Source organism: Thalia democratica, chromosome 4 (assembly GCF_965202585.1).
Source record: "Thalia democratica chromosome 4, ktThaDemo2.hap1.1, whole genome shotgun sequence".
Taxonomy (NCBI): Eukaryota; Metazoa; Chordata; class Thaliacea; order Salpida; family Salpidae; genus Thalia; species Thalia democratica.
The window spans coordinates 21,382,921-21,455,009 of record NC_139168.1 but is presented as its reverse complement, the minus strand read 5'-3'; the positions used below and the strand labels follow the sequence as shown (position 1 = coordinate 21,455,009).

Here is a 72,089-nt window from a genome sequence, read left to right as displayed (position 1 = left end):
TTCACACTAAATTCTAACTATTTGAATTTTTTTTTTTAGCTAACTAGTAACAGAATAATTTTTAAATTTAATCCATAAACAATTAAGTCACAATGGAAAATGATTTTAATTAAATTTAAAACATTGTACAAAAACCATGGTTTGTTATATTAAATGAAGTCTTAGAAGATAAGATTTACTTTATTTCAACTATGAATAAAGTACTATTTTACATTCAAATATTTTTATGTCCCAGAATGATTTTTTTTCTACTTAACATAGCTTCACACTAGGTAAATCAAAACTGATAACATTATTTTTTAAAGCACTTTAAAACTGAAATCAACAATGGCATCTGGTCCCAAAAAAGATTTGGCTGTTCAGCTCAATAGAGAAATTTTAAAGAAGCGTGTAAACCAAACCGAGCGTTTGACGTGGCAATACGCTGAAAACTGCTTCGAAGCCGGGAAGTTCTATATGTACAGGAGCAAAGCGGAGCAGAAGAGGTATGATGAAAGCAAAAAGTCTTCAGAATTGGAATGGGACAACGTTTCATCGCAGATCAAAAATGAAGTTTTCGGAATGAAGTGTGAGCGTGATGCTTCCGGAAAGCAAACTGTCCAGGAACCTATAAAAAGTATGTTTTCTCAAGTGTTTCATTTGAGTAGTTGAGTGAAATTGTGTTGTAGTTTAGTTCAATAATATGGAAGCTATGGTTTAATTTACTTTTTTTATCTGTTTCAAGATTTGGGTTTGTATGCATTATCATTTAGGCAACAATAAAGAGTGTTAAGTTGAATATTTACAGGTTTTAAGTATAGTTGAAGTTTTTTTAGTTATAGCAATTTTTGAACGTTTAAATGATTTGTTTTATTTTTTTTACATTGACAACTATTTCAATCCGACCATCATTAACTAATCAACAAATATTATTTTAGTTACTAAATTATAGTAATTAGTAAACTATATTTAATGTGTTACATAAAAGTATTAATCACATGTATAAACTATGAGAAACATGCGAACATAGTAAAAACTAGAAAAACTCAAACTAAACTGAATCTCAGGAAACGAACGGAGACTAACGCCAAGTAAATTTCCCTACTTTTATGAACTAGATGTTAAAAACTATGTAATGTGGTATGAAAATAAAGAGGAAACGGAAGAAGAACAAAAAAAATGGATTAGTGAACAACTTCAAAACTGCGATTTAATCATTTTTAAAAACGCTAAAGATGTGAAGTATGTTTTGGAAATTCCCCTTTTACAGATTCTAGCAAGGGAATTTAAAGAAAAAAGAGATCCTAAAATTTTGTTTCTTAAAAAAGAAAATCAAAGGTTTAGTACTATGTTTAATTAAACAAGTTGTTGTAAAAAGTGCTTTTTTCGGAAATCTTCCAAATATATAAGTGTTTTAGCGTTTTGTTTTCATATAAAGCTTTATCTTAGTTTTGAAATTTATGTATAATATGTATATAATGTTTTATAAATTCGCTGCTTTATACAATAAAAAAGCTGCTATTTAACTGAACTTTGTCTTTTCTTTATTGATCACGATAACTAAATTGTATTAACCTTATATTTCTGCAAACTACGGCCTGCAAATAAATAGTTTTAGATAATTAAAAAGAGTCCTCAAGAAATTTTTTCTTAACGCAACTTAGTTGCTGTCGATTTCAGCCAAATGCTTTTCGATCAATATTTATTAAATAACTGTAAACTTTTCATTAAGAATATAGCCCAAATAGTGTTAAATTCCTAATAAAATAATCGTGTAAGATTCCGAGGAGTAAACGGTTTATCTCTGCTTTCTAGTTTTTGAAATGTATAGCAGTATTGTATAGATATTAAAAAAAATAATATCGTTAATATTCAATGGATATGTGAGAGTAACTACAACTTAAAGTATTTCTTTTATTTCAAGAAAACATGTCAGCAAAAGTTTTGATAATAAACTGATACATTTTACGGTAACAAAAAATTTAATTTAAAATTATATTTAGCATGGTATATCACTTATTAACAAAACAGTTTAGTAATTAATTAACAACCTAATAGCACTCTTAAAACTTGTGAAATAAGTTTACATCGATTTGTATTAATATCTAGGTCCTAGATATCCTTGAATTTTACTATAACCTGTTTATTTCTATACAATATATATTATAATGATTAATGACTCTATAGTTGTTAGCTCTTAGAAGTTAAAAACCCAAAAAAAATTAAATAAAACTTATTGTAAAGATAAAAGTTCTATTAAAAAGGAAACACATTTAACAGTCGCTTAAAAAGTACATGACATTAAATTTTAGATTGAAACATGTTATGTTGTATATTTACAGAATAACATAAAATTTTTCTTTTTTGCTGCCTTTGAACCTTAATTGCAACAAGCATTGCCAGCAAAAACAACTCTTACAAATTTCGCCCGCCTACTAAATTGTCTACCGAATCCAAGTTTCAATTTTAAGTCCTATTGGAAAAAATATTCAATTTCGTTAAAAATGTTTTTTTATTTACACCATGTACACATCTAATATCTTAATGATTTCAAGACATATTTATAATACCTTGGTCGTATTACAAACAAAGTGTTTAGTACAATTTTTTTTTGTTAAAAAGATCAATTATTTTATTTATTTATGCCATGCCTTATTAAAATTTTATTTAAGTTAAAGTCCTTAGAAACAAAATGTTTTGATACTTGCTTTTATGCATTTTTCATGTTAACTTTAGTAAACTAAAGTGAAAAGCAAAAAGTAAACAGCAACTATAAGTACACACTTAACTAAATGTTCAGCGATAAAGTTTATATAAAATTAAATGAGTAAAACATAGTTTTGCTTAAAACAACTGAGAAAAAGTATGGTAAATTTGTATTAATGTATATAAACAATTTTTAGGAGAATTTGTTTAGATAAGTTTGCAAATTTTCTACTTTATATGATAAAAATATATACCAGATAGAAAACGCTTAGTTCTATGTAAACGTTAAATTGTTTTTCCAATTACTTCAAAAATATTGTTGCATAAAGTTTTATTTTTTCTTAATCGTTAATTGAAATAAATTTAAGTAAACCTTCACGTAATAGGATATTTATGCCAATCATAATTTCATGATGGAGTTTTTTTGAGTGAAACAAATTTTTACTTGCACGCAGGGGCGTCGCGTGGGGTGGTAGCACACTGGAGCTGCAGTCCCACCTATTCAAAAAAAAAAAAGAAAAAAAAAAATTTCCTTTATTTCAGTGTCCCTGCTTTTTTTCATTGAACTTAACGATAAGTTTGTTAGTTTTTCAAATTTTACATTCAATTTTCAAATATTCGTTAAATGGCTGGCGCTGCAAGCTAAAACTGTGTGTGCTGCATTTTAAACATATATAAATATCCTATACAAAAAGTTGTTGAAAAGCTTATTTTTAGAGCTGCATTCAATGCAGCGCTATGTGAATTAAACTGAATATAAAGAATATAGTGAATATTAATATGTTGTTAATTAGTTTTTGAACATTATACATTGAAAAAACTACTAAATGTAAACAACTTGAATACAGTGAAATTAAAGTTTAGTTTTTGAGGTGAAAGTTGCAAGATCAAAACCCAGTGGTCAATACATATCAGTGGCGTCGCGTGGTATTTTTTTTAGGTGGTGCAGAATTTAAAAAAATATCAATTATTTTAATAAAAATATGTTTTTACTGTCAAGTTTGAAAACAACTGAACTTTTGCTACACCTGAAGATAAGCTTTGCTTTTAAGGGCATAGGGAGGATGAAACAATTTGATCTTATTTTATGTAGTTTTTACTAAGCTACAAGATGCTTTTTACAGATTTTAAAAATTCAGTATATGTTTTAAGATATAGCCGGTCAAAGTCAAAGGCAACAAAAGGTTCATAATGGGAGGCACAAACTAAAACAGTGTTTAAAAAAATGTTTTACCCCCCCCCCCCCCTTTATGCCCTTAACATCTACTTTAGAAATATTTTATTGAAATTACTTTATACAGTTTTAATTTAACTACAAGTCATCTTTTATCAATATAAAAAATTCTTAAAATTTTTGAGATATGGTAATTCACAGTCAGAGGTACAAATGAATCCTTATTTTTATAATATAAACTCAAACAACAAATAAATCAAATCACTAAAATCATATCTTTTTTTTATAAGTTGGCCTCAAAATCTTTAGATGTTTCTTTTATAAAACAAAAAAAATGCTAAATTAGATATTGAAAACACCAAGAAAAAAAAAGTTATAACAAAAGTTTGTTTTTTGTATATATAAAAATATATATTGATACTTAAAAATTGAAAACTTCTCTTCAACAAAAGTATAAAGTTTAAAAAAAATTAGGATGAAAAAGTTTAATTAAAAAATGTTTTAAAAATGATGGAGAATATAGGTTTTCAGTAAAATTGTATTTTTTGCTGTTTTGGTTTGCTCCTTGTATAATAAACCATTGTACTCTCTGGCTTTGACTGGTTGTAACTAAAAGTTTAATTGGAAATTTCAAGTTTATTAAAGAGTAACTATTAGCTTTCTGAAAAAGTTAAAATAAGAACAACATGTAAAAAAGTACCTATACACCCTCCCCCCTTACTCCTCACTAATTTGCACATTTTTTTTTACAAACATTAACATTTTTATTAATTTTTTTTCTAATTTTAATGTTTTTTGTTAGAGGTTTAAAATTCAATAGTTTTTTAAGGGTATCTTTTCTTTATTTAATATTTATTTGTTTTTCATTTTGATGACAATATTTTTCTCAGGAGCTCAACTTTTTTAAGTTTAGTTGTGAGGCTGTTGAACTTTTCAAGAATTTTAAAGATAATTTATAAATATGTAACCGTTATAGAAGTAAAAGTTTGGTTAGTTAGTTTTCATGTGGCCATAGGGGTAAAACACTTATTTTTTAATTTTAAATAACCTTGTTATTTTCAGAGTAAAAATTAAAACTGCTTTAGTCAGCCTGAATATTTTTCTAATTTGGTCTGTTTTAATTTATCTTGGGTCATCTTGAGTTTTTAACATTTCTGAGTTATCCTGATTATGAGGCAAGGCAACCATGTTTCAACAATTTTATCTAAAATTTTTGCTTTGTTTATGAAAAAATTGAACCAAAAGTTATATAAAGTAGAGGTAGACTAAATTTTCCTAAAATGTTAAACTACTCTAAGTAATTAAAGTTTCTAAATTAAGGTTATTTACTTTATTTAAATATGTTATTGTTTCAATAATACTATTTTTTATTTGTTATAAATCTAAAATATTTTTCTGTAAGAGTGAACTAGAAGTTTATAATAAACTTCTTAATTCTTTTTTTCAGAACTTGAATTTTATTATTTATTTTATTAACTTTATGATAACAATAATCAGTTATAGTTAAGTTTATGTATGCAGATTAAAATAAAAAATCAAATTTTTAAGACTTTGGTGATTTAGGGTTTTTATCTTTTTTTAAAAATATGCAATTTATGACAAATCTTTTAATAGAAGTGATCTGTTAAATTTAAAAGATCATGTGGGTACATAAACTCAAGTTTAATCCTTTGCAGTTGCTTGCTTTGTTTTTTATTTTATGTTTACAATAGCTTGTAGATGATACTTAAGCAAGTCCTGTTTTAGGGAATTTTCAACTTAGCTTACTTACCGCAAGATATTGATTTTGCGGTAATTCTTGAAGAAATTTTGCTTTTTTGAGTTCATTTGCGGCAGTCAGCTAAGAGTTTGCGGCAGTGAAGTGGGCAAAATGGTCGTTTTCAAATTGAAGTTTTAAAAGAGATTTCGTTCAAAAAAATAACGAAAACGTTATAGATACTTATCTTTTTTCTTAAAAAATTTCAAGGTGGTGCAGTTGCGGCAGTGCAACACCCCACGCGACGCCCCTGATACATATACAAAAAAAAACTGTATAAGCCAAAAGTTCTAACAAGTTTTTTAAGGATATTATTAAAAAAATTCAAAACTCAATAAATTTGTGTGTGTTTTATTGATAATTCTTTAAAAAATGGTCATTAATTTTTTTTTTATATATCATAATTTTTTATTCCAGATTACCTTAAAGCAAAAAAAAACATAGACTACCTATCTTATTTTCATAAAATAATGAATTTCTTTTAAATATAACTAACTTTGTTTTTTGATAATTTTTAGTATTGAAATAAGCAATATGTAGCTAACAAGTTACATGCAAGTTTTAAATGTAACTGCCTTATATTGATAATAAAATTTGTGTAAAAAATAAAAATTTTCAAGATGAGATCTACAACCTAAAGTTTTCTAAACTTTTGTAAAAGTATTTAGATCAAGATTATGATGAAAGATATTAAAAAAAAAATTTAAACTAAAAAATACTCAAAAATTAAAAACTCTATTCTTAAAAATTTTTAAAAAATCTTAATTATTTTGCTAAAAAACTTTGTTAACAATTGCTGAAAATAAAGGAAAAGGTAAGATATAGTGAAATAGTTTTTTTTCTGTAAATTTCCTTACATAAAGAACCTGTTGTTGCCCTAGTTTTGTTTTAAGCATTTATTTGATTCTGATTAAAATAACAAAAAATTTTTTTAAAGTACTCTGATACCACTCCATGATTTTTGTATGGTTTGACATGAAATTTAAATTGATTCTAAAGCATTTATAAAATAAGTTAATACAGCTTGAGCTTACTTTGTAGACTTTTAAGTAAACTATAAATTGTTTTGAATTGCTCATTGAATTGAATTTTGACATGAAGTTATTTAAAGTTGGAGAGCACTAAAATTTTATAAAGAGAGGGAAGTACAAACTGACTTAACAAAAGACAAACTAATTTTTTATCTCCAATTTGATTTTTAAAATGAGTGTGTAATACTATTTTAAAAATAAAGTCAGTTTTTTTTACTGCTGTAATATTTATAACTTTTTTAAGACCTTTGTGTTGCATTGTAAAAGTTTTAAAAGAAAATTCCTTCTCTGTGATTTTTTTTTCAATTATAATGTTATTTTTTACTATTGAAAAATAAGTAAGTGACTCAAGAAAAACAAAGTAACTGTTTAAAGTAATTTGTTTTTAATTGCTTTAATAGTTACTTTACTTTTTGAGTTAACTTTATAATCTACAAAAAAGTTATTAATTAAATTTTTTGATTCTTAATTTTAATTTTTTAAACATGTTTTCTATTTTTTGTTTATAAAAGCATTGATCCTTAAATAGTTAAATACGTAGTTTTAAAATCTTTTTTAAATTTGTATTGTAAGAAGTTATATAAACAAGAAAAATAAATAGTTATTTAATCTGTAAAAATAAAAATTATTTTGCTCTTATAATTAAGTTATGTTAATACATACAAACTGTTTATCAATGTATGATATATTGTAAATTTATGTACTGTATTATGATAAAATTTTTTATCAACATAGTAATCTATTTCCTTCATAAAGTACTTTTAAATAAATTTCTCGTATAATTGAAATTAAGTATAAAAGTATAAAATATATATTTTTAAGTATATCATGTTTTTTTTATATTCATATTACGAAGTATTTAAGCTAATATCTTAAAGACTTTAAGCTTAAAAATTTCCCTATTTCTCTCTAACTCCTTGAGTTTTATTTTAGTCTTTCAAATAAGGTAATTTTTTTAAGTTGACAACTCAATCTGCAGCACCCCCTAACAAAAATACCACGTGACGCCACTGCTTGCACGTAAATAAGAATCGGATGCGTGTTTTAGTAATAGTTTTATTTTATGCGTGATAGTAAACTTTAAAATCGAGTCAAATACCTTTTATGAATTTATGGCTCTTTTGTTTTAATATTCAAACCGCTTTTTGTCTTTGCTACACTTTTAAGTGTATGGTTTGTATTTTTTGTCTAAAAACTTGATTTATATAAATAATGACCAATATGTTTGGGGATTGAAGTAAAAACTTGGTTTTTAAATATTATTTTTTGAAAACAAAATTTAAACCCTTAAATTATTGCGTAAAAATGTTTTTCCTGGTAGTGAAATACTTATTTTAATATTTTAAACAGTTTTAACTTTTATTAACTTTTATTATCTGTTAATTTAAAAAATAATTTTTAATGGACACCTGTGAATAACTACAACAAAAAGTTTTTTTCTTTTAATTTAACAAAAAACTTTTCACAGCAAAAAATTTAAAAATGAATTATTTAAAAACGGATACAAACTACGTTAACAAAATTTATCATAAAACTTTTCTTCGCATCACCTTTTATAATTGACGTATTACTTATACACAAATTAATTTAGTCGTTCACCTAATAGCAGTCTTAAAAGTTGTCTAACCAGTTTAAATCGATTAAATTAATATTTAACATATCCTTTAATTTTATTATGAGCTTTTTTATTTTTTTATTTATGAATTTTAAAATGTGAATAAATGAAAACTGATTGTTTAAATGTTAGTGTTTAAAAAATAAAAGTTAAACCGCTCAAATTGATGCATAAAATATTTTCCCTGTTAGTGGAATAGTTTTTTTATTATTTCAAACAGTTTCGCCCGTTCAATTTTTGTTTGCCAAGCCATTGGAAGTGGTGTGGTGCAGAACAAAAATTCAAAATGCTTTCACCTCAAAGTGTAATATTTATTTAGACAGTTTTCAAGCTGAGTTTTTCGTTGTATTTTTTTACTTTTACTAATTTTCTAATAAAGTTGATACCCTTGAAATAGTTTTTTACTTTTTTAATGTAGATATGGTCATAATATTTTTATACTGTAGAAAAACATCAGAACTTACTCTCCTCTCTGCAATGATAAATGTTTTTGGAAAATTAAGCGAGTGAGTTTGAGCTCATCTTGTGTTATTCAACCTTCCCTATTTGAAATTTACCAAGAAAAAGTTTATATTTTGATTAGAAAATAAAAGTAAACCTTTCTATAAACAAAAAAAAAAGGCAGAACTTTTATTTTTAAATAACCAAAATAAAATAAAAACTAATCCTAACCCTTTATTGAAAAATGCTTCTGTCTTAAAACCCCTTTATACAAAAACTTTTCAACAAAATTTTAAGTTATTTAACCATTTTTAACAAAAAAATAAATATAGACAAGAGTGCTGTTCATTGAACAAAAAAGAAATAAATGATTACAAAAAAGTGATCGAAAATACTTTGGTTCCTGGACCTAGGTGCACAAAAAGATCTCTCAGTTAATGATAGGAACTTTATACCTAATTCATTTGTGTATAGAAAATATAATGATTATGAGTTTAAAAAACTTTAAAACATATTTACAATTAATTTAATTTTTTTTGTATTTGAGAACTTTGGTCTGAAACACTACCCTTTGCAACAATAACTTTTTTAGTAGTGTCAAGCTAAAATTATATAGATAGTGGTTTTGTTTTTGATGTCTTTTTAACCATAGTTTAAGTCAAAATAAAACAAGCTATATAAATACATAGATAGAAATATATTTATAGATTCAATTGGAAACTTAGTATTAATTAAAGGCAATCTTTGTATTAAATCTTTGTATAAAATATTTGTTAAGTATTTGTTTATTTTCAATTTAGTATAGTATTATTAAATGAAACTTAGATTTAAGATTTGTTTTTAAAAATTTTAAACTAAAAGTTATCTGACTTAAGCTAGTTTTTGTGATAGAAGTTATGTTAAAAGTATTAAAGTTGTATAAAGTTTTTTAATTTTTTTTAAGTAAGTAAGTATAAACATGAGTATAAGGTTAACTATTTAATTTCATCTTTATATTGGTGTGACATCATGTTAAGTAATTATCGATTTTTCTTGATACTACTTGAAAATAATCTCTTTTATTCTGTTTTGTATAAAATTAAAAAAAAGAAAATATATTTAAAAAGTAGTTTACTTTTTTAAGCAAACAGTACATTTTCTGGGTAAACATTTAAACTGAAATCTTGCAAAAAATAGTAATAAAACCTGGGACTTAATACTTTTTGAAAGTCTCAAGTAGAAAAACACGAAATTTAGAGCAAAAGAATCATTACAAAACCTAGAATTTTTTCAATTTTACATGCATGGTATTGATTTATATATTTGTAGGGAAATCACAAATTATTTTTAGTTCTTTTAAAACACTTTTTAAGTTGCACTGCAATGTTTTAAATAAATTTGAATAATTAGACTTTAATTTAAATTTAATTTATTATTCAATAAAAACAAAAAATCTTGTACTTTAAAAACCTGGTAAAAAATTGCAAAATATAGATGAAATTTCTTAAGAAGTAAGTGGAGTCTTAAATTTATTTCCAATAAAATAGGCAAGGTAACTTGTTCTCTAAAAATCTTGATATTTTAAAGCTTTTCAAGTTGTTGGATTTATAAAGATTCTATTGTCCACCATTGTATTTTAAATTACAACACAATGCCAGTTTTACCTTAAATAAGATCAATAAAATTTATTCTGGTATAGTTTAGAATTATGGTAAATTAGAAAGAGTTTGAATTTTATTTGGCTATTTCTTATTTAAATTCTTAAATTTATACACTTATGTTATTTTCTTGCCATGCATCTGTATTCAAAAACAAGCTATTGATAAAAACAAAGTTTTGTTTCCTAATTTTGTACTAAGATTGATTTGACACCAAAATATAAAATTTTCTGAATCAATGTCTTTACATTAGCATGTAATATTGCCCTCAAGTTGGTTTACTCATGCATAATTTATCTCTTTAAATGACTAAAAGCAGATAATTTATTTAAATTATAAAACATTAATATTTTTATCCAAATATGCATATCATTATATAAAATAAGATTTTTTTTGTACTTCACCTTTAAAATTAGAAAAAAAAAATTATAGCTTATAAGTTATATTTGTTGAATACAAGATAGATTTAAGCTGTTTAAGGACATAGGGATAGGGGGGAGTAAATCACCTTTTTAACAATTTAGTCTTATTTTATTGAGTTTTAATAAAGGTATAAGTTGCTTTTTACATATTTTAAAAACTCCAAATCATTTTTGAGATACAGCTGGTCAAAGTTAGAGACTACTATAAGTTCCTTATGAGAGAGGCAAACTCAAATGGAAAATAACTAGAAATCAGCAAAAGTATATCTTCTCCTACTTATTTTTTGAGATAACTACCTCAAATTTTAAGGATATTCCTTGCAATATTTAGAAAATTCTGTTGGAACAAAATTTAAAAAAGTTTTAAAATAAAAAAATTATAACAAAAAAACCACAAAAAAAACTTTTTTTATAAAAAAAAAATTTCTCAAAGGTTTTTTTAAATATTGCAAGGAACTTTTCCCAAAAGTTTGAAATATTTTGCTCAAAAATGTAGGAGAAGTTAGATTTTAAGTGAATTAGTCTCTTTTGCTGTTTTAGCTTTCTCCCATAAGGAACCTATTGTTCCCTCCGGTTTTGACCTTCTATATCTCAAAAAGTATTTTGAATTTTTAAAGTCAGTAAAAAGCATCTTCTAGCTTAGGTAAAACTCTATAAAGTAAGATAAAATTATTAAAAAAGTGTCGACCCCTCTACACCCTTAGTAGTTAGTATACTTTTTAAATAAATGTATGAAATACTTAAAATGAAAAATTTTTTAAAACAAATAACTTAAAATAAACTTTTTTAGTAGTTTACTTTTGTATCATTTCTAATGTATGGTATGGCAAAACAAAAACTGTTTTTTCAGATTTATAATATTATGTAAGATGGCAAAAGATAAAAGAAAATTGGTTGTAAATGTGGCAGTTGTCGGACTATCTGGAAATGACCAGGTTTTTATAAATTTTAATTGTAAAAAAATGTAGTGTATAATCAATATGAATATTTTAAAGTATAATCAACAATATTTTTGTTTTATAATGTATTACCTTATAATGTAGTTCTTAAGAAATTTTTTATAAAGATATCAAAATCATGCTTTTAAAAATTAATTTATATACAATAGATTTCTATTACAAAAGTGTTTTTATAACAACTTTCTCAAACACAGGAGAAAGGTACAAGTGGTGTGGGAAAGTCGTGCTTGTGCAACCGTTTTGTCAGAGAAGAAGCGGACAGCTACTTTCCTGACCACACCTCCGTGTTGTCACAGTCAGATTTCAGTGGCAGGATTGTCAACAACGACCACTTTCTGTACTGGGGAGATGTTGACAAGAAGGTAAGATAGTTGTTAAAACTAAAATATTTGGTATATGTATTTTATTATTCGAAATTCCTTGAGTTAGAATGAAGTTGATGAAATAGATAAATATATTGTGAAGTAACATCTTTAAGTCAATAGTTGAGTAGCACTATACTATAAGTTGAGTTCTTTTGTCTATCTATAAAAGGGGTTTATTTATATTTATTTGGTTGTATGTTATAGCCACTACTGACACTGAGGTGATTTAGATAAAAAGGTAAGTTCTTAAAAATAAGAACATGTATTAGTGTATAGGGGTTGTAAATTAAAAATTATTTTCATATAATTGGGTTCAAACTATAGAAATGTTAACTCTGCAACGTTTACTTATTACTTTTACACTTTTAATTCCCCCTTTTTATATTGATAAATTAATTTTAAATAACAACAAATTATCATTTAGTCAAGAACTTTTATTGTGATCTACAAAGTCAATTTATACTAACTATTATTAACAACAATTATTGTAATAAAATATATGAAAACTTCAATAATATTTTTGTTTCAAATTTCAGTTTGTGAATTATACTAAAATTAAATTAATTCAGCTGTTATTTATTTGCTTTTTTTAAAGTTTAAAAAAAATTAAAGGTGAAAATTTTAACAACCACTTACTACACTGGAAGTAAAGTGTTTATTTTTTAATGGATAGTATTGAATTCAAAATAATTTTGTGTTTAGTTGAATACTTTTTTAAAATTTAAAACAATTGTTGATTACTGTAGGGATAAGTTTTTGTGCTTATTTTATAACATTACTTTTGTTTTAAGTTATCTATTAACTAAAAACTGTATTTTTTAGCTTTTATATGTGCAACATAGCTTTTATCATAATCTTTAAGCAAGTACAACAAATTTATGAGTATCTGATTTATTTAATAATTGATCTCAAACTATTTTAGTGCTTATTTTTTTTTTCAAACTTTATAAACAGTTTTTTATTCCTGCAGGCTTATTTTTTAAGCATATTTTATAATACTAATTATAAGATAATCCATAACTTGCTTATTCAAGTTTTCTTGTTTTAATTTATTTAACAAAAAATTGATATACAACAAATTTTTTTTCTTATAAACTTGAATTAGTTTTTAGATATGTAAAATCTGAATTTACTGTAATGATCTATTTGAATGTTAATGTTTTTATAGTTAACGGATGAAACAGAAAATTTGAAGTTCCATGTGATTGAACAAACTGAATTTATTGATGACCAGAGTTACAGGTCTCACAGAAGCTCCTCAAATCAGACCTACTTCAAAAGATGCTACCAAACTAAAGTGAGAACTTTAATTGTTTTAATCGTAATCTGTCCTTTTGGTTATTAATTTAGTTATAAAGTTAATGTAATCAGACCTATTTTAAAAGGTGCTACCAAACTAAAGTGAGAATTTGAATTGTGTTATTTCCTTTTGAATATTAATTTAGTTTTAAAGTCGATGTAATCAGACCTATTTCATAAGGTGCTACCAAACTAAAGTGATAATTTAAATTGCTATTTCCTTTTGAATATAAACTTTGTTTAAAAGTTGATACAATCAGACCTACTTAAAAATATTTTTAAAAATAACATCATTTCACAGGTCTCATCAGCAGAGAAACTCATGTACATTTGCACTGATCAACTCGGATTAGAAACTGATTTTGAGATGAAAGTTATGCCTGAAGGTAATTATTATTATTGATTTTCATTATTATATTAGGGTTGGCACATACAAATGTTTTAATATTACACAGCTATTGAATATTATGTATTGCATATACAAATATTGTTAATTGTTATCAGTATAAATGCTATATTATTTTTATAAACAGGTATGAACTCTATACTATTATATTTTGGATTTACAAATACTATCATATTATATACACCATTATATATTATGTATAACATATATAATAGTATCATATTATAATATATAAATGTTACTATACACAGGTATAAGCTCAACATTATTTTATTACAGCGTATACGATATTATCATACTGTTGAAACAAATGCCATATTATATGAAAACATAAAACCCATATTACTATATACAGGTAAACTCCACATTGATGGCTTTATAGTTTGCTTTGATGTATCTATCACTAACGCAAGACAAATTGAAGACCAGGTAAGAATGCTTTTATTTGTTTATTTATATTTTTCATACTTGATTTATTTAATTTAATTGTAGATTTATTAAAAGTTATTTTTATAGTTGATTTTTTATTATTTAAAATTTATTTCATAAACAGAGTTTAACTTAATGAGATCATCAGTATAGAATAATAAATAATGTTCAAGTAGAATGATTAGCAATAAGCTGTATTAAAAGTCTAATTATAGGTTTATCCAAAGTACAAAAAAAAGAACAGATTATTAACAGATAGTTTAACAAATCATATTTTATGAATATTGACTGGACTAAAACTTTAAAATTTTCAAAGTCTCTAATTTACTTTATAGCGATTTAAAAGATTTGTATAAAACTGTTTCTTGTTTTAACTTTTATATTAGTAACATAAAACCATCTTTGACAATAAACTTTAACATATAACCTTTTTAGAAAACCATTGTTATTTGAAATATAGTAGTATTGTTTAAAAAGTTATGTGTGGCATTTGGAATTTTTAACCCAGATTAATAAGCTTCATCTTAGAAATTCTTAAATTTATGAATGTATTCATTACTACTTTAATATTTTAAAGGACAATTGTGTTAGTTTATGCATTAATTACTACAATTCAGTATTGTTTTTTATACAATGGAATAATTGTTATAGTTATGTGTCAATGGGAACTACTAATTAGCTAAAATATTTGTTTCTAACTTTGTGACTTAATTTTGAAATTGTTGTTTGATATTTAGTTTTAGTGTCCTTTTTTATAATACAAGTTTGTTACTCATGTGTTATAAAAAATAACTAACTTTTTACTAGAAAATTTTATTACTTCTTAATTTTCTACTACTTAGTTTTTTAATAAACTAATTTTTCTACTAATTTTATAATTTATAACTAATTTTATTTTCTAGTATAACTTAATCTGTTATGATTTTTTTACAAATTTGCGAAAAATACAAAATTGCTAAATATGGTGTGGCTCAAGTAGTATTTCATGATTTAGCACAAAATTGTTGTTGTGACAGTTACTCAACCATGTATAAATGTGTGTAGTAAACAACATATAATTTATTAAATAAGCTGAAATATACAGTGTATTACAAAATAAACACTGTTTTTTATTGGTGATTTAAACAATAAAGTATATATTTTGTTTATTACAAATTTAATGTTTTTAGCTTTTTATTAAAACTAATACTTATTTTAACTTTTATAAACTTCAAGTGAGTGAAAGAAACAACTTTCTATGATAAGTTTAGTTTTACATAGTATTGTATAATTCAGGTATTAATGAACATTATTACGTTTATTGTGAGTAATTAGCAATATACAAAAGTTAAACAAAATAGTTAATAACATTTGAGATTACTAAAAACCAAGAAGTACACTTGATATTAAACTTCACTTTAAACAATTTTATTTCATTATTGTTTTAATACCCACTGAACCATGGGTTTATAGCAAACACAACTGATTTTCTTGATATATTTTTATTTACTGTTTGTGTGTAAAATGCCAATTATACATGCAATCAAGTTGTTTGTATATTTTCACACTTGGTCGCCCGCAAGAACTTATAAGAATTTCGAGTGCCCATATACGAGTTTGAAGTTAATTGCAAGCACTTTTGCTGTTTTCACAAAGAGTATTGATGTGTTTGTTTGTTGTTTTTAGCCTTATATATAAATACATGCCTTTATTTACATTTGTGTGAAGTACTTTAAAAAAGTATACATCAAGATACAGAAAGTTAAAAAATGTTGGTTTTTTTAATTTTTTATCAAATATCTTATGAGAATATTAGTAGCAAAAAATGCTTCTATATATAAATCTGAACCAAATTAGAAGCACTTTTGGTGTTTTCACAATGTATTTTTTGATGTATTGGCTTGTTGTTTGTTGTTTACCTGCCACACATATATAATTGATTTTTTATGTCAAAAATATGTTTTTTAAAAAAACATTTATTGTTAATATTAGACGATTTTTTTTTATTTATTTGTTTAGTTGCTAAATGACTATAAACAAAAGTTTAAAACTCAAGTTAGTCTTGTTTACTAATTTTAATATGTCCTTTATTACCTAGATTCTGGTGATATCTTTAGATATTTTTAAAATTTTAGCATCATTTTAATATGTAGAAGACTTGATTGTAATTTTTTTAGTTTTGAAAAGTTTTTATTTATTTTTTTGTGTTTTGTATTTTTTGTAGAATCAATTATTTATACTATACCATCATCAAAAAACAAACTAGCTTAAAAACGTTTTAAATCTTAACTTCGTTGAAGTTCATTTTTAGAAACAAATTTGAATAAACTATCAACATGTCGTGCTATCAAAAACAATTTTCTAATAACGTTTTAGAGTTAACTTAAATGTAAATGTGTATATTTCTGATTTTATTCTTGAAAACTTGAATAATAAAAACAACTAAATTTATTAACTTCTTTGTCTATCAGTGTATTTGGATTATGTTTAGAATAAGTTTACAACCTAATTATAAGAAGCTCGTTTTAAAGTTATTTTAATAACTGAAATTATTATTGACTTTAATACTTAAAATATTGAAAATTTTAAATTTAGTTTTATTTTAGATATTTGATAAAGTATGCACATTAGTAATTTAGCAATCTATCAAATAACTCACATAATATATATATAGATTAAAGCAATTAAAATTTTCAGATAAACTTTCTAACAACATGCCTGTCAAACCTGGTGAAAACAAAGAAGCCAATCATAATGGCGCTGACGAAATGCGACGAATCTAATCAGAAGACCGTGGAACAAGCTCTTAAACTGGCTGCTAGCAGTGGTTAGTTTATTTTAGAAAACAGTATATTAATAATATTCAATAATATATATAATAACTGTAGAACAAGTTCTTAAATTGGTCGCCAGTTCTGGTTTGTTTATATTAGAAAACAGTATATTAATAATATTCAATATTATATATATAATTACTGTAGAACAAGTTCTTAAATTAGCTGCTAGTTCTGGTTATTTAGTAATAAAAAAAAGAATGTTTTTTTAACAGTTGTAACTATAAAAAATATATATTATAGTTATTAGATAAGATTTTTTTAAGTTGATTTATCTCTATAGATGTATTATGTTTATATTTGATATGAGTAATTTGTATAAAAATGTTGATTTTTTACTTTTAGTGAAACTGTAAGCTATTGTTATAACTATTACTCTTTTTTTTATATAAATATTGTTTTATTTATTTTAAACTTATCTATTTAACTTAAATTGTTTTAATTTATATTCCAAGTAGATCTATACAATTTAGAAAAAAAGTGTCTAATTGCTTATTTTAACTAGTTTTTAAGTAGTTGAATTAATTACTTATATACTATGTTCAATTAAGTGATCACACGGGTTATTAAATAGTTTTACTTATTTTCAACAGTATTATGAAAATAAGTTAAATATAAAGATGAAAGTTAGTCATAAGCTTTTAAATATGACATATATCTTTCAGCTAATACGCAGTTAGAATACTAATCTTGCTTCAAAACCAAAAAAATGTTCACTTTGTACACACTAAGTATGAATTAAATTGATTTCAAAATTAATGTTTTACACGATTCAAAAGAAATTAAGAAGTCTCAATTCACTATTACGTATAAAATATTTAATGTCAAAGTTTAAATGAAAAAGGTAAAACTTTATCATTAGTTTTAGTTCTATTAAGCATGTTAAAAAATTTATTGAACTATTTTTAATGATGACCATAATAGTAACTATCATTAGTTTAAATGTTTGAAATTGTTATAGCAAATAAAAACTAATAAATTGTGTAACATAACTAACAATGTTTATTTTTATTCTAGATGCTTTGTTAATTAGTTAATATTTAGAACTTGGTATTTAGAACAGTATGTTTTAAATATACTCACTATTCTCTTTAAACCTTTATTTACCCTTACAACCACCATACTTAACTTTCAAAACGACCTTTATTAACTCCTTAAAAATGAACTTTGTTAACCCCACTTTTAATGTTCAGGAAGCAAGAAACACGGGGGGATACCCTGCATTGAAACTTCGGCATCAGAGAACATCAACGTGACTCAGTGCTTCTTCTATCTCGCCCAGATGATCGACAAAACAAGGCAAAAGTCTAAAGTTAGTTTTTTGATTTTCATAAAAAATATAAATATAAAGTTTGTTTATTTTATTTTAAAATTATAGTTTAAAGATTTGTCAAGTTGTAAACAACTCAGTATAAACAAGGTTTAAAGCCTGTTTTTTATTAAGTTTAAGTACATGAGTATAAACAAGGTTTTATAGATTATACATCTAGCAAAGCTAAATAGGTTTGCAATGTAATGTTTTCACACAATATCTACTTCCTTATTTTATCAGATAAGAAAATAAAAATGTTAATTTAAACATGATTTACTTGCTAATAATGTAATATTATTAAGATAATAACGATAAAATATAACCTAAAAGGTACAAACTCTAAACATTACATATTTTTATGGGATTTATCTAACAGGATAACTTAATTTAATTTATACAAATTTTTGTTCACAAATCTAAAATTGCTCTAAAATAGTTGGAAATATTTAAAAAAAGTTAAATAAAAACATTAGTATATTGCTACTAAATCTATAAAACTTACTTACATGGATATTTTTTGTCTTAATTTAATCCATTATTCAGACCTTCACTAATATACTAGCCGATTATTATTTAACTGGCATATTTCTTATTTAAGCATATTTACATTCACCTGCTAAGTTCATTTATGTACGTAATAATGTAGTCCATACAATTTTGTGAACTTACACCTTGTACATATTCTAATTTATTCTCACCATTTATACAAGTAGCTCAATTGCATAACACATAATGTGGGTTATATGATAATTCGAATTTCCCAAATTCAAATTTCTATGAAATTTCTTAAGGGGTCATATATGAAACATGTTTTGAAATTTAAAGAAGCAAAAAATGTGTTTTATAATTTTAACAACAATAATAGATGATAAAGATTACAGTTGTAATAAAACGTTAAAACATCAAATAGTAGATTGTGTTTTATAAACACATAACACTAACTAACTCATAATCTTCAGAAAATGAAATATAAAGAATTAAATTTCTTGCACCCAATGTCTTGTGTTGTCAAATTTTTAAAAATTTTGAAAAAAGGACAACTTAACTTTTTTATAAAAATATTTTCTTTTTAAAACATAAAAAAAAAGAAAGAAGAATTAATTCACAATAACTCAGATTTGTAAGAAGTTGAAATTTAATAACTTCAATTGTTATTATTAAAGTGTTCTAAACCCAGTGTTTTCTTGTTGTCAAATATTTGAAAATAATATTAAAACAAAATTATAAAAAAAATTTGATAATATCAATTTCCTCACACAGATAATGCAAGTAGATAATGTGTGGAATGATAGTTAGGTTACTTGTATTTTAAATAATAACAATAATGATGATAATAACAGTGATAATAATAGTAGGAAACATTGTTTTGTTGATAATATACTGTAAAAATAAAAAAATATATAAATCTCCTTAAAGCTAATTTTTTAAAGTCGAGAACTTTGCTTTGTTTGATTTAAAACAAATTGCAATAATAATATTAGTGATAATAATAATAATAATAATAATAATAATAATGATAAATAATTCGATATCCTACAGATAATGCAGTTCACGTCGGCTGCTGACGAACGAAAGAAAATACTGACTGAAGCGAAGAACGAGTTGCAAGATTTGATGGGTAAGCATGTGGGGAGCTACAAGGAAAGTTGGAGAACTTCAAGGAAGAATATTGAGAATAAAGAAGCTTACATCAGATTCGTGTATTTGGAAGGTTGGTGATGTTTATAAAAATAAAATTGAAAAGTAGAAAGAATATGGAGAATAAAGAGGCTTATATAACAGTCGTTTATTTTTAAAGTTGGTAATACTTGGTATTATTAGTAGTAGAAACAATATTAAGATTAAAGAAGCATATATCAGATTTGTGTATTTGGAAGGTAATTATTATAAGTTAACTTAAACTATTCAAACAATATTGAGATTAAAGAAGCTTATATAAGATTCGCCTGTTTAAAAGGTAAATGTTTTAAGTGTGCAATACAGTAAATCAAATCATTAGGTAGAAAAAAAACGATTTCTGATTTAAAGTTCATTTATTTGTGTAAATAAAGTAATTTTGGAAACCTGTTGTTTTCAAAAAATTAATACATAATTATTATTTGTCAAAATACTTTACTAATTGACATTAATTTTTTGTTGTTTAATTACAATTTTTGTTAACATTACTGTTTTTTTAACATAAGTTATTTAAGCATCAAATTAGTAACTCAACGACAGTGTTGCAGACAGTTAACTAATTGACTGGTAATTTGTTGTTGTTTTAACTTACAATTAAATCTGTCAAATATAGTAGTTTAGTTCAATTCAACACACCTTTTTAATTGAATTATCTTATTATCTGAATTAGTGATAATAGAGCTTAATTATATATCAGAGTTATTATGTTAAACTCATATTTAAGTCTTATTATCTAATTAGAGTTAAATTAAAGAAGTTATTTTTTTGTTTAAACTTTTATATTGTTTATTATTTTATTAATAACTTTAATAGAAGTAGTTTAATTAATACTATTTTATGAATAAGTAGATCTTGGTGTATGTTTTTTTTTTTCAAAAGTTTCAATACTTAAAGTATTTGATCCCTAAAGCAGTATATTAAATCTATTAAGGGTTAAAAGTAAAATTTGAGTATTGAAAAAGTTTAAAATAAACAGTAATTAATTATACCTTGGGTATTTTTATACTATATATTACAATACACGTATATGAAAACAGATGTTATCCAAACTATTGATCTCAAATTACCCGAACACATATTTAAATTACTTATAAGTATCATTTAATGAAGCTTAATTATAGTTAGCTTATATAAGTTTATTAAGCAATTACGAACGTCTATTGCGTTGTCACATTTAATTAGGTTCATATATACAGAGTCTAACAGTTTTATGTAGCTCTATTATTGATTTTTTGTTTACATCTAGTAAGAAAATCGATAAAGTGTTCTAAAGTCTTTTACATACATATAAATGTCAATTAAAACTTTAAAAAGCCGAAAATAAAGCCAAAGCTGTTCAAATTAGCACTAAAAGCATTAAATGACTTATTTATATTTTGCTAATTACTTAACAGATCTTATTTATTTTATAACTTCACTTTCTCAAATCAATACTTAGCTCATAGTTCATTTTTAAGTTTGATTATAGCTCAAATTGCCAGAATAAAAATAAATAATAATCCATGTTTAAAAGTCGTTTAACTCCTAGTACAACTTTTGTTTTTCTTCATTTATGTTACAATAATAATAGTTCTATCTAGTTATCATTTTGATTTGTTGTCCTGACCAAACATTAAACATCAAAATTATTTAGTTATCATTAGTGAATTTTGCTATATTTCTAATTTATATTATTAATTGTTAGTAATATTCAAAACAATTTTTTATTCAAATCAAAACAAAACAAAACAGTGGAACATGTTTTTTAATATAGTTAAACTAAGAATAACTTACAATAAAATATGTTTGAGCATTATAAATATTCATGTACAGTAACCTCTCGCTTATTTACGCACATTGTGTCCACAGAAAAAGTGCGTAAAGATACGAGAGGTACCAATTATACTTACTATAATGGCTGTTTTTTGATATTGCTTCTAGTTAAAGGCAGACTGGGGACTTTACCACTTTTAACAATTCGTTTACTTTATTTATAGAAATGAAAACAAAAGATAAAACTATATATCTATCAAAAAAAAGATTTAAATTTATATAAAATAACAATACTTGTAGAAAAATTTTAATAATTTTAATAACAAGTATATTTTATCTTAATCTTTATTCATATGTGACTTATTTGATACTTAACATTTATATTCTAATGTACTAAGCAAATTCAATTTATAAATGAGCATTTGTTTACAATCAAGAAATGGTGTGATGTCTGTATTAAAATCTGTTTATATAGTCTTTTACAAAAATATGCATTTGGTGCTGTAATGGATTTCTTCTTTTTAACAAAAATATATTAGATATAAGAAAAAAATTTAGTAAAAATTGTTCATGTTACTACAATTTTTTTTAATTTGACTTTTGCCCACATAAGGATAAACTTAAATTTAACCTCTTATTGTTAACAAAGTTTCTGATATACTAAGGTAAAACTAAATGTTAACAAAGTCTAAAGATATAGAGAGGTGAGTTAGCATCAAAAAAACATATTTTAAACTAAAAATATACCATAAACCTAGTTTGAGCAATACTAAAAGAAATTAAACTTTTTATTTTTTGAATTTTAAGAGTTCTAAAATGCGTAACTAAACGAGAGTGCGTAACGTCACGAGTGCGTAAAGAAACGAGAGGTTATTGTATATAATAATACAAATAGTTTATCTAACTGCTTTTTTTAATGTGCTGTAATAAGTATGATAAAACTATAGTCATATTTTATTATGACTTAATTATTTTCGTATCAGTTATTCTTTATTGTTATAGTATTCTCTATAATCAGAATATACAGTTCAATAAATAAAATATTTCTAGTCATAACTCTATCTTGGCTGTAATACAGATATGATAGTATTAAAAACACATGAAATAAAAAAATGTTGGTAGTTTAGTACTTTCTAATTTACTCAGTAAATGTGGCTTAGTTTTTTTCTTTAAAAAAATTAACAAAAAATAGTACTTTGATAATCTGTATTCGTTGTATTAAACTATAATAGAGTTTGTTTTAATTTTGTTTAAAATTAAACTTAAATGAGGTTTTTCGAAGAGTCGATTTATTTTGTAGCTATTTATATTATGATTATATTTTCTCAATCGCCAAACTAAATATAAATAACAATCAATTACACTTGAAATTTATTTTTATTTTTGAAACAGCACATGAAGATTGAATGTCTAATAAATCTTGGTATCACCAACCTCAAGCATAAATCAATGTTTTTCAATAGCTTATTTACTTAATAGTACTTGTTTAAATACTTTTATAAACTATTTAAGTGTTAGAGTTTGTTTTATCAGATTTTTTTAGTTAATAATCCTACTTTGCAGGACATTTGAAATCTGTACAACAAAAAAAATTAAAACTCCGGGTAAGAACGCAATTAAAACTCAAAATAGTACCAGTTTATAGACTGCAGCTAGATACATTTTTAATTATATTTAATTATAATAATTGCTGTAACTAGACTTTTATAGTTGGACGTGTATAAATTGTTATTTGGCCAAAAGCAACTAGAAAACATTAAGTGCATTCAAATATATACGGTTCCAACAGGCAAGAAAAAATATTCGTTTATATATAGATTAAAATGTAAAACTTTTTAATAGGCAAGAACGCTGCATCTAACATTTTCCGTAAGCACGATACTAATAAAAATTACATTGTCCTACTCCAGTCTTGACTGCTACAAGTTTTAATTATAAAGTTCTAATTACAGTTGTATTTGTAAGTGTGAAAGTTTATTATGTATACATATTATTTCCAACAGGCAAGAACGCGGCTTCGAACATCTTCAGAAAGCACGTGAACCAACTAAATTTAGAATTACTTTGAAAAAATAAATTTTTATTTAAATCCAAATCCAACTTAACAATACTTTTGTATAGTGTTAATCAGCAGAAAACAACAAAAATAGTTTATTAAAACACATATATATATATCAATTAGACATATACATCATCTCACAGGCAAGAACGCGGCATCGAACATCTTCAGAAAGCACGTGAACCAGCTGCGAGAGATGCACCGGCTCCACATGCAGTCCAAGTATTTACAATATTTAAACTTGGCGTTGCAGTCCTGCCTGCCAGACGTTGAAGATCTGAGGGACGGGTGGACTGAAACGCTGCATGTTGTTAGGAGATCCGAGATGTTTGATAAGTTAGTTGGGTTTTTATGTTATAAACATTTTATGCATGTTGTTTGTGGTTAGTTGTTTTAATGAAACTTTTCATGTACTCAGATGTTTCATAAGTTAGTTCAAATTATCTTTGTTGTATAAAATTTAATTTTATTTTATTAACTGACTGAAACGCTACATGTTGTTAGGAGGAGTGAAATTTTTGATAAGTTAGTTGGGTTTTATAAAAAGATGCATCTTGTTTTGGTGTGCATATAAAAAAGATAAAATAACTTTAACAATGCTTACCTTATGTTTATGATACTATACTACATACGCACTTTATAATGTTTTTACTTGACTGATACCATGTTTTTCTAGAAATTTGTTGGTTGTGCACAAGATTGTATTATGTTGCATATAACTTGTACATAACCAGAAAACAAAATAATTTAATTTTGCTTTGGATAGAAATCACACAAATGTTAGATAAGATTGAGTTTTATCCCTACACCTGCAACAAAATCTTGCACTACACGTGAACATTGTATCAATTTTTATCACATAAACATGTTTTATCTGTTGGACACGTTCAAAATCCACCCAGATAAATTCGAGAACCGCTTACCGAACGAGGGTTAGGGTTAGGGGTAACAGTGGTAGTGAAAAAAAAAAATATATATATATAATAATTTAGTAAATAAAGAAAATGAAAAAAAAAATCAGGTTGATTTTGAACGCTGGTGGGTTTTGATAGTATACCTATTTGTTAAACTGCTTAAAACATGAATGTTTAAACAGATGGTTCATTATTTAATGGCTTTATTTTTACTGAGAAGACTTTACATTAATTTACTAAAAAACAAGCTGTGTTTGATATTGAAGTGGTTGCTTTTACTCAAATGCGTTTGTTATGAACTATGCATACATAGTTTCATATGCATGTTCATTATGTAATGAAAGAGTAATTAAAACGCACCATTAGTTGGTGTAAATTACATGAGTTTCATTCAAATAATACTAGATCAGAATACAAATATACAATTTACAGATGGTTCATAATACTGAAGAAACCGGCCACCTTGGAGTGGTACGAGCACTCGCACATGCACCTGATTGAAGACAGGAGGATTCCCTTCCTGCTGCTCAACACGAGCGAGGCCGAGAGGTGCTACCTGCAGCACAAGAAGCAGCTGGAGGGGAGGAAGCAGAAGGAGGAGCTGAAGAGGAAGTTCAAGGACTTGCTCGTCAACTGCAATCAGGTTTGTGCGATTTGTTACATGTATTCTTTTTTTTAGTATATTATAAATATCTGTTTATCTAATTTTTAGCTAAGCTAAACTTGTCATAGAAGTACAATATATAACGAATAAATAAAAGTACGGAGAAACGAAAAAAAGATCAATAACTCAGTAGTTAGTATTTAAATGTGTACTTGTTTTTAGTCTGTTTTACTTTGCATCAAACTTACGAACACTGGGTTTTTATATCAAGGAAAAAAACATTTTTTATATTTTTAAAACTTTAATTTTAGTTTTAAGTTATAAAAATATATATGTATATGTTAAAGTTTAAAAAATGTGGGATTTTACTGTTATTTACATTGAATATCTGTTATTTTCGAACATTCGTTGTTAATTGAACTATTTAAGACTGGCTTTGAAGTTTAAAAAAAACATTTGAATTTTGGTAGAACTAAACTTTCAAGTTAACAAAAACTTAACGTTTGCCTACTTGTAAAGATATTTGTACAAAAAATAAACACTAAACAACAAATATTTAGTTAATGATTAACCGTGTTGTGTGTTAAAAACTTACATTTTAATAATGAAACACATTAGCTTACATATATACCTTTTTTGAAATTACACCGTTAAATCATTTATAGTTTTAGTTCTTTGTTATCTTAAGATTTTACAAATTATTATTATTTTTTAATATGTTGTTTTTAAACTTAGCTCCTTTGATTTATAAACATCACAAAGTATTACTTCTTAAGAGTTGCACAACAACTAAAACAACTTGACCATAAATAATAAAACTTAAATTAGCACTTAAAATAAAAGCTCTTCTATAGACTTCTTTAGTCATTTTTGGTTGCATAAAAAGTAAGAGTAACTGTTTGGAGTTTTAACATGGTTACACCAAATTAAACAAACAAAAACTTCTTTAAATACCCCAATTACATAATACAATACAAAAATAACAAAATATTGCACAGTTTTGTTCAATGATTACAAAATAATTTTCTCTTTCAGTGAGTGTATTCACTTACAAGTAACTGTGGTGTTGAATAAACAAAAATGAAACAATGTCTGTTGTGAACTTCCTCCTTAAAAATCTTTAAATATCCTTTTAAAATCTTTTGTGGGTGTTTTATAATGTCTGACAAGTTTACAAAAAAATACTTATAAAATTTCTGTTTTATTTTAAAACTGTAAAGTTCTAAAATATTCAAACAAACGAGTATAATTATAGTTAATACTGTAAAAAGTAATTTTGAAATTGGGCATTATTACAAACATGTTTACTTAAAGAAAAGAAATAGTCTATTTAGCCATATTAAAAAAAAATATTGCAACATGATTCATACTTTAAACCTAATTAAATTGAGAATTAACTTTTGTTTTCGGTAAAAAATTTTTACCTATTGTTAAATATTTGCTTGATAGGTAATATATTTTTGTAATTTAAAAAAAAACTTCAAAACGTCTAATTTTGAATACATATTGTTGAAACAGAATAAAACACAGTTAGACGTTGAAAAATAATACTAACGAACTAAAAACATATGATATACATCATCGAAAGTCATTAAATAACAAATATTCCAATTAAATTTGGTAACAACCAATAATCCAGTAATATCTGACTAGTGTGTAAATAAGCCAATAAATGTTGTTAATAATAGATATTGAATTTTTTTGTATCTATTAATAAACACGTCTCTATTCAACGAAAACATCATTTATTAATTCAAGTTTCAATGGTATGTAGTTTTATGCAACATAAAAATGTAATGCGTAATTTACTTATCTGATTTAAATATATTCTACAATCAGTAACTTAATAAAAAAGTTTTAATATTTTCACTAGAAAACATCCACGGAAAAAGTTAAAAACTGTTTTTATCTCACTTCAGTTAGCTTCTAACCTTTGTAAATTGTGAAAAGTGTTCATATGGCATAGGTGGTGAAAAAGCTCATATTTTCATGTAAATTTTATAATATATCTTCAAAATAGACAATTTTGTATACAGAAAATAAGTAAAGATAATGATAACCTTTGTGTGTTGGTGAACTTTATAATTTAATAAAAGGTGTCAACTAAACAGTTCAGAATATTTATGTACCACCATATAGTTAAAAAATAGACATTGTAATTTAATAATTTGGCCTTTTACCTTTCAGTTTTTAGTAGAAAATAGTTTAGAAATATTTTATATTTCGTATTGAATTTTTAATTGTTTAGTTTTTATTTTTATTTATATAATGCCAGGTACAGTTTAGCTTCCTTCTAAAATATAAATTAACTTAAATAAACTTAAAAGAATAATCCACTAACCGTTATATAAACTTTTATAAAAGCTAACTAATCTAAGTCTAATGCCAATAAGTCTTTTTTATATTTTATAAACAAACAACAATGTTTATATAGCCAATACTAATAGAATTATACTTAGCATCTAACCTCGGTAATTCAATAATATTATTATCCAATTGCGGCCATTAATATTCGGATTATAAACTTTTCAACTTTGTAAGTGGCTTGCTATTAATGGCTGTCAATAAATATAAGATTATATGCCCAATAAATATTGAATTGTGTATTGTCCGTAGTATATATAGGAATTAGTGAGTTTTATTGTCGTTCAAAAGTGTCTGGAAGTTTTGAGAATTACTTCTGTTGTCTAGTACAACTGTTTTAAACTTCACATAACACTTTTGTTGTATTTTAGATAAATTGAAAAGTTTCTGTTAATTTGGTTCAAGGTGAGTTGATATGAATAAATATTGTTTATTTAGTGCATTGAACGTTATTTAGAATTTATTCAGTTTTTAATAAAACAACATCTAACAGTTTGAATAGTTGGAAAGTAGTATCATAGATTTATTTGTTGATAACAACGCAGTTAAGTTTTTTCAAAACTTTTACCAAACTTTTATTAATCTCAATAGTCAATCATACAACATTTTTTCAATAAACTGTTACCATCTACTATCTAGAATTATTCTTATTTTCTAGCTTACTACGTTTTGTATGTTCAAATAATTAAATATCAAAGTTAATTTCAACTCGAACAAGTACTAGTTTTTATTTTGCTATATGTAATTTACATAACTATAACTGTATGCTTTAAATTTTTATTCTAACCAGACTAACTTTCTAGTTGTTTTGGAGAGACAGTATAAATTTTTCTCAAAATTTTGCTGAAAATAACACAACATTGGAGTAAGTTTAAAGGAAATGTTGTGAAAAATAATCATATTTATTTGTTTTTGAAATTGTTCATTTTGTTTATTTTTGTTATGTCTAAATCAAAACTTGTGTTTGAAAATTGACTTAATGTTTTGTTTTCACAGGAAGTTATTGATGAAAAGTTTTTATCATTTGTTATATAGTTGAAGTTTCAATCAATTCAAATCGGTTTAATGTTGTAAATAATCAGTTGTAAATATTATTATTTTTTTGATTTCGTTTCATTTAAATATAAATGCTTATTTTTTACTTGTTTGATCTTATGAAGTTTTTGTAAATCTTGTAAAAGAAATCAGTTATTTTATGTTGGTGATTTATTATGTTTGTTATGTTTTAGTTAAATCAATTTATGTCTAATTATAATTTTTGTACATTTTTTATTCCCATGTAACAAAGTACCGTTTCAGTTTTCCACAGGGATTTATGAATAAGTGGAACTTACTTTTATTTTTAGAAAATATGTAAAGTGTATGTTTTAGCGGTTTTGAAAATTCCTACTTTCAATTCGTGTGTGTAAATTCATTCACATAAGTTGAAATTTATGAAAGTTTGACATTGTTTTAACTTCAAATTAGTTAAACACAAAGTTATAAAAACTATTTTTGGATTTTTTATTTTTAATGTTAAAAAGGCATTCTGTTTTTTTTCGGAAATAAGTTTATGTTTTTTTAACAAGTTCTGAAACTTTTTCATTTAAACTACTTTATAGTTTTTGTTTTTGAAAAATAAGTAAACATTTTAAAAAAGTATAGTATAGCAAAGTAAAACAATTTATACACAAAAAAAATTGTTTTTCTACTTCAAAACTGACAAAAAGTTGTAGTTTATTAATAGTCTACTTTTTGACTATATAAGTCAAACACAAATGTAAGTAGGTTATTGATTGTTTTATTGAAAATCTTCCTCGAAAGTATTGTTATAACATATGTTAAAGTTGACAAGAATTAAAAAACACGTGTTGAAAGATTAGACCTGAAAGCTATAAAATAATAATTTTAAAAGAATTGTAAGCAACTTTTAAAAACTTTAACTTTTAAAAGTTTTGTTTGGTTTGTATGAGTAGCTTAAGCTTATTTACAAATAATTAATTAAAGAATGAATTTTATGTGTCAAATAAAGTTATTGCAATTTGAATGGACATTTAAATAACTTAATTTTTTAAGGTTTTGTTTGTTTATTATGAGTAGTTTAAGCTTTTTTACAAATAATTAATTAAAAATTAAGTTTTATGTTTGAAATAAAGTTATAGGAATGTTATTTTTTACTGTATGTTAACTTATTTTTCAGGTTATAAAGCCAAAAAACTATAAATCAATGTTTTGTCATCACACCTTTGGTTACAAAACAACTTTTAACACAGGGGTCGCTAAATTTTCATGTGAATTGTTTATCAAAACAGATGTGATAAAGTGATAACAATTTGTTATGTGTTTGAAATAAAAAGATAAGCAGTTAAAGTTAATTGAAATAACCACAATTGCAATAAAAACAAGTTTTTCTGACCAAATAAATTTTTATAGGTAAACTGTTATTTTTTATTTAATTGCACTCATCTATAGTAGCTTAAGACTTCTCTAATTTTAAGAGATTGAACTTAACTAGAAGAATATATATATTGGTTAAAACAGCTAATGTTTTACTCATTGATTTTATGATTTCTTTAAAGAAGTACTTATTAAAAAGTTAAGTTGTTTGAATTTATACTTTTTAACTTTAATTAAAGCAATTGTCAGAAGTAAGAATTATACTGAGACAATAATTAAAAAAAAAACCAGGAAATTAAGTTTCAAACTTATCATGACACAAAAATAACATTTTATAATAAATAAGATTAAATTACTTAATTGAAAATCAAAAACAATATTTTACTAAACCAGTTTTAATATTTTTAATTTAAAGGAAGTTCATTTCCCAATAAAAGTATTTTTTATTAAGTCACATGCACTATTTAGAAAAATTTATTCACAAATATCAGAACCTTTACATTGAAAACGCGTTTGCAGCCCTTTGAAGGATATTTTTAGAACTTGTTATTTTGCCTCACATATTTAAATCTTTTACTTTGAAGTTTTCGTGAGTTGAGTTAGTTTCAATTGATTTTTAAATCAAACTATTTGGTACAAAAAATCTCATATTAATTTAATAAATTGTTTGTTTAATTTCGTTAAAATATTGTTTTGACCATTTAATTAAAATTGGCTCTTTTCGAATAAGTATTATACGCTTACAACTTTTTTGAAATAAAATTTAATTGTGTTGTTTCTATGCTATAAATATTATAAAATATATCAATAAGGCTCCATGCCAGGCTCTTAGTTTAACTTTATTACACTTTTTAATTTGTCAAAAAAAAACTTTAATTAACTTTCTATTAGATTTATGTTTTTAAGTCTGTGAAAACAAAATTAAAATATTTTTTTTTTCAAGTTTTTAAGTGGACTAGTATTAGTTTGAGTTAAAGTATTTCAAGTTTAATTTTAGGTTTAACTACTTTTGTAGTTGTAAAGATAAATTTAATAAAGTTTAAACAGTCTAAGAGTGCCACAGTTTTTGATTTAAAACATACTTAAAAAATTTGTAAAAAACATATGTATATCAAGAAGATATTTTATCTGTTGTTGAAAGTTTAATACTTAACCTGTAAGAAACCGCATTTTAAGCTTGGTAAATACTATTAGGCTAATTGACTATGAAAGTAGAAAATATTTGTATTAAAAAATAATCCTTTCCTGGCAAAATACATCATGTTGGATTAAGTTGTAGCAATTTTTTGTTGTCTTGTAAAACAGACGATCTACTTCCAAGTAAGAAGTTTTAGATAAAGTATCTAAGAAAAAGTAGTTCATAATAAATCACAACATAACAAAATAATTTTCTATGAATTTTTTATTTAAGAGTTATTAGTAGTATTTTAATTCCTGGTATTTTTTTGTTATTTAGCTTATTTTTCTTTAGTTTTATTAAATTTTTGGAAGTTAGAGTTTTCCTATTATACTAAGTATGTAAATTTAGCATTTTTGAAATCTTAGTTTTTATGCAAAGCTGAAATACTAAAAAGAATAAGCAATAACAGCCAGATTTTGATCTATTAAACTGTTTATTATGAAAACAATTGTTTCTTCCAGGTATACAAGTTCTTATAAAATTACAATTGGTTGTGTATACTATTTCGTTACATTGTTGTAACAATGAGTTTTTTGTTATACATTTGCCTTTGATATTTCTGTTCTTTGTGTTTTGAAAATTTTAATATACGTGTAAGGAAAGTGTTTAGTATTTTATATTTTATTGATATTAAGTTTTTATTGTTATAATATAAGATTTGTGTTATTAAGTTTAATTTTAAACTGATGTTACAAATAATTTTTTAGTTTGCTGTAAACTCATGATTTACTGTTTTGTTATTCTAATTTTTAATATTTATTTGAAAATAGTTGTTTGAACTTTAATTAAAACAGTATTTATTTTGTATCAATTGGGAAAGTTCTAAATATTTGTTAAAACTACAAAGTATCATTTATAACAAAAGGTACAATTACAATGTCAATTATTCAATTAAAACAACTATTTTTTTAAAACAACTTTTTATGAGTGGTTTTGTAATATGATTTGTTATTACAAAGAAATGGATGGTATAATTGTTTAAAACTTATAATTTGACATGTTCAAAATCTGAAATAATTGGTTTTTCTAATTTTAAGAGTAGCTTTGTAACTTTTAAAGTTATTCCATCCCATTTACAACAATGTATTTACTTTTTTTAGATATAAGTGTTATATTTAAAAGTTTTGTTTTTCAACATTATGAATTAAATTTCAATTTAATGTTTTACTTAATTTTTTTCTATTAACTTGAGTGGTTCATATAAATACGCCGTGACGTATATAATCACATAAGTGTTTTGTTTGAGTGTGTGAATTTTAATAAAATTATGTTGTACTAAATTCAACTTTAGTATCAGAAATTAAAACTTGTGTTTGAAATTATATAAAAAAGCAATATCAAAGATAAACAAGACATACAATATTTTAAATATTATTATTTTAAAGCATTTACTAAAATGTAAACTAAGTAGAAACCATGATGAACCAGATTTTAATATTTTAGCTTATTTATTTCTAATTTAATAACATTTAAAAAAAGTTTATGAGCTTTTATTGGGTTTGTAACCAACAACAAGTATAAAAATTAAATTACACAATATTTACTAATAATAAAACCGAAAGTAGTTTTTATAAATTTTAATTAAATTGTTTTATTCCTTATAACATTTAAAAGTTCACAAAATTTAAAACAACATAATCTTTAACTTATTTTACGACTTACAAATCATAATAAAATTGAAAGTAGTATCAAACTCGTTTATGTGCACTCGAGCGTGCCATGACGTTACAATGGCGTTAACAACCCTCAACTAAAGTGTGACGTGCGCCTTTCTCAATTGTTTGTTACGTGTGTTTGCTGATTGAAGAGGATCATTTTGAAACTGTCTATTGTAGTTCGGTTGTTTTAAAATGTTGAAATCTTTTTAGTTGTGTAAGCAAAATGCACTCAATTATTAGTTTGTTATCATTAAATTTGAATTCTCAATAACTATAAATTTGTAAAAAAAGCTAAAACTACCTCATATTTTATCAAGTTAACAAAATTAATTATTTTAGTTAAGTTTCTTTGAGAAGATAATATATTCATTAATACTTCCTATATTTAAGGTTTATTTGTTTTACATAAAATTACCATGGAAACTTTAAAACTTGGCTTAGTTAATGTCATTTGCAAAATGTTGATTGTGTTTTTAAACCTAAATCAAATCCAAATTTGTGCTAATTTTAAATATTTAAATACGTAGATATAATTTTTAATATGGTTTCATAAGATGTAAAAGTGTACTAAAAACTAACATATATTCCGGGTTCATTTAAAGTTTTTTCCCTGCAAAAATAATATTATATGCTAGTAAGTAAGCAAGCAATGAAATTTCCCACAAATTTAAGCAAAGAAATTTAAATATAAAGTTTTAACACTTCACAAAACAAAAGTCATGTCAATTAGAATGAGTTCAGAATTCGTAAAAGGTTTGCTGCTTATAAAAATGTAAGTGAATAAACTACAAAATCTCCCCACGAATTTTATCAGCAAAATTACGTAAAATTTTAACACTTCGCACCCTCGGTGTGATGTTTGCAATGTAATTATATATTCAAGTGCTGCTTGTACGAGCACAATGATGTCTGTCGTGTTATATTTGTTTGATTGATGATATTTTATATACATTGGTTTTGTGTTGTTTACCTTTTTTGTATAGAAAAAGATTGTTAAGGTTTTAATCAAGCATTTTTTGTAAAAAAAATTCATTTACTAATACTTTCGATTATCTTCAGTTTTTTTTTTTGAAAAAAAGCTTTATAACCCTATCTAACAATTTTTTAAATTGAAACTTGGATTTTTTTTATTCGACTTACAATTTCTATAAAGTTAGGCAAGTAATTTTGTTGATGTAATTATAAAAAAACATGGGGTTTTGTTGTAAAATAAGTAATTAAAGTATTTTGTGATGTAACAAAATGTACTAACATAAAAATAAATGTTTACAAACAAAATTTAAAGCTGTTCGTCGACTATAAAATAAATACTGTATTATATTATAAACAAGTAGTTTACAGATGTTAATGAAATTTACGAGAATAAAATTAATTTTACTTATTTTTTTGAGGAATGTAACCCATAATATTTACAAACAATTTTAAGAACTATCTACTCATTTATTTTAAAAATGTAATGGTACTACATTAAACAAGTCTTGTATATTTTGTTTATATAAACATAAAAATGGTATTTTAGTTTATAAAAAGAACATTTTTTATCATAATGTTTAGATTGCTTGTTTCAAAGAAAGTTTTGTAAAGTAAATTTATTATTTTTTATTAGTAATTAAGTTTTAAAGATACACATGTACAAATATGTAATATTGAAGTATGTCGTAAGTTGTAATAAACTATAAAAATCATAATTTAATAAAACTAACTGTTCAAAAAAGATAATTGTAGTATTTAAAAATAAGAAATAGATTTACAAAAATATTAAAAAGTTTATAATAAAGTATTTGTAAACAACTTAAAACAACAAATTTAGATTTAAAAAAAGTAAAATTATATTACAAAACTATAAATTGGTAGACGTTTGTTTTATTTACATTAGAATTTCCTTTGCTTGTAAAATTCACTGCCAGCTAAGTAAACAAATTGCATCTTAAAATAAAGTTGTAAAAAATTTCAACATAGTTCAATAATTGTTGTGAGATAGTTGTGAAATTATTTGTTTTTGTAAAAAACTCATATTTAAACTTAAAACTAAATGTATACTTGTGTATTTCTCTATGAAGCTTATTTATTTTTTTAAGTCCCACTAATAATAATCAATCTAATATTATAGGAAAAATAGTCTTATAGTTCTATTATTTGTTATACAGATCTTTTAAACTATTTATTCTAGCTTGTATATAAAATGAAAAAGTATATTTTCTTATACAAAATTCAGTTTAAAATAGAAAGTTTATTAAATGAACTTTCACATAGTACATTATAGTGTTTACAATGAAATGTCACTATGATTAAGGTGCGTCATTTTTAACATAAACATTTATTTATTATTTGTTTTATGTTTGAAATCGAATTCGTTACAACTGAAATTAATTTGTGATATGAAAACGATAATTTATTTTATTTGTGGTTTGGAATAAAAATTTGTTGTTTATTGAGAGCTTGAAAACCTGCGGTTTTGTTTTTCGATTAGTTTCATAAAATTCTAAATTTGTACAAAAATATTATTCCTAACCTTCAAATAAAACAGGTTCAGTATTTGATTATACATGTTTTATTTTTTTGTATAATTATTAGTATCTAATTTACTTTGTTATACGCACTCGAAATTCTATCAGACAAATGTTGATAATTTTTTAGAATTTCTACTACAACATTCCTAGTATTTATTTAATTTAGCTTTTTATCAACTAAAAACAAAGCAATTGAACTCTAAGCAAAAAATGTAGTATATAATAAATTAATTAAAAAAAGCAAAATACTTGTAATTGCTCATTATACTTGAGCTCAGCAATCAATAGATTAGTTTGTTTAAAAAATGAATACCGCTTTTGATATATGGTAATATTTAATGTAAACTACAAGAACACTGTTTATACAAATTGAGTACTTATGCGATTATGATAATAAAACGAATAATTCATTCTTGTAAGTGGCTCTTGAAACAGATTTGTATTTCTAATCAGATTACTGTAAGCAGTGTCTGCTAATTTGCACTTTTTTTGCAAAATTATCGTCTTTGTTTTTTTACAAGATTCTGCTAACTTTTCATCATATTCTTTGCAAGCAGTTGACATTTTAGAGCTTGCTTAATAAGTTCTTAAATTAAGTTTTTACTCGACTTTTATTTTTTAGATTTTTTCTTTGTTCCATGTCAAGTTCTTAGACCAATAAGTAAAGTTTTAAGTTAATAAAAACGAAAATATCTGTTTTAAAAATGTTTAAAATAAAGTAAATAATTTTTAAAGTTGAAAAGTAAGCGTATTCTTGATGAAATTATCATGATCAAATTTTACAGTGTATAATTTTAAAAAGTTTAGTTCATTGTACCCTATTTTGTTTAAAATTGTTTAACATTTTATATCTTTATGTTATACAACCACATGACTGAATTTAACAATTGATTTTATGTTATAATTTATTACAGACAATAAAATTAAAGAGTCTTTATTGCGTCTTATAAAGCAATAAATTTTATTACGCCCAATAAAACTTTTATTTTCAACAGGCCATGTGCACATGTGTGCTTTAAAACTTAAATTAAAAATATAATTGTCAAGCTGTTTGATATTTAAAAAGTTAAATAAATTATATCAGAAAACAGCTCATAACTGTTAAACATTTTTTTACCTTTAAAACATCATACAGTGTTCCAGCCAACTCACGTTTCGTTATTAAAAAAATTAAGTTTTAATAAAAAATAGTTTCAAAATAGTTTAGTTAGAAAATCAAGAGTATTAAATTCGGTTTTTAAATAATTCGGTCGTCTATTGTTTCTTTTAATTGTATAATACTTTGTTAAAGTACGAATGTTTAATAATTGTAACTGTACAGTACACTATTGATAATCGTAATTTTTTTATTGTATTGATTCAAATTAAGATTTTTTTTAAGTAATAGATGATTAATTATGTTGATTTTTTATTTATGTTTATTTTATAGCAATAACTAAATTATTATTAATAAAATATTTTAAATTTTTAAACAATCTTTTAAATAGACGTTTAATTATTTATTAACAGGTGGTTTATTTCTATACTAATGATAAATTAATATAAATTTGGTTTTTTTTTATAGTATAAGTTTATTTATCAACAGACCATTGATAATAAACTTATAGTAATTTTTATAACATAAAGTAGTTATTATTTTTAATTTATTTAAGATTTTTTTTACAGTAAACATTTATTAACAGGTTGTACCAGGAGGTGAATGGAGTGAAATGAAGAAGTTGTTTGCGAAAAAAGAAGACGCTTTTATTGTTGATTATTTGTTAGAAGATGAAATATTATCAATATATAATGAATACCAGGTTACTTTACAGTTTTGATTAATTATAAATAAATAAGTTAAGTTAATTATTTGCAAAAAAAGAAGATGCTTTTATAGTTTATTATTTAAAAGAAGATGAAATATTATCAATATATAACGAATGTCAGGTTTTATATAAAGTAATTCATAAAAGTACATAAAATAAATTTGAGTATATACAAAAACATATTACATTATTACTGATAATGTTTTTGGTTTAAAAATGTTGGAATATTACAAGGATCCGTTTAAAAGTGTTAAGTAAAAATAAAGAAAACATTGTGACTAATGTTTCCTTTAATAAAAATTAAAAAGCAAATTTTCAAATACCTTTACTGTCAATAAAAATTGAAGTTTTTATTTTAATAATCTACAAAACATAACAAGAAACTGACAATTTTTCAAATATCTTAGAGGTCAATGAGAATTGAGTATTTTATTATTAATAGTATTACGAAATATAAACAAGAATCTGACAAATTTCATAATCCACTAATTGGATTAACCTTTGACATTTTGTTACAAAATGTTATAAATTTTGACTTATTTCATTTATTAAGCCATAAGGTGCAGTAATTTAACATGGCAAGATTGAAATTTGGTGGCAAAATCTGACATGTATCATACTTTACATGATTGACAATTTATCGGATTGAATCATATCTACTTAAGATTAGAAAAATTACTGACTTTAGAATCAATTTCTATGAATTCTCTGATCCAAACAGTTTCTTAGAAAGAAATTTCCTTTTTAAATTTTATCAAATTTTTTGATACATAGTTTTTTAGTTTTCAAACTTTAATGTTTGAAATAGATAAAGCACCATAAGCTATAATTTTTTTTATATATTTTATAAAAGCACCATAAGCTTAAAGTATTAAAACAAACATTAAGATTTCTGAGGTTAAATTTTATAAGATTGAATCATGTCTACTTGAAATTAGAAAATAAAATTATTTAGAATCCATGTCAGGAATTCTTATAGTTTGAAAGTTTTTTTGGAAAGGAACTTATTTCTTACATTTTTTTTTTTTGATACAGTTTAGTTTTTCGAAATTTTGTTGTTTGAAATAAATACAAGTTTTAATAAAATTTAAAACACTATTAGCAAAAAGTATTAAGATAAACAATAATATTTTTGAGGTTTCACACGAGAATTTTAATATATTAATTTGTGATGTTTAGTTTATAAAAGTTTTTTGTTTAAAATATATACAAGTTTTAATAAAATTTAAAACACCATTAGCTTAAAGTATTAAGGCAAACATTAAGATTTTTGAGGCAAGAAAGAGAAGTTTGATTTATTGCATTGTAATCTTTTGAGTCACCGGTTAATTATGATTTATAAGCAGGCATTTACGTCCGTATTTTGAATTATTTACAACAAATTTCATCTAAGATGATTCTATCATTATAATGTTTCAGTTTAAGTTGATCAATTTAAACTTTTTTGTTTATTTTGGCAATTGCAGATTAATTTGAAAGTTGCAAAGTTACTTGAATTTATTTAATTTTTTGGTTTTGTCGTTCAATCGTTTTTAGTTGTTAAGTTATTCGTTATTATTGAAACTAGATACTATAGTAGTTATTCTTGTTTAACTATGTTAATATATATTTTTGTAATTTGTTTCTAGTTACTTCGTATATAATTTAAGCCTTTATTTGTGAGTTTGAAGTTTTTTATTTGGTTTATTTTTACAAATTTACATACAAAACTGAAACTTGATATGTAGACTACATCCTAAGTTTATTTTAATGCATTTTTTGAAAATGCAAATAAGAGATAACTTTAAAGATGAATGTCTAATGCTTTTAATGTATACTACTAACACTAAATTTCAATAAACTAAAACATGTCTTGAAGATAAAGTTGTAGTTAAAGACTATGATTTTAATATCATATATATATAATTTTAAAATCGTTTCATTTATAGGTAGATGCAGTAACTTGATATGTAAATTACACATAGTATATACGCACAGTGATTTAGGAAACTAACTTCTCCTTTGTAAATGTTTTGAACTTTAAACATAATTTGCAACAACTCGCATGAATTAAAGTCTTTGTAGTTTTAATCCGTTTCCTAAACGCATTGCAAATTTACTTTTTTTTTAAATTATATGTTTTATTTCAGTTTGTACTTATCTTTTTTTTTGTACACTCATTTTGTAGGTTAAATTTTTTTAAATATCTAACAATCTATGTTGTTGATACATTTCTCGAGAACCAATTATTTCATAACTGTTTTAAGTTATACAAAAGAATAAACATTTTCTAATAAACCTTAAAGAGTGAACTAAACGAAAAAGCAGAATTAAACTTTTAAGTGTAATATACCCCTAAATGCTAATTATAAGCGCTTGACATAGACATTGATAATAAAATTTTTAATTAATTAATATTAATTTTCAGAGTGAAATAAAAGAAAAAGCGAGGTTGGGATTCGCGGAACTTTTGATGGAAAAAAGTGAGCTGTTCACGCAAAATCTTCCCAAACAAGAAATTATAAAGCTGCTAGAAGCTGATGAGAGGTAGTTGAAATATTTTGTAGTAGTACTTATTTGGGTAAAATGAACAATAAATAACTTAAAATGATTGATTTTATAGTTGTTAATGATGTATTTTAATAAGATTTACCTGATTTTTAAATTTATGTAAAATAGCCACACTAAGTCAATGAACAATACTAGTTTAAAATTTGGTATAAATCACAAGGATATGTTTAATATAAATACTTATAAAAACTTTTAAAAATAATTCATGAAATAAAGTATATAACAACTTTATAAAATAAATCAACCCGACCACACTTTTCAATCTCTGTTTTATATTTTGTATGGATAACAATAAAAATGTCTATGAAATTTATAAAAATAATTAATATTTCTCACCAAATGAAGAGACATGGCCCTGTTAAGAGTTGAAACAAACCAATTGATTATAACTAAACTCATAATACTCTTATTAAACTAACTTTGTTGTTAGTTTTTCAACTTTGTACAAATCACAAGGAGCGTGTTTGTTAATAAAATGTACGAAAGAAATTAATAACAAGACGTTTTAAATATTAAAATACTCCAAGTAGATCAGAACTACGTAAAATTAAAATATACAAAATTTACAATTAACAGTGTCAGTTTTGTGTATACAACATCAAAAAAATTGAAAAAAGTATAAATAGTTTTAAAATAAAAAAATGTGTTTGTATAACTTAATATTTCTCACCAGATGCAGAGACATGGCGCTGTTATCAGTTGAAAGAAACCAATTGATTGACAAGCACTCAAATTCGATAAACATACCACAAAAAGACGAATGGGGTTTGAGCGGGCTACAGTTGGTCGTCGCTAAACAGGTAAGTGGGTAGTATTTTAATCAGGGTTTCCAAACATTTTTTCATAAAGCCCTCTTTGAAGTAATTAAAAAAGCTACGGCCCCTTCTCTCAAAAAAGCTAATGTTAAATACGCCTAATTTTTTTTGCTGTTCATTTTCAACACCAGAATAACTAGTGTAAGTTTAAATTTACGGCTTCATGGCCCCCCTGTGGCCTCTTTGCAGTTTATAGCCCTCAAATTTTTCAATAGCTCCCAAGCGGGCCATATCGCCAATATTAGGAAACCCTGATCTATATTAATGTCTATAATATTATTAAGTTTCAGATCTCTTTTAAAATTTATTTGTGTTGCAAAGTTTTTTATTTAGTTTTTGATGTACACATTGTTTATTCTATTACTCTTGTTTGCAAGAAAATAAACTTTTAGTTATTTTCAATTGTTTATAGCTTGACAACTTATACATCTTTTATATTAAGGTTTATATTAACAATATTTTAATTTTTGGAAAAGTAGTCTGTAAATAATTTAAATATTAATTTACAGGACAAGAAACGCAAGCAATCATCATCATCAATATCAATATCAAACTCTTTGAACTCTTTATCGAGTTCGTGTGAACTCAGCAAGATGTTGACCTCCCAGATGGACTTGAGCCCGTGGAAGATCAAGAAAGACTCCAACCAGTTCAACCTTGTTTTGTTGGGAAGTAGCGATTCAATTGAACAAGTTGAAACAGTTATAAAGGTTATTTATTAATAAATATATGTCTTGATTGTTTCAAAGAAGTTACATAAAGATAATAAAAAGTTGTTTAATATATAATTTCAATCTGGTTTTATTGGGTAGCTCATATTCCATTAAACTAGTTGATCAAGTTATTAAGGTCATTTTAATTTAAAATTTTTATTAAATAAATACAGTTTTGTATTCTTGGTAGCATTGACAGTATTGGGAAAGTTGTCGGAGTTATTAAGGTAACTTATATACAATGATATGTTGTAGAAATATATTAAAACATTGTTGTTGGGTAATAAAAAATAACAAAAAACAAAAGTGTTGAGAGAATATTTTTTTTTAAATTTTAATTTAAAAAATTTTTTTGGCGAATTAAAAAAAAATTCAACAGACATACCTGTTTGTACAAAATTTTTAGAAATTTAAAACACTTGAACATCCTCCATGGTTATTAAAATAAAAGTACTAATTAAACAGTCCTCGCAAGTGAACAACTTGTACGAACTGAACGAAAGCAAATACACGATACAAACGAGGAACATATACGGAAACGTGTGCTTGCCAAACAACTCAATGCAGACAGCTTCGTTTCTACCCAACGCTTGTATTGCGCTGTACCATGATGCTAGGAGCCTCAAGTTAGTTATGTATTTAAATACCATGCTATTTTGTACTGGTACTTTTTTCAACCCATGAATTGTGTCATAATGTGTTTTAAGTGTAAAATAAGTTTTATATATAAAATAAGTTAAAAAGTAGTTTTAAACTATATAACAAGTTAATATTAATTGTTGCTTTCTTGTATAATGGTGAGTAAATAGTATGTTTAAATCAATAAAAATGAAATGTAAATAACTATGCACAAGTTTTTTATATTTATTTAATTTTGTATCATTGTTTTTATCAATGTCTGTACTGTATTATAAAGGAGTTTAGTTTTGTATAACTTTTTGAGTTATTGACTTTGTCCAATACTTACTACAACTTTAAGTTTCTGGTTATGAAACTTGCAATTTAGTTTTATTAATTATACTTTGTATGTATGACCAGACCATATAATTTTACAAGTCTGTATGACTATAATAATTTTCTTTGTACAGTTAGTGTGATGTAAACATTTATCAAAAATAAGTTTAAAGAAATTAAATTATAAAACAAGATTTATGTCAGCAAATGTTTTACCAATCAGCCTATTTTATTTAAAATTTGTACTTTTTTCATTAAAGACTTCCCCATGCGGTCTAAAAAGTAATTATTTAATTGCATTAAAATTACAATTCCTTTAATTAAAAGCAAATTACAATTGTATTGATCAGTTTACAAGATTTAACTCGCTTGAAAGAATTTTATTGGCAAATGCATTTGAACAATCCAATTTATTATTTCGTCTGTGGCACATAATCAATACTTTTCAGATTATAAATTTGACTGATTCTATTATGTATGACAGTAAATCTTCAACTCGTGAATAAATTATTAATTTAAAATCTTGATTGATTTTTATATTTTCATACAAAATCGTCTTAAAAGCTTTTTGATTTATTTTATTTGATTTTTAGATCTAAATGCTGATGAAATTTTATAAAGTATTTTTTATAAAAAAAAAATTTTGAAAGTAAATTTTTGAATAAAAAAAATTATAATCAAAAAAAATTTCAAAAGCTTTTAACCTATAAATTTTTCATTGATATAACGATATACGTAATACACTAAAAATTAATAGTAAACTATCAATACCATTTGTCAAGTATGAGCGTGTTAAATTAATTTCATGAAAATTAGTATGTACCTCGTATAAATTTTAAACTTTCTTATTAAAATAATGCTGTTGAAAATATTATTGTGCGTAATTTATATAACGTAAAAACTTTTTATACAAAATTACTAACAAGTTCTACGGTTGCCAATTAATTACCTTGATATTTTTGAGGTAATTAGAATAATTAATTCAATTAAATTTGATACACTCTGTCAAGTTTATCTATTTATACATATTTCAATTAAAATTGACAGCTTTAATTTTGTTCTTCGGTGATGTAACATCACTTATAATTTGTATTTCATCGGTTACATAATCTGTGATTTCTCTTGAAAAAATCAGGCTTAATTTTAAATGTTTTATATGTGAAAGAAATATGTTTTATGTAAATGCAAGCTATAATAATACATTATTTATTAGAAAAGTATAAATGTCATATGAAAAACATTATACATATTTATACGGAAAAATTATAAGTGCTATAATAAATAACATTTATATAAGAAAGAAATATGTTTTATGTAAATGCAAGCTATAATAATACATTATTTATTAGAAAACTATAAATGCCATATGAAAAACATTATACATATTTATACGGAAAAATTATAAGTGCTATAATAAATAACAGTAACAGTATTATAAAAATATATTTTAATAGTATTTTATTAACAATAATAACTATCAACAGTTATATAATATTATAAAAATATATTCTAATAGTATTTTATTAACATTAATAACTATCAACAGTTATATGATATTATAAAAATATATTCTAATAGCATTTTAATTAACATTAATAATTATCAACAGTTACATAGTATCGTCACTGGAAAACACGGTTATATCAAAGAATAATTCCCCACCCCAGTTTTACGGGCTTCCAGTCAACGTAGTGCTTGGAAAGTGCAATATGCTGGAGGTAAGATTGTTTGTGTTAAGTATATGTAAAGTATTATGATCATACAATAATTCATTGCTATGGATACATTTAAAAAAAAAGTTTATTTATGCTGTATTTTATTTTAATATATTTTTTATCTTAACAATAAGTTAGGCATGAGTGTTGTTTTTTATATATTTTAGCATACTTGCCATAACTTAAAAATAGTCTAAGTTTATAATATTGATTGTTATGGTTATTATTTATTGAAATTAATATACTACAGTTTCAAAAGATCACTAGTTTTTTTGCATAACTTTGAAATTTTATTTAAAAGCTCCACTCAAGTTTTTAACATAATTGAAAAAAAATACTATAATAGTTAAGTTTTTATTTTATAAATTTAAGTTTGGTTATTCGAATGTGTAATTTTATGAGTGTGTTAACATTAAATTTTCTATAGACAATTTTTATATTTATTGATTAAAAGTGATCTATCACATTTGCATAAATTTCTGTTAAATGTTTGTAAGTTTAAAATAAAAATCGAAGCTAATTTTGAAACTTTTAAATTTTGTAAACAATTTATTAGTCATGTATAGCTGGGAATGTGTGTATGCTGTGTAAGTGTAAATTAGTCATTGCGTTACTCATAACATTTTGTAGTGCAATGTTAAGCAACTTAATAAACAACTTTCAATTAAAGTTGGTAATAAGTATTTTAACATGATTTATTTCCAGTTAGTAGTATTTTTTTTAGGTGTTTGATAAAATAAAAGTGGTTTATTAAATAAAAAACCAAGTCTTGAAATTCAATACTGTTAAAAGATGTATTAATTAAATAAAAATAAAGATTTAATTTTTTTTAACCACTTAACTTAATCAATGTACTAAGTTTTTGGTTCCAATTGAAAGTTTTAATTCTAGCAGTTTTAAATCTAGTTCATCAGTAAATACTTCCTAAAATTCATGTTATTATGTCAAGAAGTATAAAAAAATATTTTTAACAACAGGTTTAGTTAAGTGTTACGCGGTTAAGAGTAAGATTAGCACTAATCTATGCATTTCACACTATTAATCTTATAAAAACTTGTATTAATCTTATAAAATGACCATGTCTGGATTGGTGTTAAGTCATTAAGTACAAAGGATTAACTTTCTACAAACAGCTTTTTGTCAGTTTTTGTTTAAATGACGTATCCTGAGTGTAAAAAAGCTGTTAATCACAAAAATTGTCTGGAAATTTGAATTTTGTTTTATAGTCTTTTGAGTAAAAGTATGTTTCATAAAAAATAAGACAAAAAATAATAAAAATTGTAAAATAATTACAAAGTGGTGTAAGTTTTATTAAAAAAAAACTTGTTTGTGTAAAGTTAAATTACAATCTCGGTACAGTTATTGTTTAAACTTATAAGTTGTTCTACTTTAACAATATTTCAAATAAAAAATCTTCCATGAAGCTGAAATAGACTTTATTAATCTGAAATTTAAAAGCAAATAAAATGAGATAAAGCTATATAAAGTTATTTTGTCAATATTTTGATCAGTTTTCACTACGTTAAAATAAGTGAGATAACTTTGTTTTTGCAATAAAAAATATTTATAACAAAGTCAATTTGAAGTTTTCACAAAAATATAGTTTTCATAAAAGTAATAAAAAAAGTATCGTGTTCTACAAACTTTCTGGAGCGTTTTTAAAAAACACATCATAAAATCAAATAAATATATTTTGTGTCAAAACTTAGAGATGGTTGTTTTACCGTTAATAAATTTACTTATAAAGTTTAATAAGCTATAATTTTTTAATTATTTCTATAAATAAAATTTCAATATAAACTTTATTTTGTAACCAAATGCGTTTTTCACATAAAAAGATATGTTGTTAAGTTTTAAATTAACAAGTTATTGGTAGTAGTCCAAAAACACACTTAAAAAGTCTGTAGATTAAAATAGTCTTTGAATTTAAAATTAAATCAATATTATTTTCACATTTATTAAAAGTCACTTTAGTACTACAAAAGTATTAAACAGGTTATTCTTATGTTCAGTTAGATTGTATATACAATTACTGTAGTGTAATGACATATTGAAATAAATAAATTATAACTATATCAAGTAAAAAATCTACTTATTATATTTTTATAAATCTACAGCAAACTTGAAAACTCTTAAAAAAAACATGTTTATATTGAATATATATATAGGATTAATATATTTGTTTTTCACAACAGTACTTAATATTTATAGCAATCAAATTCCAACACAAATTTGAGTAATTTTAGTATAAATAATATTTTGAGCCTAATTAATAAATTAAATATATTTGTTACTTCTTTCATCGCCACAACACTCCATGTTACGATACATCAAAGCATACATTATAACAATTATATCCGTTTAAGTTCTCCTATTTTTTTTGTATCTAAGTTTATGATTAAGTGGCCCTTTTCAATTTTAAATTTAAGAAATATGTAAAAACATTTTTATTGTAAAATATTCTCAACAGCACTCCATACTACGAGACGAGGGCTGCAAACTGTCAAACAGAATCTCTCCGACTTCACGCTTCATCGACTGCAACGTGACGTCACAATCTAATAATATCACGTCACAATCGCCCGATGACGTCACAATATTCACGCGGGAAAAGGTAATGATTTATTTAAAAGTTGAAAACCTGATTCTCTATTTAAATTTTTTCCGTGTGTACATTTTCTCAAGTAAAGTATTGGAAACGTATTTTAATAAATGATGAATTTTTGTCTATTGATAAAGTTATAAAGATATGTGCATATTTATACTGCTTTATTATTGAAAATTATTATAATATTATTATTATTGTTATGTCTATTATAATAATAGTATTATCGTGAATATGTTTATGTATTTATTATAAGGTCGTTGAAGCGGTTAACAATTTCCTTCAAAGTTCGGATGGCGAGGCGTCTGGATACGAAAGTGTTCATAAAAATGAGGAAGCCGATCTCAACATCATTATGTGCACACAGAGAGGTTTTTTATTAATTTATTTCTAACTATTTCCTTAACAAAAATAAAGATAACTTACTTATTTTTCGTACATAAATAGTCATTTATTTTTTCTAAAGGGATTATTTTGTTCATCTTTAAATTTTAAATGGTGGTTTGTTAATTTTAAGGTTTTTTTTAGATAATTTATTAGTATTATATATCATGAGTCAACAAAAAGGTCGTTTTTTGATTTGTTTTGTTTATTTTACTGATTGATTAAAATAATTAGGTCTCATTATTAAAGTTTGTACACAAAAAGATATTCAATTAAAAAATCATCATTTGCAGAACGGTGAATTGAAAAAAGTTCTTATAACTTATTTACTTATTAAAAAAATATCAGTTTTGTATCAGACTTAAATTTTGTTGTTGTGTAACAAAAGGTTGTTTATTTTAAAAAGTTTTTATTTTCTAATATTTAGTATACTTATTTTATTAATAAAAATCAGATTTAACATTAACATGTGCGCACAGAAATTTTATAGAAATTTTTTCATTGCTTTTTTCTCTTAAATTTCAAATTAATTACTATTTAAGCATTTTTTAATACTTTTTAATGTATCAGCAGAAATTTGTGTTTTAGTTTTTCATTATGTATTATTATTTCCTAATTAAATGTCTAGACATCCTGAAACTTACATATTTACCAAGTCATCTTACATCCAACTTAATATTCATATGTCATAATAAGAAAGCACTCGAGTATACTTTTAATTATATATTGTTTTATACCTTACAAAACATATGGTTCCTTAATTTAACTTTTTTGTTTGTATTACATACAACCATACTGTTATATATGATCAGCGTAAATAAACATTAGCTTATAAAAGCTTAATCGAAACAGGTAGTGGGTATACTAAAACGAGCTTGAGTATGACTAGTATAAACTGATGAATAATAAGAAATAGTACAATAAATAATAATTACAAGGTAACTAGCAATAAAGTAATGACAAGTTTTGTTTATTACAGACGACATTCCAACGACGGAGGTGGCTTTGTCACCACTGATAAACCACCCGACCTACAAGCAAGACAAGAACCTGCTCAACATAGAAACTCACTTGAATATGAAAAGAAGAAGAATTCAGGTGAGTGTATGTTTCTTTGTAAAATAACACTGCTTTAGTTTTAATTTTACATTGACCTAATAACATAAATTTTGTCTTGTAACATAATACTGCTTGAGGTTCAACTTTACATTGATTAAAAAAAAATAACTATTATTTTGTGTGTTTGTTATTGTTTATTTTAATACTATTTTTCGATTGCATACTGTCTTACAAGACCGTAAAGAATTTCAATTGTAATATTATCTACTTGACTTCAAACTTGGTATAGTATTTTTGGAGGAGACAACATGTATATTTTTATGTATAATAATAATACTTGAACTCTAAATGTGTACCTAGGTGGAAATGTCTTCGTACGAGAACGCTCGGTTGCTGATGCAAACAGGGATTTATCACGGGTGTATACTTGCTTACAATACCACTAAGAGATCTAGCTTCGCCATTGCTAAGGTTAGATTATTAATGTTTTAGTTGTCATATTTATTTATTACTGGTTTACAATACAATAAAAAAATCAAATTTTGTCATTGAAGAGGTGAGATATGTAAGCTGTTATTTTAATTGGAATCGAATACCAGTTATTAAAAAAGTGTTTATTGTTAGCTTATTTCTAGTATCACTAAAATTGTATTAACCTCATAGATGTAAAAACCTTTTATAACCTTTGGCTGTATCTATGCAAATCAGTTACTGTACAAGTCAAAATGGCGAATTTTTAATTTGTATCTTAATACATTTTGCCTTTGTTATTTTAAAGAATAAAAAGATGCATTTTGTTGCCACGTAATTATCTAAACAAGCAGTACTCTAAGTTGGTAGAAAATTGAATTGTAATAGTTTAAACTTCACTAAACTCATACCACTTGAAATTAAACTGTACGTATCTTGTTAATTGAGTAATATGTTGTGTCTTATCTGTTAATCAGCTGATAAGAGGATTTAATCAAATTGTGTTTTCGTTGTTTTCCAGTGTCAAATTTAATTATGTTTTGTAAATTCAATTTTTATTAAAGTAATCTTTTATGGTTAGAAATATTTTATAGCCTACCTAGTCAAATATAATTTAAAAAAATCCAGGTTGATGTATACCTTTTTTAATGTCTAACTGTAAAAAAACATATCTATGTTTAGAGTATTGTATGATATTTTTAACAGTTTCAATTGTTTTAAACCTATAAAACATATTTTTGAATGATTTTGGTGTTTTAAAAACAAAACCATTTAGAGTTTACTATTAAAATTTTATTTCACATCCAAATCAATAACATAAACAATTTAAAGTACTTGTATCAATATTTTTTGTTTTATAAGTTACACTGATGCTTGAACAAAAAGTAACAGTATCACGTGTCCTCCATGAGATATTTGTTCCAACATTTTAACACCTTATGACGTCATAATGTGTGTGAGCGAATTCTTGCACGTTCCAGTTTGTAACGCGAGTATTTCGTGCTTAAACACCTTTGATCGCTAAGTGCACTATATATATTTTATTGAAGTTTTATTTGTTAATTTTTTTGTAAACACCTTTTGAAATCGAAAGTTTTAATTTAGTGAATTGATCCTTTGATCATTGAGCGATCTATTTCATTATATTATTACCAAAGTTAATATATTTATTTTTGATTTATTACTTTCTCAAAACATTTCGTTGAGTTCAGTTATTTTTAATGATTTTTTGATAGGTATTAACAAAATAAATAAGTTGGTATTTTTATATTGCATTATAAATAATGAAGTTGTTTTTCAAAAGCTTGTTTTCTTAAAAATAAGCTCTGTGATTTCAGTTGGAATATAGCAACTATTTTGCACATATTCGTATACTGTTGTATACAACAATTAAGATATGTTACACATGTTTATACTCAATACAATTTTAATATAATTTTTTTGTTCAGACTTTAAAAGTTAACAGTGTTTTTAACGAACTTCACAAGCTCACAAAACTTTAACGTACAAAATACATTTGTAATTTTTCACAAAACAATAATTTTATTCAACAACTTTTTCGACGCACGTAAGCAATTTAAAACAAGTTTTCTGAAAGAGAGACAAAGGAATTTAACAAAGTTTTGCTGGAAAAAACAAAAGGATTTGAAACAGTTTAAAGCGCAAACTGTCTATTGTTACGTGTTTCATGGCGGCAATTTACACATTTCGATTGTAAACTGTATTTCTCAACTTTGATGTTGAAATAAATGTTTACAGTACATTTTTGTAAACTTTGATGATTTTTTATGGTTTAAAAAATTACAAGTTGTTTTTGGTTTAGCATGATTTAGAAATTATGAGTAAAGCTTCGGAACTTTGATCTCTTTTAAAATAGCAAAAGTTTTATGAAAATGGAATAAATATTTGTAAAAATGTGGTGTATTTTAATTTTGTTTTTGTTAAAATAAGTTATTGTTTTCCTTTTGAGTTTTAATAAATTGTTTAAAGTTTTTGTACCTATACTTTGTTATGCTTTCAGAATATTTGTTTCTACATCAAAGAGTTCAAATTTAAAATACAACTTTCAAATAAAAAACAAGAAACAATACAAAATATTTAGTTACCTAATTATTATTTTGATGATCATCTAAGCTTTTTGAGTTTTATTTTAAAAGGAATTAGTTTCAGTGGTTTTTTTTCAAATTGATCATTACTTAAAGATGACTTTACATAAAAAAGTAGAAATTATATAAAAAATAATATTGAAAAAGTCTTTCTTTTTTTTCAAAAATCATTATTGTAAAATTCTAACAAAATTGAACTTTATTCCAAAGCAAAGAGCTTAACAAAGAAAAAGTACAATAGAACTGCAAATCATTTTTCTTGCTATCAAGTTGCTTGTAAATCTTTCATTAGTATTTTCCAAAAAAAAAAAATCATTTCAAACAATAGATGTTATATAAAAGAAATTCTTCAGAACGATTAAATTTAATGTGAATTATTTTAAGTTTTTTGAGGATCAAAAGAAAGTATTTAACGTTTGAATTTCTATTTATGATCTTTTTAAGTTTTATTGACAGCTATTAAAAGCTGTATTTTCTTTTATATACCTTTTATAAGTTTAAACCGATAATGGCTATGATTATCTGCCTTAAACTTTTTATTTTTAGGCAAACAAAGTTTTGACGTTTTCAAATAAAAATAACTTAAAAGCCAGTTTTCAGAAAAAGTATATTTATTTTATATTTGTAGAAAACAAATAATTTTGTACTAGTGAATAGAAGTTAAGTTTATTTAAATTTTTACATCTTAGGGTAATTGTGTTAAACTTGTTTGAAGTTATAGCATTATAAATAAACGGAAATATATTTGTGTAAGTTTCAAACATTGAATAAAGCTTGTTGTATATATATATATATAGATTGTTTTATCTGTGTAAATATATTTATTTACATGTTTTTTGTATTGGGAAAGGTTCAGAAAAAGGTTAAAAATGTATTTATAAAATTTAAATACAAGTACTTTAAACCATAATTAATTAATTTATTTTTAGCTATCACAAGAGCTTATAAGTCTACTTAAAAAAAATTATAAAAAAATTAAGTGTATCTTGATTTTTAGCTTGGTTATTTTGAGAAATAAAAAAGTGTCCAAATAGTTTATTAGAAAAAAATAAAATACCTGTTCTGCTAAAAAATCGTATGTTATTTATAATGCAGAAGTACCATCAAATTTTTACTTGCAAATTTTAATTTATAGTTGCACACACATAACTTTTAGTCAGCATTTCAGCTTATATGGTAAAACGTCGTATTTTGATTAATTGTTTGTAAATATCTTATTTGTCTCTGAAATATGTCCGATATGTTTTATTTTTTTTAATCTACTTTTATGGTTAATTGAGTCTGCATTTTAAATTTATTTTATCCTATCATAAGTTTTCTAGTGTTAGCAAAAACACTTTTAACTATAGTTTAATTTTTTTAAAAATAATTAAATCTTAACATACTTTTGGAAAATTGTTATGCCATGTTATTTTTTTAACGCTTTAATCGGAGTAGTGTTTTGAATAAATAATAAGTAAAAAGCTAGACATGATGTAATGGTTACCATTATGTTTAATAAAATGAATATTTTTCAACTAATAAATATATTTTATGATAAATAGATCAGATAATTTAATACCAAATTCGAGAAGCTATACTAATTCTAAATGTTTTACTTATATTAGTATACTTGATAATAGTTTAAATAAATTTAACTAATAAGAGTTTTTAGACATAGTTAGTAAAAAAATAACTAATTTTGTCATTCTATTAACTATTTTTAATATAATTTTATCTAAATTTAGACCAAGTTAACCAAACTTGTTACAATATTATTTTATCCGTATCAAAAATGATTTAACTTTATCACAAATCAAACAAGCTATTAATCATACCTTCAAAAAAAATTGAGACGTCTACTGTCACATATAATTAATAAAGAGAAAATGTTTCTACTAATAACATAGGAATTTGATGTGACGTACTCTTCTAATCTCTGCATGTTTTGCCACATTTTTGTTCAGTAAAAATAATTTTACTTGTGGAAATAATTTACTTTTTTTTTTACTGGTTTTTCTTTGAATATTCCTTAAACTAAGTTAATGTATCAAAATTACTGTTTGTTTTTTAGAATTAAAAATTTTACCTGTTAATTTTTATTCAGTTTTTTGGTACCAAGTTTAACTGAATAATTTTTAGAATTATAAAAATATTATGGTTGTTTAGACGGCTAGCAAAGTAAAATTGATATAAAAAATAAATTCAGTATGAAAAGTTCATGTTTTTGACATAAACTTGACCAAAAGATAATTTTTGCTATTGATGTTGAACTACATATAGAAAAATATATTAATTATTGATAAGGATGACATGTTTATAACTTCTCTTTTAATTTAACAATTTTTATATTTGAAGTTTTCTCTACATAAAGCATATTGAATTATTAATTTATTTTCTATGAATTATTTAGTTTTCCATCCATGTGTTACGTAAAAAGAGTTTTGTGTATTTCAAGTTCAGAAGGAAATTATCTACATGTATAAACTTATATTTATCATAGAACTTACAAGTAGTTGAAGTTAAATTGTTCATATATAATTTTTTTTAAATTCAATTGGAGAATACTAATATTGGAAATTATTTACCTAGAAATAAGCGTTTATCATACAATATAGTACTTATGCTATCATTTTGCTTGATTTTATCTTATTAATTCAACTGACAATAGTTTTTATTAAACTCTTTTGTTATCTATGTTTGACGACCTACTTATTGTTTGTTTTCTCACATTATATCTGTTGAATAGATTTATCGGTATGTTATCAGGTTTGTTAATTAAGTTTACAAAAAGCTACACAATGATAAAGCCGATATAAATAAGATTTAATTTGTAAATTGATCAACTCTACAAAATTTTTGATTTAACTTTAGTTTTATTTATTATCAGGTTTTATATTAAATTTAACAAAGTAAACAACTTAAATGTAGGCTTTTCATTTGAAAAATATAATAAAATATTCACACCAAAGTTTTTCTGTGTAAGTTACAAACTATTTGTTTAAATATTTTATAAAGAGTTAAGCAATACATTTCTACCAGGTATTTGCTACTATTTATGTAAAACTCTTTTTTTTTGTTCTCTCTAAGTATATTTGTTAAACAGCATTGTTGGTTTATTATCAGGTTTTGTATAATATCCAACAAAGTTAACAACATAAAAAGAATTTTTTATTTAAAAAATGTTACAAAACGTTCTCACCACAGTTTTCTTAACTTACAAACTTGAGTATTTTAATAAAAAATACAAATAGATTTATGCAAATTGTATATTTTAATTGCGACCGGTTTCGGTGGCAAGAGATTGCGACCTTTTCGAGCAAAAATAAAATATGAAACTGCATATAACAATGTTAGTTAATCATACTGTTGTTTAAAAACTTATTCATGCGTGAAGAATATAAACAAAAACAAAAACGTTGCATATTCGAAAATTCAAGCACATCAGAGTATATTTAGGTAAAATTGGTACTAGGTAAAATAAAAATTACTATGATATCTACCAGGTATTCGCGGAACACTCGGCCAGGTCAATACCGAAGCTGCTGCTGTGCGTTTCACCAACACAGGAGGAAAACAACGTTAAAACCAGCGTTGGGTTTGTTACTTTTCTGCATACACTATACGTATATATATATATATATATGTATATAACTGTTTTACCTCACTGAATTAATTACAACGAAATGTAACCTTTGTAGTACTTACTGTAAAATGCAGTAAGTTTTTTAAGTAGTGTAAAGTTTTTAAACCAGTGTTTAGCAAAATTGTAGACATGTGCACAGTAATTGGTTGCTGAGTAGTAAAATTAAAAACGGTACAAATAAAATATGAAAAACTTTACTAAGTCTAAAATTTTAAAAGTGTGCAAAATATATCATGATAAAAGTAAGTAAAATTTATATTTCTACTACAGGATGAACAGTTATTTTTGCAATCGCGATGTGCAACAACTTACATGCGATGGTGTGGACCTCTGCGAATTACTTACTAATTGCAGGTAATAACAAGTAGTATATATTGATTGTATATGTTTATTTACCTCTGTAAAGTACTTACTGATTGCAGGTAATTTTAAATTATATATATATATATTAATTTACCTCTGTGAGCTATTAACCAATTGTAGGTTTATTAAATTAAATATTGCTTGACATAACACATTATGTGATCTACTAACTAAATGCAGGTAAACATTCAACTACTTATTATTTAATACTGTTAGGTATGCGAGCTATTATCAAGTTTTAAGACCATGAAAGCTTTCACTTACAAACTGCTCATATTTTTCAAGACGAAATAGAAATTTAAAAAATAACAATAATGACAGGTTCACAAGAACTTTATATGTTATAATGTTACAAAATAGTAATAAGAAAATAGCATAATATTACTTACAATTCACAGATTCACAAGAGCATTTACCCTGACATAAGCAGAACATTTATTTAATATTTTGTTTCACTAATTTATTTATTTTACTGATTGACAGATTCACAAGGGCATTCACACGTCATAAGCACAACACGGAATTCTACAGAAGCTTCTTCAGCGACTGCTGGAAATGCAAACTTGAAACTGAAGCTATTATAAGGTTTGTTAGTCTTTACTTGTCAAGCTAACATTGTTGATTTTATTTTATGTTGATTTTTTACATATATTATTTATACCATTGATAAGTTTAAAATCTTGGCATTAAATGTAAACTCGAAACTAAGGCTATTATAAGGTAAATGTAAATATTATATTTGTCAAGCTATCTAAATGTCTGATTGACTTTAGTCTTATTAAACTAGTTACAAAAAATAATGGATTTTTGAAATTTACCTTAAGTAATTCAAATTTGTCAGTGTTTTGCTCTGTTTAATGTTAAGAATGTTAACTTGTGTGATGCTATTATAAGGTATGTGTGTTTTTTGCATCAAATTTTTACGTTTTAAGTAAAATTAGTTGTTTTCTATTGATCATAATATAAAAGTAAAACATGATTGATAAATGCAGGGTTGTAAAAAAACCTTGAATAACTTTGATTTTTTCATTTTGGGACTTAAAAACCTGAAAACCCTAGAATTAAAAGAAAAAAATGGAAAAACCTGAAATTTTAAACAATTATTACATGAAAAGTAATGAATTCGTCATTAGTTGCAATAAATCTTTCGTAAAAAATAATATTTATATGTGCTATTTACAATTATATTTATTAAAAAACACATTAGATTAGTATTACAGTATCTTCGTAATACTGCTATCCTATTTAACACAGTTTTTTACCTGATTTTTTTTTTTACTAAAAATAGACAAAAAGAACTATTTCTTTAAAAAAACTGTAAAAACTCAGAAAACATGTAAACTGAAGCAATAACAATGTATTTAAATTTAACGTTTATCAAACTTTCTAATTTAAAGTTGGCCTTCTACTACACTTAAAATTGGAATTTGACCACATTAATTTAAACTTTTTCGTATGTAAGTATTTGACAGTGTTGCTATTTTTTAAAATCTAATAAATTCAGCGGTTGTAAATGCTATATTTTTATATAAAGATATTGTCATGCAAAATATAGGAACTTTCTTAACCGCTAGAATTAGAGAGGCTTCATTTATAGCAGCTCTGCTTTGTTACTAAAAAATGTAGAAAATTTGTGTTATAAATCTATGTTAAGTGATAGAAGTTCCTAAAAAATCAGCCAATAGTTTAAAATTTAACTATTTGATGATGCAAAAAATTTTTTGTTTTCAAAATCTACATCATACATTAGAAGGTGTTTTTAATTAACTGCTCATACTAATTACTTTAAAATGCTTCACCCTCTTAAAAGTGATTTTTCCACCAAGTATTAATCTAAATGTTTGTACCGCATTCAATGCATTACGCTATTATTAGAAACAAGTTTGCAAAAAGTATTGAAACGTTTCGAAGGAAATTGTGATTTGAACACAATTAAAAAAGCATCAGTGAATTTTGGTAGAATTTGTGCGAAAATTTCAATTTCATAAATTGCGGTTTAAATTTCTGCGTAGCGCTATAGCGGCGTCTAGTGAATAAACTTTTTGTTAAATTGGTACTTACAAGTTTAAGATTTTTATAGTTTTTAAGTTTAAAAGGTATTTTTTTAATTTAATTGAAGTGTTTGCATTTTAACCCAACAAAAATATCCAAACATTAATTTTTATTGTTTTTTAAGGTCACAGTACAAACTTTCATCTATTTTAAAGGCCAAAAAAATTGCCGCCCAAGTAACGCTAGTATTGAAAACGGAAGATAAAGTTATGAAAATTAATTAAAATTCATATTTATTACAAACAGTATCCAAATAACAAATTTTTAGTGAGAAAAGGAGCGTACGCAGCGCCAGTATTGAAAACGAAAATGACGTCATAGTTGCTCCCCTACCCCCACCGAGACCTTCCAGATTCAAAGTTTCAAAGGTAGTTGTTATTATTATATTTTGTTATAAATTTTTTAAGCACTATAACTTTATTTCTACTGTTATATAATTTATATTAAAAAAAGTCCCAATGTAAAACGATACCTTTCTACAGTTTTTTAAATTTTATATAAAAAAAGATACAATAATAGTTAGCTGATTTAAATGCAATCGTATTTATTTGTAGTCACTTCCTAGCACACCTTCTAAATCGAAAAAACAAAAGGTAAGATTAAGATTGAATTTCAGTTTTTTTTTCAGTTTTGTTTACTGACTTTATAATAATAAAAGTAAAACGTTGATTTCGACTTTTAAAATAAAAGAAAAAGTCAAAGTTTTTGATTATCTTTATTTATTACTTTTGTAATATTTTTCTTCTTGTATTTTCAATTGTAGAAATCGTTTTTTCGTTGTTCAAAAGAGAAAAAGGTGAGGCTATAAATAATCAACTTTGTGCGAACTAACTTTGTATTTTTTATTTATAGTTGCTGGATAGTGTTTTTTTATGTTAAAAAAGTTACAAAGTTGTATTCAATCAAAAACTTTACTTTAATCTACTAATGTTCATTAAGTTTTTCTAAACTTTATTTTTTAACATAAAGGTAAATTCTGTTGTATCACAGTATTTAATTTCTCAAGTTTTTGTTATGCTTTTAATTTCCTAACTTATTAGTTATCAACTAAAAAATTAGAATTTTTTTTTTTTAATTTGATTAATATTTATTTTATGTGTTAGTTTCTAAGATTGATATCTATTTTCGCTCAATTCCTTAAATTTGATATCGATAGAAAATCACCATTTATCAATTTATAAAGTGATATAAAAAATTCAGCTGGATCTGTATTTGAAAACTCAGAAAGTCACTAGATTTTGCTGTTGAAACGACTAAGAACTCATAATATTTATAAGTTTATGGTAAAAATGTAGATAATTATGAATATATATTTTAGTTTTAGGATCATAATTTAAAAAAGACCCGCCTATTGTGTATCACAAACTGTAAGAATTTACAAAAGGGGCTAACACCATTTGGAGATTTTATTACTTGCTTAAAAAAAATATTATAAAAAATATTAACTATAACTTAAAGATATATAACGTTTTTAGTTATATATCTTAAGTTAGTAGTGTTTTTTTTTTGAAAAATTTGTTACATATTTGCATTTATAATCAGATAACACAGGCAACACTGGACGATTTATTTACTTACGACTTGATAAAAGTCTTTAAGATTGTAAAATCCCCAACTTTTTTTTTTAATTTTAAAATCAATATCTTAAAGTTAAAGTCTATGTTTCATTAAAAAAAAATTAACTTAGATAAAATTCAAATTGATATAATCACACAGGCGACATCGTTGGACGATCTGGCGACTTACGACTCGATAGACGCCCCCCTGCCGACCACCAGGAAGTCCGTGGACCCGTCGCAGCTCAAGCAGCCGGTTGATCCAACGCAGCGCGCGCACGACAGGAGCAACATCTCCACCCACGATTCAACCGGCGACCTGATCGAAGTCGAGCTGCCCCCATCGCCAAGTCCCGGTTTGTATTGTTTGATTGTGTATTTACATATATATATATATATATATATATACAGTTTTATGTAAATAATTAGTATAATAACTTGGTATTAAAAACATTCTAGTCAATGATAAGTATATACATGTTACATATTGAAGTCGAGCTGCCAAGTCCTGGTTCGTTATGTTTGATAATGTTTCTTTTTATGTGTTAGTTTTATGTGATTAGTTACTAAAATCTGTTATTATTGTAAAAGGTTCTAGTATCATTCTAGTTATGTAAATAAACTGCTCTATCTAGGTCCTGGTTCGTTTTATTTGATAATAATTTTTTTGTTTATGATTTTTAGATTATAAATTCGATTACTTAAGTATCTCAGCTAGTTATTAGTAGGCTTCTATATCTAAGTCCTGGTTTGTTTTTTATTTTGATAAGTCTTTATAATGCTAATGATGTGCTAAGTCTGCTTTTGTTAAGACACTGGTTTGCTCAAAAAATCATGATAAAACTGCTGTTTAGGTTTTATGTTGTCTTGTTTTAAAATGAGTATGCAGTGTTCTTCACCTTTAAACAAAAAAAAAAGCTCAGATAAAACTACTTAACATGTCGAGGACAAAAATTAGTGCTAATTTTATTTGATGTGTCTTGTATAAGTTCTTATGATTGTGCTTGTAAGCTATGTAGGCCCCAGTTCGTTAATTGTAAGAGTATTACTTTTTAAAATGTTGTTTCAATTACAACCACAGGGTTGCCACTTTACCTGGAAAAACCTGGAATTTGACAACTTAGGCAAGAAAAACCTGAAATTTTGAACAAAAATCACTAAAAAAACCTGGAAAATCCTGGAGTTTTAACCATTTTTACATGATTAACAGTAAAATTTTGATTTAACTCAAAAAATTTATCATATTAAAAAAAATTTTGATCATCATCAAAAACATTTTTTAACAAAAAAAACATTTATAGTAGCTTTACAGTATCTTTTCAATGGTTTTATAATATTTAACACAGTTTCTTACCTTAAACTTATCTTTAAACTAAAATTTTAAAAAACCTGGAAGAAATTTAAAAAACCTGGAAAAAAATTTGAAAAAACGAGTACAAAAAAGTTTGTACGTTATTATTATTGTAATTAAAGCAAGTAATCTTTTTACTATGATAAACCGATCAGTAGTACATCTTCTTCTTAACCCTTTGGTAAACAATATCTATTTTTTTTCCCTAAAATTTAATCTAGTATACTTGTGGGTTTATAAATATTATTACTATAGCATTGTTTATCAAGTTTGTAGAATTTCCTATACTTTTTGTTTTATTACTGTACAATTTTAATACTTGTCTAAATTGTTTAAGTAGTTCAGGTTTCAATGCCTGGGTCCAACGTTATTCAACAAACTACAATAATAAACTAAAATTGACTTGAAGACAAAAAAAAAACAACAATATTGATCAACTAGTTCAAAGCAAATTACAAAATAAACAAAGTTGCACAAAAATTTCTTAGTGACGTCACGTTTTAATTTTAGTAATTTTTCACAGTTTGGTTCATTTAAGACTTGATATACAATGTGATAACTCAAGCATAGTTTATTGCTTTCTCTTAAACAGTTTTCAATTTTAAAGCGGATGCTGTAAATTCCGCTAAATTAAGTTCGAAAACATCATACACTATCAGGTACCTAAACGGAATGGGTTATTTATACATAAACTTTGTGAAATAATTACAAAATAATGTATTATTATAAGTTTAGCTAAAACTTAATTATATGTGTTTGCAATAAGATCATCAGTACCTGGTTTGCGGTCATCATAGTTTTACAAAGTTTTAGAGAAGCTTCATTTATTCCAGCGCTGATTTAATATAATTACTTCATTATTACTTCACAAATATAGAAATTGTAATAAAGTTAAAACGCTGCGAAAAGTTCCTAGTGAAGTCATGTTTTAGTTTTCTGAAAATATAGTATTTTAGTTAACTACATAAACACACATTAATAGTGGAATTGTCGTTTGAATTGGAACAAAAAGCAATATAAAAACGTTATTTTAAGTATCGGTAACTTTGAATCAACATCATTAATATCCAGTAAGTGACGATATTTAAAAAACCTGTTTAAGTCAAGTTTTTGTGTAGTTAAGAGTGACGTAACCTTTTAATTCCCGCAATATCTAACATTATATTGATTATATATATACAGTATAGTATACAAACTTTAAATCTCATTAGTACAGAATGATTTGTAAACGGCGTAAGCAATAGCCGTTATAAAAACTGATTAAGAGATAGTAAAGTATATTACTTCAAGTATAACAAAGTTTGTGTGAATCAGGTTTCTGAAGTAAACATGCATGAAACCAATTTAAAAGTTTTCCCATCGAAAATACTGTAGTTGAATCATGCCTTCTAAGTAAAGATTAAATTTAAAAGTTCACCTTTTAAATGACTTTTTTTTCTTAAATAATTCTGTTTAATACCAATATTTTTTTGTTAATGTTTAGTATAAAACCAACTAAAAACAACATATTTTATCATTTTAAAGTTTCTAAAGTTTTTTTCATATGTTACTTGTTTATACCAAACCTACTACTAATTTGATTAAATTTTGTATCACTAATTAACAAATATTTATTTATACAGTTGAAAGCTGCGCTTCTTCGCCAAGAACTAGTCCAAGCTCGGGATTGCTGGACAATGAGGTAAAATATTTTGAATAATTATTATGCTGTTTTCCAGATAATAATGTAAAAAGTACACGTTATAATATTAATTATTATTATCAATTTAAATTAACAGCACGAGCAAGGAAGGAGTTCACCGCCCCTCGTCACCAACAAACTCCGGACTTCCCCCAACTTGAAACTCAACCACAAGACCACCCCACCCGTTGCCAAGAAACCACCGAAGCCGGTGGGCAAACTGAGCAGCAACCTGATCAGCTTCGTGGAGAAAAACATGGACTTCAACAAAACTGTTAGATAAATAAATATTTGAGTGTAGTAATAGTTTTTAACTTATTTTAGTAAATATTAGCAAATCCAATAGAGATATATATACAATCGAATAAAAAATTATATCTATATATATAACTGTTCAAAATATAATTTTAATTGTTTGCTAACAAAAGATCCTAGTAAAGTAACTTCACTGGAATATAAATAAAAGAAATTATACAGTAATCTTCCTTTATACATGTATAAACCTGTAAAACATGTATACACCTACTTTATTCTATGCTTCTATTCTCTCATTACAGTAATTATTTTTTTACAGAACCCAGTTGAAGTGTGTTGATTCGTTGACACACAGAAACATATGTTGGTACAATAAAGGAAGATTACTGTATAATTTGTATTTATCTATACATATATATATATATATATAATTACGCAGTACTAATGCACCAATATCAAAAAAACGTAGCTGCAGCATATATTTATACACAGTAGTTTGAAAATGAAGTGTATTATAACAAAGCTACATAAATACACATATGAGTGAGAAGAACTGTTAATTATAATGTAATTAACTCAACAGTGCGAACCTCGAAGTACTGTTTAGTAAAATACTGTTTAGAACAATATTAAATAATGTCATTAATGCAGGGTAGCCACAAAACCTGGAAGCCTGGAAAAACCTAAAGTTTGATAATTTTGGCTAAAAAAAACGGGAAAGCCTGGAAATTTACACACTTTTTTCATGTTAAGTAGTGAATTTTCGATATGATACAAAAAATCTATCATATAGATGGAAATTTTTGTCATCATCAAATTTCTATTAAAATAAAACATATTTAAAGTAGCATTACATTATCTTTTTAATGTTGTTATACTAATTGCCACATGTTTTTACTTTAACCTAGTTTTAAACTAAAAATTTACCCAAAAAACAAGTACTTTCAAAAACTTGGAGAAAATTTGCCAAAAACCAGTGGCCACCCTGTTGATAAAACTACTACTACTACTGCTAGCAATAGATTCATTAAAAACTAAACTGTAATAATATATATATATATAAATTTCTACAGTATGAGGTACCTACCACAGAAACGAACAGATTCATGAAGTCACTGCCCTCACCGCGAAACAACTCGATAGTGACTCCTAGTGGCCGAAACCCAAGCAATTTCGCGGGTAGCAGGCAAGTGCTCCCGCCGCCCATCACCCCAACTGAAAAGTTTGTATTTTGTGTATAATTTTTTATTTTTAAAATTACCATGACCCCAAATTAAAATTTTGATGATAATACATAAAAAGTTCTATAAGTTTGTTATATATACAAAATTTTTATTTTTATTTAAGTCTTGTATAGCTTTTTGAAAAGTTTGTTGATGCTGTATGTATATAAGAGTCTAATATTAAACAAAAAATTTTGTTGGAGCATTTATGCATATGTAAGCTAAACTTTTATTATGTCTACATAACAAATTAAATAATTTGAGTTGATATAATTAAATGTATTTACGAAGGATTTTTTTAGAATTAATCTTATGAAAAGTTTTAGCTTATATCCCTTGCTATGATTTTTAGTATGGCTCATTTGAAATACATAAAATAGTTTTAATCACCTTAAATATTTTAAATTTACGTAAATTTTTCTATATGTAGAGTGGTTTTTCAACTTAGTAATAGTAGGTTAATTTATTACTATACTAAGATTAACTTGAAAATTTTTAAATTCTGAATATTTATCAACAGAATATCTATGGAGTCGCCAAAATCAGTTCAAAAATCAGCAAAATCAAATTTACATCCTTCGCAAAGCTGTACAAACATGATAGATAATAATAACGTTCGTTTTAATTTGAATTTTTATATGTTCAAATTAAAACATAGCACAATAAATTAAAACGTATTTATTTTACTTTTCAAATATACTATCTGCAGTTAAAAGTTTTGCTTTTTATAACTTATTATATAGTTTATAATTTAAATATATCAGATCAAACCACTATTGGAAGGGAGTTTTTTTAAATCAAAGTATTTGTTAAAAAGTGATTAAACTAAATACGCAAATTTAATTAAAGTTTTTATTCAGATTAACCAATTGGTAGTAGGAACTTCATCCTTACAAAAAACTAAAATTTATTTTATTTTATTCTAAACAAACAAAATTATTCCAGATCAAACCACTGGGCGGAGGAACATCGTTTTTGTCGAAGAAATTGTACGCTTCTTCGCAGGACGATCTCAGCAAGATATTCAACGGGAACAGGAGCATCAATAGAAAGAGCAAAGAGGAAGAAAGAAAAAGAAAAGAAGATAAAAAGAGAGTTAGTTTCATTTGTATGTTAGGTTTTTATTAAAGAGTTTGATTGTATGTATATTAATTAAAAAGAGAGTTTGTAATTTTTGAAAAAAATTAATAAATATTTTCAAAATAAAATAAAAAAAGGGTTTATGCTATATTTTTAATTTGTATATGTATTCTACAAAGCCAATAAGTATTTTGGTACCACTGTTTTTATAAATAGTAAAGTTTTTACAAGTTTTATAAAAAAAATTGAAAAAAAATACATAGTCGTTAAACTTGAAGAGTAAGTTAGAAAAAAAAAATAATACTGTTAACTTTTCATTTTATTTTCCCCTCCAGGAAACAAAGCGCATAAGAAAGGCGGGAAAATCGAAATCCGACCTGAGCTCACTGCCGCCACTTAGCGGAGCGAATAATTTCAACAAATCGGGATACTTCCAGCAGGAGATAAGCGGCATCGTCCAGTGTTTAAACTTCATGGTCCCTTCGTTCGTGTCAAAATGCGTCGAATTCGTTGAAGAAAAAGGTATGTTGAATAAATACCATTTTAGCCCAAAGTTTTGTGGCCGAATGAACTTTGATTTTAAGCGATCGTTTTCAGAAAATTTCTAAACGAATTTTGACATTGTTATTAATAAAAAACTTTTCTCACCCTAAAATATTTTAAAATGCTAGAATTTTTGAAAACAACATGGATATGCTTAGTTCCCAAAGTACTTTAGAAATAATAAAGTTAATACAAGTTTTAAGCATTTTAAGAAGTTTATTAATCCAGAAGACAAACCTTTTTTCAAATCTATTTGCAGTTTTTAATGCTATAATAAAATCTTTCACAAACGCCTTTAAAACATTTTGAATAATGGCAAGCTTGAAAAAACTTAGTTGTTTTCAATTACTAAATATTCTTCAGGCCTGACGAGCGAAGGAATCTACAGAAAATCGCCGAACGCAAAAGAAAGGGACAATTTTATAAGAACTTTCGACGCAGGTAAAATTTTTAGTTTTTTTTTTACAGTAACAAATGAAGTTTTTTATGCGTTTATAGTTGCACCTGTGCATTAGTCTAAAAAAAACTGTTATGGTTTCATAAATATAAAGTGTTGGGCCGTTTTAATTTCATTTTAAAGTAGCTTATGTATGTGAGCACCTCGAGTACAGAAACAAAAATAAATTTTGCATCGTTTATCCATACCATTTTGCTTTTTCCAAACAAACAACAATTTAGAAATAATAGCAAAATAATTTTAGTATACATTTATTTTGTATTTGTAATTGCAGTTTTTCTCATAGTTATTATTTCAAACAAAAAAAATTGGATATGCCAGCTAAATTATCATAATATACAACTATTTTACATTAATATTTGCAGCTTTTTGATTTTATAACTATTATTTTTAACAGACAACAGTTTGGAAATACCAACAAAACAATCAGAGCATACTATTGCTGGTGCGCTGAAATGGTTCTTTTCAGACAAGAGACTGAATTCACCATTAATTCCGAAAAATATCCACATGCACATTACCACTTGCATAAATAATGGTTCGTTTAATAATTAATTAAAAATATTCACATTAAAATTGAAATGTTCACATTACAACTTATATTAATAAAGGCTCGTATTATTTAGAAAAAAATACTCCCATTGTACTATTTGTAATGTTAATGGTTTGTTTGAATATTTACCACTTGTATAAATTGTTTTTTTTTTTTGATAATTTTATTTTGCATTACTATTTGTAAAAGTAATGGTTTGTATAAATAATAAAAGTATTCGTATTTTAAAATTAATTTTTTTTCAATAATTTTTATATGTCTTGCCACAGATTTGGACGAAGAAAAGCAAGCCCAGTTGTTAAGAGACGCATACATTGGAAATTTACATCCAGCAAATTATTCAACATTTAAATATATTTGTCGGCATTTAAACAAGTAATCATTTCTTATTTTATTTAAATAATTTATTGGGAAATTACATTTAGCTAATTGCTCCACATTTAAATATATGTGTCGCCTTAGTATCCCCAAAAGAAGCATATCAACAAAATGAATACAAACAACTTGGTTGTTAATTTAAATTAAATAATATAATAATTACAGAGTGTCTTCACAACACGAAATAAACAAAATGAACACAAACAACTTGGCTGTTTGTTTATTTAAATTAAATAATATAATAATTACAGAGTATCTTCACAACACGAAATAAATAAAATTAACACAAACAACTAGGCTGTTTGTTTATTTAAATTAAATAATGTAATAATTACAGAGTATCTTCACAACACGAAATAAACAAAATGAACACAAACAACTTGGCTGTTTGTTTATTTAAATTAAATAATGTAATAATTACAGAGTATCTTCACAACACGAAATAAACAAAATGAACACAAACAACTTGGCTGTTTGTTTATTTAAATTAAATAATATAATAATTACAGAGTATCTTCACAACACGAAATAAACAAAATGAACACAAACAACTTGGGTGTTTGTTTATTTAAAATAAATAATATAATAATTACAGAGTATCTTCACTACACGAAATAAACAAAATGAACACAAACAACTTGGCTGTTTGTTTATTTAAATTAAATAATGTAATAATTACAGAGTATCTTCACAACACGAAATAAATAAAATGAACACAAACAACTTGGCTGTTTGTTTAAATTAAATAATGTAATAATTACAGAGTATCTTCACAACACGAAATAAACAAAATGAACACAAACAACTTGGCTGTTTGTTTATTTAAGTTAAATAATGTAATAATTACAGAGTATCTTCACAACACGAAATAAACAAAATGAACACAAACAACTTGGCTGTTTGTTTATTTAAATTAAATAATGTAATAATTACAGAGTATCTTCACAACACGAAATAAATAAAATGAACACAAACAACTTGGCTGTTTGTTTAAATTAAATAATGTAATAATTACAGAGTATCTTCACAACACGAAATAAACAAAATGAACACAAACAACTTGGCTGTTTGTTTATTTAAGTTAAATAATATAATAATTACAGAGTATCTTCACAACACGAAATAAACAAAATGAACACAAACAACTTGGCTGTTTGTTTATTTAAATTAAATAATGTAATAATTACAGAGTATCTTCACAACACGAAATAAATAAAATGAACACAAACAACTTGGCTGTTTGTTTAAATTAAATAATGTAATAATTACAGAGTATCTTCACAACACGAAATAAACAAAATGAACACAAACAACTTGGCTGTTTGTTTATTTAAGTTAAATAATATAATAATTACAGAGTATCTTCACAACACGAAATAAACAAAATGAACACAAACAACTTGGCTGTTTGTTTGTTTAAATTAAATAATATAATAATTACAGAGTATCTTCACAACACGAAATAAACAAAATGAACACAAACAACTTGGCTGTTTGTTTATTTAAATTAAATAATATAATAATTACAGAGTATCTTCACAACACGAAATAAACAAAATGAACACAAACAACTTGGCTGTTTGTTTATTTAAATTAAATAATATAATAATTACAGAGTGTCTTCACAACACGAAATAAACAAAATGAACACAAACAACTTGGCTGTTTGTTTATTTAAGTTAAATAATATAATAATTGCAGAGTATCTTCACAACACGAAATAAACAAAATGAACACAAACAACTTGGCTGTTTGTTTATTTAAATTAAATAATATAATAATTACAGAGTATCTTCACAACACGAAATAAACAAAATGAACACAAACAACTTGGCTGTTTGTTTATTTAAAATAAATAATATAATAATTACAGAGTGTCTTCACAACACGAAATAAACAAAATGAACACAAACAACTTGGCTGTTTGTTTATTTAAATTAAATAATATAATAATTACAGAGTATCTTCTCAACACGAAATAAACAAAATGAACACAAACAACTTGGCTGTTTGTTTATTTAAATTAAATAATATAATAATTACAGAGTATCTTCACAACATGAAATAAACAAAATGAACACAAACAACTTGGCTGTTTGTTTATTTAAGTTAAATAATATAATAATTACAGAGTATCTTCACTACACGAAATAAACAAAATGAACACAAACAACTTGGCTGTTTGTTTATTTAAAATAAATAATATAATAATTACAGAGTATCTTCACAACACGAAATAAACAAAATGAACACAAACAACTTGGCTGTTTGTTTATTTAAATTAAATAATGTAATAATTACAGAGTATCTTCACAACACGAAATAAATAAAATGAACACAAACAACTTGGCTGTTTGTTTATTTAAATTAAATAATGTAATGATTACAGAGTATCTTCACAACACGAAATAAACAAAATGAACACAAACAACTTGGCTGTTTGTTTATTTAAATTAAATAATATAATAATTACAGAGTATCTTCACAACACGAAATAAACAAAATGAACACAAACAACTTGGCTGTTTGTTTGTTTAAATTAAATAATATAATAATTACAGAGTATCTTCACAACACGAAATAAACAAAATGAACACAAACAACTTGGCTGTTTGTTTATTTAAATTAAATAATATAATAATTACAGAGTATCTTCACAACACGAAATAAACAAAATGAACACAAACAACTTGGCTGCTTGTTTATTTAAGTTAAATAATATAATAATTACAGAGTATCTTCACAACACGAAATAAACAAAATGAACACAAACAACTTGGCTGTTTGTTTGTTTAAATTAAATAATATAATAATTACAGAGTATCTTCACAACACGAAATAAACAAAATGAACACAAACAACTTGGCTGTTTGTTTATTTAAATTAAATAATATAATAATTACAGAGTATCTTCACAACACGAAATAAACAAAATGAACACAAACAACTTGGCTGTTTGTTTATTTAAGTTAAATAATATAATAATTACAGAGTATCTTCACAACACGAAATAAATAAAATGAACACAAACAACTTGGCTGTTTGTTTATTTAAAATAAATAATATAATAATTACAGAGTGTCTTCACAACACGAAATAAACAAAATGAACACAAACAACTTGGCTGTTTGTTTATTTAAATTAAGTAATATAATAATTACAGAGTATCTTCACAACACGAAATAAATAAAATGAACACAAACAACTTGGCTGTTTGTTTATTTAAATTAAATAATATAATAATTACAGAGTGTCTTCACAACACGAAATAAATAAAATGAACACAAACAACTTGGCTGTATGCTGGTGGCCTTCACTTTACCACCCGGATCAAATGAATCCGAACCAGCCAATCAGAAAAGCGCTCATCATTTCAATCGATTTGTACGACACAGTGTTTCCTTCTAACGACACACCTACAAGTTTGTATTATTTTGTGTATTATTGTTTGTTTCCTAGCAATCAAGTTACGTCTACAAACTTATTTTTCAGTTTAACGACTCATTTTTAGATTCGAGATGCATTTAACATGTAATCTAACAAATGTTTCCTCACAATGTAAATATAGTTGTTCAATTCTTTTTCAAGTTAAATTCTAATAGTTAAGTTTTTTCAATCAAACTTGTTCTACTAGGTTTCAAAATAAGTAAATACAAATAATATTAAAAAACAAATTAAACAGGCTCTAACTCTGGAGACACCCACATGTTGTGATGAATTCATCAATATTAATAGTTGTGACGTCACATAGATCTGATGACTTCGTAATGACGTCACATAAACAATTTGCTACCAAACAATCATATGCAAGATTATAGGCTGAACAGATAAAAATTAAATCTCATAAAACCTTCTAAAAACTGCTTTAAATACATAAGTGTTTTTATTATTCAAGTGAAATTTTACATAATTTGTTGTTTTGCTTTACTAATTAATAGATTACGGATTATTTTTCTTAAAAAATAGATTCTATTTCGTTTTATAATTGACTAGTAAAGTCATTTTACCAAATGTATTTTATCTCAATACTTGATAAAAAACAAGTTGAATAAAAATTAATTTCAAAGTCGTTTTTAAAGGTTTGAAAAACCTAGTAGTATTTTTTTTAGTTTCAATTTTCTTTATTTTTCCGCATAACTAATTTTTAACAGTGCAAACTTTTGTTTTTATTTTCTCAAAAATTGTGATACACTTTTATTTTGGATTGAGTTGAATCAAGGTAAACTTTTAAAAGATCATTTTTTGCTGTAATTTTCAACCGAAAATCATTATCAACGGAAAATTAGCTACTTTTAATGTTTATTTATTTCTTTTTTATTTTTTGTTGTGTGTAGGTAATGCAAAGATTTATTTCTTTTTCAGCTATTTTGTAATTTGCCTTTTAATTCAATAGAAAATAACTAATTGAAACGTAGTTTTATATATACTTAAAAATTTAATTTAGACAAGTAAAACGTTTTATTATACTAATTTATAAATTTAGCATAGTTTTTTTTTAATTAAAAGTAAAGACTTCAAATTTTTATAAAAAATTTTATAAAATAAAAATTTATAATTCTCAACATTAAAAAAAACTTGAAAATACTGTATAATTTCAAACCACTTTGTCAAGAATTATTTAAGCAATGTAACTTATTCAGATATATGGTTTTTCTGTAACAATGTTGAAAATAAAAATGTTTGCTAGTAACTAAAACACCAAGTTTTTGAATGATTTCCTATTTTGAAACACTTATGAAACTATATTCATCATTTAAGTATTTTTAAACTTTAACTAGCATTTCAGAGCCGTTCTCAATATTTTTTTTAGCACGATAATTTAAATTAAGATTTTATTTCAGTTTTAATTTCTTACTCAATAATCGAATCTAATTCGTACTAAGTTGTAGTTTATCAGGCAACTACCAATATTATATTTTATGTAGTATAATTTAAACATGTCGATAACTGTTTTGTTTATATAATTAAAAAACATAGTTTTTCAGTAAAAAAAAGTTGGTAACATTTAACACAACTTTTTGTAAAAATCTTTTTAATATATCACTGGTGGGCTACTTTAAATCGTGTAATTTTGTACTACAAAAATATAAAAACTAAATTTAATTGAAATCAAGGTTGCCACAATTAGGAAAACTTTATTTTTTAAAGAATTATTTAGATAATTTAGGCGATTTTAAAAACCCCTGGACAGGTCTTAAGACTTCTTTACCAGTTATTTAATATATTCGTGAAACTACGTCGTTATTGTAGTGATTTTGTTTTAAATATTTTGGCTTCATTTTAAGTAAATTTATTTATAAACCCATGCTAGTTAGGTGTAAATTTTTGCTTTAAAGGGTTGCAACTTTGTGGAACGAACATTAAACAGATATTTATTGTTAAGAAACTCAGATTTTTGTAAAATAAATGCGTTGTATCAGATTATTGATTGAGGACCGTACGTTGCCCACCCTACAATAGATGTTAAAACTTTGTTCTGAGTTTATATAAATTTTTAAATGCAAAGCTTCATTTGTTCAACACATCAGTCACTGCAGCAACTTCACTAGTTTCAAGACTGAACTGTGTCGTTTTATTTTCAATAACCAACCCATGTTTGGAAAAAAAAATAGCGTTTATTAATTAGACAATTTACCATCTGAATGTTAGCTTTGATGTATAGTTTTTTAGTGTTTGGTGAGGTGTTTTAGGGAAAAAATTTCTAAAAAGATAATTTAATATAGTTTACATTTTAACCAAACATAATCAATAAACTAGTTTTTATTTAGTTCAACGTTAATAAGAAGTAACAAATCATGTGTTTGTTTTTACATTTTTATAGAAATATGTTTTTAAAAAATTGTTTTATGTTTACTGTTCTTAGAATGAATAAATAATAAAAACGAAAATAGATAGTATTTCATAATAACATTTTTCTATTTAAAAGTTTTGCACTAGTTCGTAGAAGTTATTTTTAGCTTTGTGAAAAAATTCAAAGAAATTTTTATACACATTTTGGATTTTCCTGCATATTTTGATATAACTTACTTTGTTCAAACTAACAAAAACATAACTTATATAGTTTATAAGTATTGCAAACATCGAAGTCCTGCAATAAATACTGTATACTTAACAATTAAAATACTATAATAATAAAGATTCATGTATCGAATTTATTTTATTTGGTAAGGTTCATATAAAACAGAGCTTGTCATTTTTTTGTCCCAAGCGTATCATTAACTTTACAAAAATTCCTTGACTATTGAATTAATTTTGACAAAATAATTACTAGCTAGAAAGCACAGCTTATATTTTTATTAAAAAATCAACTTTGATTTTTTTTCTTATCTTAATAGGTTAACGATTTTTATGAAAAACT

At 24.6% G+C, this 72,089-nt stretch overlaps 1 protein-coding gene across 1 annotated transcript; it reads left to right on the top strand.

Moving 5' to 3' along the window:
* Positions 1–11,615: 11,615 nt before the first annotated feature.
* Positions 11,616–69,911, top strand: LOC145833775 (rho GTPase-activating protein 5-like). Its single transcript, XM_082940953.1, has 36 exons — positions 11,616–11,696; positions 11,915–12,082; positions 13,254–13,382; positions 13,686–13,770; positions 14,146–14,219; positions 16,896–17,025; positions 18,226–18,344; positions 19,884–20,055; positions 23,976–24,168; positions 25,179–25,389; positions 37,121–37,237; positions 39,651–39,769; positions 40,467–40,593; positions 41,118–41,318; positions 41,787–41,947; positions 43,885–43,993; positions 46,461–46,604; positions 46,852–46,966; positions 47,959–48,077; positions 48,399–48,509; positions 54,100–54,191; positions 54,510–54,593; positions 55,086–55,187; positions 56,923–57,022; positions 58,371–58,566; positions 61,184–61,242; positions 61,340–61,516; positions 62,571–62,719; positions 63,241–63,334; positions 63,666–63,815; positions 64,136–64,322; positions 64,707–64,784; positions 65,198–65,338; positions 65,623–65,728; positions 68,981–69,153; positions 69,414–69,911. Exons 1-36 carry the CDS (start codon positions 11,631–11,633, stop codon positions 69,443–69,445), a joined length of 4,590 nt encoding a protein of 1,529 aa, XP_082797079.1. The 5' UTR covers positions 11,616–11,630; the 3' UTR covers positions 69,446–69,911.
* The last annotated feature ends 2,178 nt before the right edge of the window (positions 69,912–72,089 follow it).

Excerpts from the sequence above, each read along its gene's own strand:
- LOC145833775 (XM_082940953.1), top strand. The coding sequence starts at position 11,631 with ATGGCAAAAGATAAAAGAAAATTGGTTGTAAATGTGGCAGTTGTCGGA. Across the intron at positions 24,169-25,178 it reads AGATCCGAGATGTTTGATAA|ATGGTTCATAATACTGAAGA; the intron begins GTTAGTTGGGTT and ends TACAATTTACAG. Across the intron at positions 54,192-54,509 it reads AACGTTAAAACCAGCGTTGG|GATGAACAGTTATTTTTGCA; the intron begins GTTTGTTACTTT and ends TTTCTACTACAG.